Raw genomic sequence first — 69,077 nt, 5'->3', positions numbered from 1 at the left:
CATGGTACATGTGCTGTAGAACTTTATGGCCGGTGTTATGTATCACGGAAGAGTGATGTACGCTCATGGACGAAGAGGAAAAGATTTGCAACATTAATTAATATTAACCGTCATGGGTGTACCCATGGCCATGCCATGCGCCATTCTCTTGGTGATACACCAAACGATCATGCTCGAAAAAATTATTTCTTAGCACAAAAGAAGAAAAATCAATGAGCAAGTCTTTCATGGGGTGATTATTTTCGTCGAAGAACACGTACATACAGGCAAGAGTAGATAAACAAGAGTGTGCAACTCGCGGATTGATAGGCCCACGGCGGAATTTTTTGTTGACGTAATCTTTTCGACGACGCACGCGCTGCGAGTCGTTTCGGAAAGTTTTCCCTCGTGCTCTTGGCCGGCTTTACACTACAAGGTCGGTGCCCAGCACGTGCGCTCACACTGCTCTACGGCAAAATGCGCGTTCCTCTGAAGAAAGGTCACGTCAACAAAAAATTCCGCCGTGGGCTCTGCAGATTATGCAGGAGAGATCCGGAGTTGCACACTCTTGTTTATCTACTCTTGATACAGGGCATTAGGCATTTAGGGAGGTTTAGTCCGTGGGTACTTTACGTGTGTTGTCCTGTCTTTCTATATAACATGTTACACTTCTTGGTTTAGTTTTGTGCCCTTTTCGTGCTTTGGACTTTACGTGTGTGTACCACGTGATACTGGCAAGATTAAAATTAAAAGCAACACAATGATGAGAAAACAAGAGGCGTAAACACAATAACTTTATCAAAGCTGTTGACTCACGCATACGCACATACACACACACACACACACATACACACACACACAAGATAACAATGATACTCAGTACTTAGACTGCAAGAGTTGCAAAGAAAGTTAAATCAATGCAGCCTCCGCGTTTGCGAGGACAGCAAACTGATCAATGACGCGGTGCATCCGCCGGGCACCGCGAAGGCAGGCAACACTGGCACGCAGGAGACCAAAACCAAGACGACAACGCAGCAACGCCATCACCATTGCGTATGGCTCTCCGGATTTCTCTGCAGACAGAGCAGCAATTCGCGTGAGAAGAGCGGAAGCAGCTCAACCGGCTCCACCTGTGGCTGAGAATACAACAGGTACGAAGGAGGCTCGCTCAACTTCTTGCACCCTCTGACCATACCTGCGATGCTTCTCGCGCTCATGGCTCTGGTAGTGAGCAGCGAGAGAAGAGGAACGGTTTGAAGGAGCGAATGGGTTAAACACCCATACATCAAGATAAACGCGTTCAAACCGTCCTCCCCACACGCCACTCGCCGCCACATCCAGACGGGCCTGATCCTCGGTGGACGCCGTCCGGTAGCGGAAAAGCTCGCCGGTGAGGGGTTGGAGATGAGGCTCTACTTCTACGCTGTGTGCCACCTTCTTCAGTTGGCCAGCGATGATGTCCCGTACCTCATTGTGGCGAAGCGTCGGGAAACCACCAGTGGGGCAAGAGAGAGCATGCTCAACAGAGAAGGTGACACCACAGACACAAGTAGAAGGGAGCCGTGCCGGGTGCCAGCCATACCGCAATGCCAGACCATCGCGAAATTCACACTTCGACAAGCTGAACCCATGCCGACTGAGGGGGCGACACGTGAGCCAGCTGGACGCACCCGCCTCACTGCCAAGGTTGATGGAGTGCTGGAGGGCAGAGGAGGCTTGGGGGGTGAATTGGCGAAGGGCTTCCGTGGCAGCTGCCTTCACATCCTTGCGGTTAGAGGCCTTCAGGCTGGCGATCTCTGCCAAAGAGTCTCCCAGGTTGAAACTCTGGGTGAGGATGTTGGCAACCATAGGAGCAGTGATGGCACGCGAGGATTGGTACTGGGCCGACAGAGAGGTGGGATCCAATATTCCCAGACCACCGTTCCGGCAGGGGAAGGAGAAAAGGGTGCGGAGCTCAGAGCTGATTTCCTGGCCTGTGAGAGCTGGGAGGAGCTTCGTGGCAATGACCCGCTCCAGTGAAGCAAGGCCAGCAGACGCACTTTCAAGTACCCGGCAGAGGAAAGACCAGCGGCTGGAGAGGCCGCGGGTGAAAGCAGAATAGGCTGCTTTTGGCTGAGGCAGGGCGGTTGATGTCAGTGATTCGACCTGCCCACACCAGTCCCGGGCTTTCTCGTGTACGTAGTCTTCGACAAACGCAGGTGTGCCTATGGCTGAACCCAGGTAGCGGTTGCCTGTGGCAGTGATGTGGATGCCTGTGCCGTCGAACAGCTGGACAGCTTCATCGTAGTCGTCAGGCTTCACCACTTACAGCCTCGCAAACAACGTGCTGTCCCCGACGAGGATTACACCTCTCTGTCCCCAAGGTAGCACCATAGATTTAGTCCTTTCTACGGAGAACTCAGTGTCAACGTGCACGGTTGTTCCGTCCACCATAAGTGACCACTTTACCGTCCGTCCTACTATGACCTTGGCTGTACAGACGACGAAGAAGTGGTGCGTGCTCCACCAACACGTAAGCTGCACAAAATCGATATTCCGCTATTTCGCGAGGACCTTAAATATTGCTTTGCGCAAGACTTCCCCTCTGATGCCGATATCGACACTTACTGGGAGCTCTGGCACGATCGATTTATGACTGTGTTGGACACACATGCCCCGCTTGTACAAGGGGCAATGAAATCTGCAGAACATGTGCCTTGGTCAAACCGCGACATTTATCAGTTGGACAAGAAGAAGAAAAGGTATCATCGCCTTTGGCTGGCCGACAAAGGCAATGTTCAACTCCACCAGCAGTACCGGAAGGTTCGAACTCAGGCAACGAACATGTACCGCCGTTGTAGGAATGAGTACTTCGCACGTCAATGCCAAGAACATTCCAGAAACCCCCGCCAGATTTGGAAAGTCATCAATACCGTCACCGGACGCGGGAAGCAGAAAACCGAACCAACCTGCAACATCGAAGAGGTAGCCAACGTGTTTCATGACATTGTGACGGATCCAAAGCGCCCATCATGCCTAGCCTCTCCCGTCGGCCCACTTCCATCGGATAGCCTGCACACGTTCCAGCCAGCCTCTTGTTCCGTAATCTACCGTCGACTAAGTCAAGTCAACCCTGCGAAAGCAACGGGCGGCGACGGTGTCCCAGGATTCCTCCTGAAGTCCTGTGCTGAGGTCCTCACACCATCTGTCACCACACTCTTCAACCTGTCACTGAAATCTGGTGCAGTGCCTGCCGGTTTCAAGTTGGCGGCTGTAAGCCCGCTGTTTAAGTCTGGGGATCCGTCTCAGCCGACAAACTATAGGCCAGTGTCGCTACTTCCGATTTTGTCAAAGTTGCTGGAAAAGTTGGTCCAGCGGCAGCTTGTACGGCACCTCGACCACACCGGCGCTATCCCGGAAACTCAGTTTGCATTTCGCCGGCAGCACTCGACGGGTGATGCACTAGCCTTACTGGTTGATCAGCTGCAAATGGCTCGAGACAAGAGGGACTCCTCTGGAGTGTGCTTCCTTGACATGTCGAAGGCCTTCGACAAAGTGCGGCATACAATTATGATCCAGGACTGCTTTGAAATTGGAGTTGGCGGTACGGTGATGAAATGGCTCGTTAGCTACCTTACAAACCGGACACAACAAGTCCGCATCGGTAGCGAACTGAGCAACATCATAGTATGCACAAGTGGAGTACCCCAGGGATCTGCATTGGGGCCCATCTTGTTCAATATATACACCCGAGCGGTAGCTGCAGTAGCTCACCCGACCCCTAGCATACAATTTGCTGACGATATTGCACTGTACGAAAGTGGTTCCAACACGGCAACTATTTCACTGGGACTCTCGTCATCCGTCACTGCGCTGGCCGACTGGCTCAAAAACCGCGGCCTGATATTGAATGAACGCAAAAGTCAAGTTCTGTCCATCTGTGGGAGGGATGCGCAAACCAGTATCGCTGTAAATTGCCATCAGACCCGCTTACCTGCTTGTACTGCGGCCAAGTACTTGGGTTTAACCATCACCGAGCAACTGACCTGGGACCACCATATCCACGATGTTACAGCGAAGGTGAACAGGAAGTCGGAGCACTGTGGCGAGCCCGGCGATCCCTTTCCCAGAAGGCCAGGGTCCAATACCTAAAATCCGTTGTGATGCCCGACCTATTATATGGAAGTGTGGCCTATAGCACGTCCCTCTCGGTTTTTGCTCTAGGGAAACTCCAACGTCTTCAGAACCGTGCCATCCGCGCTGTGTTCAGCCTACCACCCACATCTTCGGTAAGCCACCAAAGGGAGAGCATATCCCTCCGCAAAATCGAGGAGACACAACACCACCGACTCCTCGATCTCATCTGGCGCGGCCTGAACGGCCAATGTAGTACAGCGCTTTCAAAGCAGCTGACGCCCGCAACCACGGCCCCAACTCGACATCAAGCCAACGCCGGGCTCATTCTCCCGCTGGCCAGGACGAATACAGGCACTCGCCGACCGTTCTTCCGTGGACCTGCGCTGTGGAACACTCTGCCAGCCAGTGTACGTTCCTGCAAAGCCATGGCCGATTTCCCAGCAGCCGTGTACCCGTACACTCTCAGGCCATAAACGTTTTTTTAAAGGGGAAGTATACCCTAAAATCAAATTTTCACCAGTTGTAGTCTTCTGGGTGCTGAGTCGAATGGTCTTGGTCCGAGGAAGCTGCGACGCTCCCTTCCTTCTTTTTTCCCAATCGAACCCGCGCACTTCCACCGAAACTGGGTGACTGCGCCCTACTAGATGGGGATTTGTGTGCAAAATCTCACTAAAAGTGCTATGTCGTTCTTATAAAAGTACGGATGACCGCGATTGGCCCATATGTTGTAGTCTTTTTGACGCTGAGTTGACTGGTTTTGGTCCGAAAAGGCTGCGATGCAGCGTTCCTCCTTTATTCCCAATCGAACATGGTTGAAGAAGCGGTCACGTGCTCCTGGGTGCCCAAATCACCTGGTCACCACGCCAGCAGGCGACAACTTTCACACCAAGGTTCAACTCGAGTTCAACTCGAGTGACAGGACTGCACCCAAAAAAGGTCAAACAGGCTAGTAAGTTGTACCCTGCAGGCACGGTGACCAGGTGACTGGTGTACGCAGGAGCACGTGACCGCTTGTTCAACCATGTTCGATTGGGAATAAAGGAGGAACGCTGCATCGCAGCCTTTTCGGACCAAAACCAGTCGACTCAGCGTCCAAAAGACTACAGCATATGGGCCAATCGCGGTCATCTGTGCTTTTATAAGAACGAAATGGCGCTTTCAGTGACATTTTGCATACAAATCCCCGTCTAGTAGGGCGCAGTCAACCAGTTTCGGTGGAAGTGCGCGAGTTCGATTGGGAATAAAGGGGGAAGGGAGCGTCTCAGCTTCCTCGAACCAAGACCATTCGACTCAGCACCCCGAAGACTACAACTGGTGAAAATTTGATTTTAGGGTATACTTCCCCTTTAGAGAAGAGAAACAGTGACATGCACACCCCCCCCCCCCCCCCCCCACACACACACACACACACACCCACCCACACACCCGGACAGTATGTATAGGCATATAACGAACGGTCTTTTCCTGTTAGCTCTGTTTGTCCAATACATGAGATAAAACGTCTTTTTTGTTTTTCCTTCTCCATGTAGCTGCTTCCAGCATGGTAAACGACAGTACCATGGCCTTTTCAGATTTTCATTGTACCTATTTGTAGTACCTCCCGTGATCAGTATTTTCCACTTGAAATAATATCCACCCCAATGCCTCATTCTTAGCATTCTTTTATTCGCTTCCATGTAAATGGGCTTATTGCCCGTTTGGTATTGCGAATTCAAATAAAAAACAATGAACAACAACCACGAGCACGGACTTTGCTGGGTTGAGGAAGTATCCGAACCACGTGATACTCAGTGACCCACGTACAGACGTTTTCTGATTCACGACGTACCGTGTATGGAGGCTCACCCACGTTCCGCCAGAACGTGGGTGAAAATCAGAATGGAGCGCATGATGCTGCGCATCGTGCGAGCTGTGAGGGTGCTCAGCTGAAGAAGTTTCCGAAGCACGAAATCAAATTTTCGTCGTCCAGCAAAGCAAGCTGCGCTCGTCTCAGAGGTAGGGGAGGGCCATCATTCTTTTCGTACCCGGAACGCCGGCCCCTAGGGGCCGGGTACGAAAAGAACAATGTTTGTTTCAGGGATGACAAAAACTTTTGCGACGACCCCTAATGTGGGTCAGCCTGCAACAGCTTTCGGCGACGAAAGGTTCATAGATCTGGCACCGTGAACATAAACGGAAGGTAAATGATAGGCATCAATGAGCTGTGCCATCATTCCAACACACCTAAGTTAAAAGAGAATAATTTTCCAGTCTTGAAGTATCCAGCATCGAAACCACAATCATAACAAGAAATGAAATGTACGAGTGTAATAGTGAATGACAAGCATTGTCCGACCACGACCATCACCACGTCACCACGATACAAACCTTCTCCTTGGGTGGACGGTGAACTAAGGCAATTACTCTATCGCCGGAAAAGAGCACATAGGAAAATGATACAGAGACCGGATGATCAACGTCTAACTCAGGCTTTCCGTGCTCTAAGGCGCGAAAGTAAACTCCTCATGCGAAGAAAGAAAGCTGCGTATTTCCAAAATGAACTGACTCGAAACAATCGCAACCCAAGGCTACAGTGGAAAACAATCAACTCCTTGCTTGGGAGAACAACTGTGTACCATGAGCCCCATGCCTCAGTCAAAGACATTTCAGCAACGTTCGCCAGGATAGTCTCACCTCGAGCCCCTGCCCCAGCAACACCTGCAGGTGCAGCTAGCACCGTGACCTTTGGACACCTCAACGTGTCACCGACCGCTCCACAGCGCGCTTCGAGTGCACCCTCACGATCAGGCACAGGTATCGAACTACCGATCGGACCAATGCCAGAGCCGTCCCTCACTGAGTTTAAACCGGTGTCAGCAGCAACCATAGTGTCCCATTTGAAACGCCTTGACAGCCACAAAGCAAGTGGTCCAGATAAAATACCTCCGTCCATCTACAAACTCCTCCAGAAACAAATCGCTCCCTCTCTTGCCCAGCTCTTCACCATCTCTTTCAGATCAGGTATTTTTCCCTCTTTATACAAGATTGCCAACGTTCGTCCAATTCACAAGCGCGGGAGTTCATCTGATCCCAGTAATTATCGACCTATTTCCCTCCTCCCGATCGCTTCCAAGCTGCTGGAGAGGTGCGCGTATGAGCAGATCATGTCGCACATACAAGGTGAATCATTTCCGAACGCGTTGCCGAATGAACAGTTCGCCTACCGCAAGCAGCATTCCTGCGAAGATCTTTTAGCCACGACAACAAACGACTGGCAAGCATGTCTAGACAAGGGCCAATTTGTTGTCGCTGCTTTTCTCGATCTCAGCAAAGCATTTGACACAGTCAATCACGCCTCTCTTCTACAAGAACTCTTCTCTATTGGTGTCGGTGGTACTGCACTGCAATGGATAGCTAGTTTCCTATGTGACCGTCGCCAACGAGTAGTCACAAAGTATCAGGAAGGTGAACAGTACACACCTACAAGAGGTGTACCTCAAGGGTCAACATTGGGTCCTGCCCTCTTTAACCTATCTGTCCGAGCTCTGCCATCATGTACCATCACGAGCAAGGTTCGGCAATTTGCAGACGACGTGTCTATGTATAAGGCAGGCACGAACTTGCAGAAACTCACTGATGATCTCTCTGCTGACATATCTGTCATCAGAGAGTACCTACGTGACCGAGGTCTCAATCTTAATAACTCCAAGACTCAATTTATCATCATAAGACAAAAAACAAAATGTGTTCCTCCTAACATCTGTCTTCGGCTCGGCGATGTCCTCATATCCCCAACACCAACGGTGAAGTATCTTGGCCTCACCATTGACGAACATCTATCATTCTCCTCATATGTCACTGAAGTTGAGAAAAAGGTCGGAACAAAACTTGCCATGTTCCGGAAGATCAGGGACAATCTGACACCGGCTGCGAGAAAGACCTTCTACTGCTCATTTATTCAAGCACACCTTGAGTATGGTTCTAATGCGTTTGTACACTGCCTTCACACCACACAACATGATAGACTAACTCGTATTGCTAACCGCGCTGTTAGGATTGTTTTTGGTTTCCCTTGGCACTATGATGTTTCAGTCTTACACACCAGATATGGCCTTGCTCCTATTGCACTGCGCTATCAGCTTAAACTGTATATTCTTGTCTTTCGGGCCATACGTGGCATGTGTAGCACTCTGCTCTCTGATTGCTTCTGCCTTCGTTCTGCCACAACACGCACAGCTGCCCATACACGTTCCCAGTCCATAGATTCACTTGCTCTGCCTAAAGCACGCACTCGTTATGGCTTATTCGCTTTGAGCTTTCTGGCTTCTGACCGCTGGAATTCTCTTCCAGCTGACATTCGCTCTTGCTCCTCGCTTTCACTATTCCGCAAATCTATACGTGACCACATAGGGTACCCTGTAAAAAGGCCTTAGGCCTGTGGGGATTGCCCTATTCAAAATTTAAATAATAATAATAATAATAAGAAGAAGAAATCAAAGATAATAGACACCCTTAGCAAAAAACCGTTATGCTGTAACGGTATTATCGTAAAGGGGGAAAATACCGTGATTTGGGTTCGACCTTTAGCAAGATGCACGCTATCTTTAGTACGCTGTTGCCACGAGAGTAGCTTTGATTTCGCGCGGTACAACCATTTTTGTCACCATATACGCGATACAAGGTGAAATGCGTACGGACTATGCAATATCTGGCCAAAAACCCCTTGATAGTGTACATCCTTCAAAGCGGTGAACCCCTTGATAGGCGACAAGCCTCTGATCTGGGTCATCCTAATAAAGATATTATTATTATTTTAAAAAACACGTACCGTTGGTCACAACGATAAATCAGCCCCCATAACGTTTATACTCTGCAGCTTCAACGCTATTTGGGTGATCAAGGTACGAGTACCGTAAAAAATAGTGTTACCGTTGTTTGCTAAGGGTGTCCAATCAGAGCTCAAAGCCTCAAACGTACATTTCTCAACGAACCCAAGTCCAGGTCAAAGAAGTGCAAGAAAAGGAATTGCAATGCTCACCTATATCTGTACGTAAGGGTGTCAAGCCTGCAACAAAAATAATGTTATGATTTACTGCAACTACTTGTAATCTCACCCGTTAATGGGCAATACCGGCTTGATACATGACGTCACGGCTGATGCCGTTCAATCATTTTATTAGCCAGTATTGTACTCGCTCGCACTCGGGCAGTAATCCATACATACCACGGGATGTTAGAAGGTACACACGCACACAACGGCAGTGCAGGTGTGCAATAGATTGCAGCGACAATGCGGATGATTGAGGATATCCGGCCAGCAAGACATACAGCATAGCATCACACAATCAGCACACCAGCCAGGCAATATAATACACCGCCTGAACACATGACGAGAGCAAGACAATTTAAGCAGAAAATAGATTCAAATCATAGTCATCGAGTAAGTAATTTTCATAGGGCAAAACGACACAAATAACACCCACCTACTGGCAGCTATGTACAGTTGAGATATGAGACAAGAGAAAAAATCAGTTGGTCATCAATGTTGAAAATAAAACCTCCAAAGCCGTGGCCACACAGGCAGGGTTCACACAAAAGTGTGCTTGTCTAAAAAGGCGAAGTTTAAAACCAAAAAACGTTTAAGTGTGAGTTCTTGACTAAAGCGAAAATTTCACTCATGGGATAAAAAGACAGCAGAACAGGATAGTCAATAGCACGCAAGGAGACAACATAAAGAGGGCAGACTCGCCCACCTAAGGTGAATCTGAAAACGGGGATAAAAAAAACCGGACAATAAAACGACACTCAATGTTAGCACCAGTGTGGCGAAAAGGTATGGGTTTCATATTCACGGCACTGCATGCATAGACACACGTAGACACAAGCCCCGGTGAATTCAGAGCAAACGTCAGCGTAGTTCGTATGCGTATATAGTGGGTCACTTGTAGGATATATCAACAGGCATAGTGTTCTCCTCAACCTCCTCAAGACAGACAACAGAGTTACAGAGTGTTGACCAGATGCTCCAGCTTATCACCAGATGAAGAGCCTGGATCGGCCAGGACATCATCAACGGGGTTTACCATTGACGGCAAACTGTTATAACCCGACAGCGATGGCGAACTGGTCATCATGGGATCCGACAGCAGCTTCTCAAAGCCACCAAGTTCAGATGGCATCATGCTTGGTGAAGGCTGCATAGTATTAGGTAGGCCAGCTAGAGATCCAACTGGTGATGGCGAGGACTTTAGCGCACCAACAGATGCATTCGATAAGATGTTGTTCGCAGCTGGTGGAGATGTGCTATTTGCCATTTGCTGCAGAACATTGGCTGAGCTAGCCGACGATGGCATTCCAAGGGCAACATCTGCGATTCCAGAATCGGAAGACAGACTGGAAGCAGCGTGGCCAGAAGCAGCAGCACTCAGAGCATGCTGCTGTTGCTGAAGTGCCTGCGACTGCTCATGCTGCTGTTGCTGCTGCTGCTCTTGGAGTTGTTGGATCTGCTGCATCTGCTGTAATTGCTGCTGTTGCTGTTCGCTCGTAGCCTGCAATTGCTGTTTGTGCTGTTGTTGAAGCTGCAATTGTTGAAGCTGCCGAAGGTGTTGCAGTTGCTGTGGCGTGGCTGGATGTTGCTGCTGTTGCAGTTGCTGCTGGAACTGCTGCAGTGTGTCAGTAACAACATTAGCTTGCTGGGCAAGCGACATCTGCTGCTGCTGCTGCTGCTGAAGTGACTGCTGATCTGATGTTGCCTGTTGCCTTTGCTGCATTAGCTGTTGGTACTGCTGTTGTTGCTGCTGAAGAAGTTTCTGCTGCTTCTTTCGAATGTAGCTAATAAGCATGGCCCTGGCTTGATCGGCAGGTAGATGATGTGACTTGGAGTATTCTTGAACTGCTTGCGGGGAAGGAAACTCGGCCTGCGCACCGCCCAGCATTCCGTTGTTCACAGCACCCTGAGTAGCAACACCAGGTTGGGACTGAATATTTTGAAGCATGAGCGCCAACTTTTGCTGACGCTCTGCCTCCACCAGCTGCTGACGGTTGAGATCTTGCCGCTGCTGTTGCTGCTGCTGTTGTTGTTGCTGCTGTGGCGGCTGCTGTTGCTGTTGAGGTTGCTTGGCCTGCTGTTGCGTTGATGCCAGTGCCTGCATTTGCATTTGGTGCATACGTTGGCGTTGTAGCTGTTGCTGCTGCTGGGGACTGAGCGCCTTGCTGTCATTCATTAGAATGCGCATCAGCTGAGAGTTAGCAGCAGAACTTTGACCGGTATGCTGAGCAGCTGCTGCGGCCGCAGCTGCTGGATTCAGGCCCATGGCAGCAGCGGCAGCATTAAACTGCTGGCTGCTGGCTGCAAGAGTTGGCGATGCACTGTTGGGCGGCTGCAATAAAGACGCTGCAGATGGCAGACTCTGCATAGAGGTGGCAGCTAGGGACTGCTGGATATTACCAGATGGCCACTGGTTGGATCTCAGTTGATCGGAACTTGGTGTAGATACCTGATCTGGGGTAGGCATACGCTTCCCAATCTCACTCGCTGTATTGTTGCCAGGACTAGATTCAGCAGGAGTCTGCTGCTGTTGCTGCTGCTGCTGCTGAATTGCAGGTGCACTGCTGTCACCCATGTTCATGGCTGCCATCCGGCGCTGCATCAGTATATTCTGCATATGCCGGCCCTTCGTTGCTCGCTGCTGTTTTCGTTGCTTGATATTCGTACAAAGCGGCACTGGACATGGTGAGGATTTGCAGTGCTTAGCGTGATAGCAACATAGAAGCAAGAGCTGACGGCATATTTGACAGTTTCCATTAGACTTGAGCTTGCAAGTGCGGATGTGGACAACTACTCTCTTCATTTTGCCACAACTCGGTTCGCTACAGGTTCCTTCGGGGGCTGAGCATTGGCACGCATGAACAAGACTGTCCAGACACCGCTTGATGCAGCAGCGCTGGTTCTCAGGTTGCTGAGATTTACCCGTGGCACCTTCAAAGCTCTCATCACCACCGACCATGTTGTGGATCTGCTCCATCGGGTGATCATGGCCGTGTTCCTGATAGCACTTAGAACACAGGTCATAATCCTAGCACAACGAGGCACAGACACGTACAAAACAACAATCAGATACAGAATGGAGGCAGATCTGGACACTACTGGTGAGTAAAGAACTTGAAATCTGCAAGTGTTGCATGTTGTACAGAAGAAGCTACATTCATGTGGATTAAAAATTCTATCGTGTACCTCTATGTACAGTCTACTCTAGAAGAAGTAAGAGAACTTGAGACAACAAATACAAACAAAATCTGGAAACACACACACCGGTCAATAGCAATGTTTGCCACGGCAGACTTACCTCACACACTGTGCAATGGGAACGACTTCCAATAATGGCAGCAGAGCATTTATTGCAGAAGTAGCCGAATACATTGGACTGGCCGTGCAGCTCGATGAGCATGCACAGCGTAGCGTACCGCGCGCGGCGCACAGACGAAAACTCAAAACGGTTCTCGCGACAGTAGGTAAGAAATGAGTCCCGGCCCTCCATCAGATCGCCACTTCGCAGCTCGTCCACATCCTGTATGGGCTCGAGGTCCGCCACCTTGTCCGCGGGTATCAGTCGAATGGTGAAGAACACCTGGCCAAAGAGAACAAGAATAAAGCAAATCTAAGGAAATGTGGCAGCAACGAATACAACAAATAGGGGTAGGACATAATACCAGCAACCTCCGAGGAGCTAGGAACTAAGTTATTAGAAAGTATTAGGCTACTAAGTTATTAGAAAGTATTAGGCTACTAGCAGAACTTGCTAAAGGAGTAACAGCCGAAGGCAATATTTCACAAACCAGTACCATATGGTATACACCATGATACTGAACAAACAAGTTAAGTAAAGTTCGCGGAGCTCCGGTGAGTGGAGCGAACATCTTTCTATGCTATTTACACCCAGAAGAAACAATCTTGTCAGAAACAAATCAACAACAATGCATGCATATGTAATCAAACTAGTCAGCGCAACCAAGAGTACATAACCCCCAAGAGTGTGCAACTCCAGCTATGGGGTCTGCCGCGGCAGAACTTCACATCACGTGATGAACCCGTACACATTATTTGCACTCTGTGCATGATAGATACAGGGTTGTACGCAAACCAGCTTTGGGTACAACTCTCTTGTGGTCACTTTGCACTGTTTGCCAGCATAACCTTTTGAACCATGTCATGTGATGTGAAGTTCTGCCGTCGCAGCACAGCATAGAGGTTCTGCAGGCAGTTGCACACTCTTGGGGGTTATGTACTCTTGGCGCAACCAACGAGAGACAAGAAAACGTAGCGCAAAAAAAAGTGAAACACACAAACAGCGACCTACATCTTTGTGCTTCTCCACCAGGGTCAGCACACGCACAGCGACATCCCTCTTCTGTGCTGGCTTGCTCTTCTGCAGCCCGCTTTTTTTGCCAGACTTCCGTGAGCATCCCTTCTTGCCATTCTTCTGCTTGACCTGTTGGGCAATATACAGGCACACAACAACAGACCTACAGTAAGATCGGGCGCCGAAGAACGCAGGGGCTCGAGCGCAGCCTAGGAAAGTTCTTAAATTTTTGATTCTAGCCAGACCGTTCTTATTCACACGCGCGCGGCGAGTCGAGTGACGTCATGACGTTTGTCATGTACATGTACATGTACATGTACATGTAGTGCAATGTAGTACTTCTAAACTAGTGGGTGTCGTAAATGGGAATGACTGTACATGTAGCAGTTACTGTTTACACGTGTACATGACATGGACTCACCTCCCGTACATCTACAATGTAGATCTACGTACAATGTAGATCTAGTGTTCTTAAATCTGATAATTCTAGCCTGGACTGTTCTTAAATTTTGCCGGTTTTCCAGCCTGGGTGTTCTTCGGCGCCCGATCTTACTGTAAGTCATCAAACCCCTCTCACAATTTCAATGGCCAGCATATCAGAATCACTAACATTAATGTGAGTATTGACCCTGCCTCCTCATAATCTGGTCATCAACATCACAGAACGTCGAGTAACAATAAAACGGAGTTGGAGTGAAGAGCAGTGCAATTTGAGGAATAGCTGTGAGCACATTGTAGTTTTGAAAAACATAAGAAACGAAACGGTTGTAACAACTTCGCGATGATTTTAAGAAAGTTCGTTGCTCTCAATGTTCGAGAGTGCACCTTTCCCACTTTTCCGTTCAGTGGACTCATTATGTGCTCTGGATGGTGTTGTCGTAAGTCAGTTACGGGTCAAGTCAGCAGGAAAAGCGTAAGCAACCAACGCATGAGGTAGTTTCTTCAAAATTCCGTAGCGGTGAGTTGTTACAATTAAAAACACATGAATCCCATGCACTCCACCATCTCAGCAGCATTGAACCATTCAAATTGCCAATAGTCACAAGACGAACTGCTGCTGATGCCAAAATGACATCCGCCCAGTGTGGTAAAAAGTTTGGGGTGAAGTTTACAAGTGTTCGAAAAAAGATGTAAAAAAAATCAGCTGTAAAGCCGCACTGGAGACAATGCATACCTCGGCCTCAGCTGCAATCTTCTTCTCTTCTTCCTCCTCCTTTCTTATGTCCTGGATGATCTGCTCAACCATGTTAGGCCAGTAATCACCCTCAAAGTATGGCAAGCCGGACGGTACGCTGACTCCATCTTGAAGTGTAGACAGGTGAATATCCTGAAAGATCAAAAAAGTGAGAAAGGATAAACAACATTAGACTGCAAGTATATCCTCACAAAGAACGTCCACAACTGTCATAAATACTAGTGTTGAAACGAGCGTATCTATAACAAACGAGCAATCAGTTCCACTAACGAGCAAGCTATCGAGCAAGCTATCGAGCGAGCTAACGAGTTTCATTGATATGGCAAATATGATTTTTTAAATATTTTTTCAAAGTTCGATTTTTCAGCCGGTTCAAATTATCACCGCCGGATTTGGGTTGCTGCTGCTTCACTTCGGACTGCTGTTTGGTGTTGAGGTGTCTTTTCAGCGCCGTCTTAGAGCAGCCTTTGAAAGAATAGACCGTTTTCAAAGATTGCAAGTACAGGTAGACTCCCTCTAATTCGAACCTCAAATTGCCAGGCCCTAAATTCGAATTATCTGGAACTTCTAATTATCCATTAATGCAGTCCCATGTACTGATATGTACGTCAAAATGCTCGAAATTGTGTCCTGATTATTTTTGCACATTTTATTTGCATCAACGAAACATAGGTGATCATGAACAACAAGATCAATTCATTTCACCAAAACACTGGATCGACACGAAGTCATTGGACATTATTATCATCTTCTACGAAGTTCTGTGAAGCAGTTTTCAATCGCTGCAGTTGTCCTGGAACGATTTCAACACAAAAGAACAGCGCTGCCTTCTCTGCGTCATGAAAGCCCGTCGTTCTGAAGAACGGAAGTGCAGACCTTCGTGTAAGAAAAATCCAGGAGAGTGAACAATCACTCTCGCTATCCTCTCAAGGAGAGTGGTGGGAGAGCAGTCCCCACCAACCCCCTCCCCCCCCCAAAAAAATTCGCTTGCCTTATCTATCCAAGGCGAGCACAATACGGGTTTTTTCAACATCTTGCCATACCCCCAATTGGATTCGATACCCAGTAGCTGCCAAATTCTTCCTGGACAATTACCGTCCGCACTACAAATGGATGCTGTTCGCACTACAACTTTAGTTTCCCTTCAACAATTTTGACAATGAATCTCAAACATTCTGGAAAGCAAGAGGAACAAACCAGTGGGATTTTCACCAGCTAGAGTGCTACTGCAGCGGCAGTATAAAGGAGTATAGCCTTGGAAAGACACGCGCAACGGGAAATTGAGGCAATTCGCTAAGATCCATGGTATTTTTGTAGCATTCATCGTAGGGCGCTCCTTTCTTTTGTAGCTGACCGCTAAAGACCTGTGTCTGCGGTCAAACAGTTCTATGCATGCCCGGACAGTCACGCAACGGAGGGAAATCCTTCATGTCAAAAATAATAATATTATGATTGCCACCCAATTGCGGAAGTGAAAATTTGCAACGGGACGTAAAATACCTTGCGAGTGCCGTAACTCCACTATTCGACCTCGGATCGACTTCAGATGTGTTGAAGCCGAGCTAATTTTGGCCGGTGAGAAACTTTACCTATATTGGAAATGAAACTTTTGGCCGTCATTAAACTTTGGCCGATTGGAGTTTTCAAAAATATCGTTAGTTGTTGCCCACACATGCAGCCATGGCTGAATTATGCATAATTTGCCTCGATGACAAACTTTGGCCAGTTGGAACCAAGCGGCGAAATCAGCGAAAATTAGTTGATTTAGAGCACTTACCCGATAATCGATAACAGCCTTTTGAGCAACTGCTCTGTCCAGCATGGTCTTGTACCACTCTTGTAGACGCTTCGGCTTTGGTGTCTTCTGCTCAGATGGGTGGCAGTGGAAAATGTAGTCGTCGCCTTCCCCAGGAGGGCATGCCCAAATGTGAGCAGTGACAAAGCCTCGCTTTGCTACATAGTCCATATAGGCGACAAGCAGCTCATGATACACTTGAGTACGCAAATGCTTTGGTCGGAAGAAATGGACACTGTCCAGATACGAAAGGTATACACGCCTACAATAAAAATACGCAGAGAACAGAGAGCAAGTCTTGAAGAGATTTCACTCAGCAGTCAACGGTGTTACATGTAGTACATGCACTTGTACAGCAAACTAAACAAAGTCAAAGATGAGAGAGAGAAAGAGGGGGGGGGGGGGGGGGGAGGGAGGGAGAGGGAGAGAGAGAAGTAGAAACACAAGATGGATATAGATCTTACCGCCTATTAGGCTCGGGACAGTCGGAATCAAACTCCTGCACATGCATGCCAAAGAAGCACACCTCCTCGCCATCAATTTCCTCAAACGCAAAGACAGCCTTTGCTACATAAGGAAATTCCTCCGGAAAAGATGTGCCACTTAGCTCATCAAACCTGGGTTAATGGAAGAAACATACACGCACATGTACACACAAACACACACAGAGTTGAGTATAATAAAAAAAAGCTGGTTTGTATGACAGATGTTTGATGATTTGTGAACACTCTAGTACACAGTGATAGACAGGTACCCAGTATATTCCTACTAGCCAGAAGGAAAACACCGAAAAACACACCAGAGGTTCCTGCCCGTTTTCTTGAAGTACCCTTGGATCTTTTTTTCTTGCTTGAGAATACAGTAGGTATACTATGGTTTGCACATTCTTTGGTGCTCTATTTGCTGATCAAACCTTATGGCGGCACAGAACCTTAACAAGTAGAATGCCATATACAGTCAACTTCGCTTATAACGACACTCGGCGGGGCATCAAAAAGGTGTCCTTATTCGCGAAGTGTCGTTATACCCGAAGCCTCATTATATGTATTACAGTGAGAAGGGACTTTGCTCTGGGCATGGAAATTCTGCCGTTATTCGCTGCAAATTGTCGTTATATCCGCAGTCATTTTTAGCGAAGTTGACTGTACAGCAAATTGAACAAACAAAATCCCACAACCATACCCTAGATTCATTCGGAGTGAAGAGGGCTATACGAGGTCTATTACGCGTGGAATAAATTTTTAAAAAAACAACAGCATCAGCACCATCGCTGCCACTGCCATCAACAACAGACATGACTTACTTTTCTTTGGTGGCATCCTTGACCTTCACCGTCTGTTTGCTACTGGAGAGCACGCGGATGTGAATGTGGCCAGCTTCACGGTTAGTATCAGCAGTTGCAAGGTAAGCGTTGATTCTCTCCTCAAGGTATGTATCTAGAGCATTGCGCGGCAGTGCTACAAACAGCAAGAGAAAAAGCCATGAACAAATATTTAGGTGAATACCAGTATCAATGCCCAGATTTCGCCAATGCCAGATAACCCAATAACCAACCCAGTCGTCCTCTCTCTCTCTCTCTCTCTCTCTCTCTCTCTCTGTGTCTGTGTCTGTCTCTCTCATCTCACTCCACACAATTCCATAGTTTACTATACAGTCTACATGTTTACACATTGATTTCACTTTTTCATGCTTTGCTTATCCATTGTGCGCTGCCAAGTGAATCGATTTGGCGAATGCACTATAGTTCCACAGATGTCGGCAACGCAGCAGAAAACATTGTCTTTGAGATACCTGGTCTGGAAGACAAGACTTTTACTGGAAACATTTGTATACATTTTCATACCAAGATATGATCTCAGGTTTGCAAAGGTTGGCAAGTATATGGTAGTATTCAATTTTGCACCTGCCCGGCAGTACCCCAAGGTTCTTCTACCTGCCAAAAACCCAGTGGTAACATTGTTATCCCTGCGCAACTTATGATGTGACATATCCTTTCCAAACGATTTGTCCTTCTGATCTAATAACCCTCTCCTAACCAGTGATCATCTAGCCAAAGCCGGCTGAGACAGCTCCAAGGGTAACTGAGACAGCTCCAAGGGTAATTTTGGCCGGCTGCAGTCACCTCCATGTAGACTGTAGTGCACTGCACTAGCACTTGATTTGAGATGGTGGAGTACAACCCATATCCTAGGGGTAGGTAATGTACAGTACAGTACGTAGCACTGGCTACTCAGGCTCAGTGCTAGCTCTTCACTCAAGATCAAGCTCAAATGCATTTGAGTATGCACTTGAGTACGTCAGTAAAATGTAACAGGTTGGGTCATGGTTCGCTGTGGCTAGACTGGGTCTTGTCAGATGACCAATGTACACTGCATGCAGACATGCCCTTGGTGAACACATGATCCATGCTCATGTAGCTGTTTGCTTCCTTTTTCATATTTTGTTAATTTACCTATATTAAATCACATTTTCACAACTGCCTGATGAATGCCCATAATTGGACGAAGCGAAAGGAGATGCAAGCTGCAATGAAAGATTTGTAGTGGTGTGTGTGTGTGTGTGTGTGTGTGTGTGTGTGTGTGTGTGTGTGTGTGTGTGTGTCTGTGTGGATATGTGACTGATGGCCCCCCAGAACGATGCATTTTAACTAGAACGTTGGCCGGCTGGCATAAAATCCTGGCTAGACCTCTGCCTAACCATAGTTACCTTTAGCAGTGAACTTGTTGACAGGTTCAGTCTTGTTGTTCTTTGTCAGGCACTCCTTGCACTCATAGCTGAAATGCAAACAGGCAAGTGCAGAGAGGTGTGCAGTCAGCTTAGTTAATACCCACCCATACTCACACATCATGTACAATTATGATAAGGACAGAGCACACAACAATGGCAACCAATTCACACATCCCAAACCAACGCATCCACTTACTCTCTTTTCCAGATGGAGGGATGGAAGCCAACACAAACTTTGTGCATACGCCGTGCACAAATCGAACAAAACACAAAGGGCTCAGGGTCGTTGACGGTATTCTTCATCTCCTGAAACTTCGTTTTCAATACGTCTCTGAAAATAGAAGCGAGAAAACAAACATGGAAGGAAAACATTATTATCAAAAAATATACATGTATATCCCGAACTAGTGTGGATTAAGTTAGGGCATGCACTACATTAGCAGAGAGTTAGGAACAGTAAGACAAATACGTACCCTTCAGATCCCATATTGACGGACTTGTTGACTTCACTAAAGCACTTCTTGCAATAGTGAATTGACGCTTCAATGCCCTTGTACACATAGCAGACCGCATCTCGAGGAATAGCGCAGGATTTGCACGCACAATACAGCACTTGAGCTGTGTAGAACCTCTGTAGATCAACAGGAACAAGGACAAAATGAGTTGTCTGAGAAAAAGGCAAAGGTATAGCATAACTAAACACACATACCAGCATAGTTCCCACCTTATAGCATATCTAGAGTATAGAATGCGATAGCACAACCACGCTACAGTGAAATAGTACTCACCGACTTGCCACAACAAAATCCAATATTCTGCATGGGCTCATCGATGATCTTTTCGAAGAACTCATTTAGCTGCATCGGAACAACAAAAGACAGAAATAAGGGGAAGATGGGTTAACCAATAGACAATGATTTATTATCCCGACCAAACAGCTAACTATGACGTACGAACTATGACGATTATTGGTGAGAAAGCTCCTTATTGCAGTAGGTGGGGTCGGGGCAACTTCAGCATAATAAGTACAATTGCGCATAATGCCAGTACATGTGTACATGTCCAGTCACATCCGCAGTACTGCCAGGACAGTGCAAGTTGAGGGCGTGGAATATGCACTTTGGTCAAATTCCCACTGAACACAACCGTACGAAGTACTAAGCAGTCAGTATTTGAAGCATATTACGAGATTAACAGCACAGATTCAGGTAAGGAAAGGACAACGGAACTCACTCGTGTAGCTTGCTTGTGAATTTTGCTGGTCCTCTTATTATACAACCATGCGTTCTCCACAATCTTGTAGGCATCCGCAATGAATTCCCACGGATCGGTGAATTCTAGGTCGACAAGCTTCTGTTTCAGAGTTGACAAATCCATTGGCTCCTTCACAATCTGCGGATAGTCCTGATGGATCAAGACATCACAGCACAAACGTCAAACATCAGGACACGTACGCATGCATGAATATACCCAACACACATACACGCTCTGCGGATAGTCCTGATGGTAGGGATATCAGCGAACGCACTGCGCAGCCCATCTGCGCAGGTCAGCCTGGCCCATCTACGCGCGGCCGACAAGAAAACTCATGAACACTTTCATTTTTTTGCAAAATAAATCGTGCGAAGAAGATGCACGGAATGGCTGAAAACTAGGCTGAGGAATAGTAGCATCCAGAGACTCTCAAACAAATTCATGGTCCATCGCTTCTGACAATGGCAGCGAAGACATCAGGGAGCTGATTGCAGCAACTCTCTACCAAGCGCGATGCTGGTTACTCACCAGGGCAGGGCGCTTCCATCGCGCAAGAAATGGCCGCGAGCGAGAAATGGAAGTCCGATTTTGGAACGATCCAACCAGGGAAATTCCTTGAAAATTGGCCTGAACACCTCTCATACTGGTGTTTCACGATGTGCAAACTTTCAGAGAAATCGACCGGGGAGAACGTGGTGAGTTCGTGGGTCCTCGAGTATCGCGTATGATTTGAATGGTCGCGGGGACAGAAGAACAGTAATTTTACGACTCCCAGCGGTGCAAACAGACCGCGGCCATGTTTTCTCTGTCGGCCGCGATCACGTTCAAAAAATCGATGACGCAATGCATGCGCAGAGGCCTGCGCAGTGCGTTCGCTGACATCCCTACTGATGGGTCAAGATATCACAGCACAAACGCACACATGAATATACTCACGGTATGTGTCATCACTAGGGAACACAGTAACTAATTCACACAGTAACGACACAGGAACTAATCCACAGCTTTGGTCGCCAAGTTACACGCAGTACATAGCCAACCCATTGGCAGTGGACATCAGCAAAGCAGCGTACAGCAAACAGTGAAAAGCTAAACCAGTGTTCTGTGACTCCTTCACTTACAGGGCAGTGCAAAAGAATCGGATCGACAGGTTGTAGAAAGGGTATGCTATCTGGAGTATGAGTGACCAGTCGCTCCACAATCGGAAGAAACGTATCCCGCACAGTCTCCGCAGACATTTCGACTGAACACAGCACAACAGCAAAACAAGTAGCATAAGCAAGGGTCCAGTAATACAGTTAAAGGCAAAATTCATGGACATAGTATGGTCAACCTAAACAAGATCGCTTTAGCACTATTCTCCTGATCCATTTTTACATCTCCAACAGTTAACCCTTTGCCGACGGCACATACTTTTATCGATCACTGGTGATCGATAAATTCTACACATTTCAAATATTTTCAAACTATCAAAACTTGGTCAATTCTCATTTGTTTGGAGAGAACAAAATATGTAGGGAGAAGAGAAAACTCTCAGCTGTGGTCTCGAACAATTTACGAAGCGATACGATGAACGGTGAGCGAGTTACGAAGCGCGTAACGTTCGTCACAGTCAATTAGCGTTCAGGGCCGTGAATGCGTGACTGAAAGGCCGGGATTCCCCTGAACTCGTCTGCTGTTGGCAAGGCTACGCTCATTCAAACTCTAACAGGGATTCCCACAAGTGCCCACAAAATATTTCAGCTACATACGAGTAAGGAAAGTGAAATGGCGGATGGAGATCGATCTAGAGCGCGAGCCCTGCGCTGAAACACCTTCGCTGGCTTGCAGCGCTGGTCCAGCGCATCTCGTGGACTCGAGTTTGGGCTCATCGTGTTCCTCTCGTCAGGGGCTTTCCAGGATGCCCAAGTTAATGACAATTGTCCCAGGGAAACTATTACATCCAATTCAAGGTAAAGAATTTGAGGGCACAATTCCCCACATACATTGAGTTCAGTCCATAAAGGGTTAGAATCAACAGCATAAGATGAGCTTACATTTCTTGCCTGGAACACCCTCAGCTTCTGGAGTGGTAGATGGAAACATATCGGCGGGAAGACTGCCAGTATCCATGTCTCCAGCACCGGACTGTTGAAGAAGTGTGCTGTCCGACGCTGCAGCTACAACTGCTGGCGACTGATTTACTGCAGATAGCATGTTAGTGCTGGAAAACAGAGAGCTAGCAGAGGACACTGCAGCCTGAATTGGAGTAGCAACAGGCTGAGATGAAGGGGCGGACGTTGTCGACACATTAGATGTGACCTACAGCAGAAAGAAAAAATGAGGAAAAGGACACACTTTATTAGTCCACTTCGAAGGATTCATTCCCAGTCAGCATACGTGTTTTAGAGCAAAATTTCAGTAGGACCAAGAGCGTACGACCAAAGCAATCGTGATCCATTTCCTATAGCGAGTCAGCCGAGCCCACTACAATCGGTTTCATCTGCACAATGTAGAAAATACACTTTCCAACAGAACTGGAGTTGGAGCACCTTGCACCACAATCTACAGATAATGCATACCTCGCCTTCGGTTTTGACATTTATGTTCAGCACGGGTGTGCTAGAAGCTGAGCGGTTAGGCGCATTGGTCAGACGTTGAAACTGCTGTGCTGTGGACTGGCTTTGGTTCAGCTGAGCTTCCATCTGCTGCTGCTGTTGTTGTTGCTGCTGGTGCTGTTGCTGCTGCTGGTGCTGTTGGGATAACTGCTGAAGGCGCTGCTGATGTTGCTGGTGGAGAAGCTGGCGCTGATGCTGTTGTTGCTGCTGCTGCATTGCAGCGATATGCTGCGCAGTCATTGCCTGTTGTGTTGCAATGTCCATATTCATGGAGTTAGCTGCATGAAGGCAGAGAAAGCATAGGATCAGCATTGTTAAACATACTAGTATATCTCTGCACAGGATCCACCAAAGCACTTCGCTAACACCGCACCAATGACCTACAGCATGTACTGCAAGGCACATACCGTAAACCGCCCAATATTCGCGTCACTAAATATTTCCAGGTTTCTCAGAGCCAGCGAGTTTACGATGGCAAATTTTCACGGAAAATTGTGGTTACACACATACACTCACTGTTGAAGTTTGATTTCACGATGGTCAATATTCGCGTTATGCTCTTCTCGCAAAATTAGCAAAAATAAATATGTCGCAAACATTAGGCTGTTTACATTATTACATCACACTGTACCTCGACCTCCGTTTTGCTGCTGCTGCTGCTGCTGCACCTGTTGTTGTTGTTGCTGCTGCTGCTGGCGTTTCGCAATCTGCGACTGTATGGTAGCATCCACTTTGGCTGACAACATACTCATATACTCCATCTGCAAATGATTAAATCACAATCCACAAAATTGTCATTGCTAGTGTTCTCTACGAGACTCATACAGCGTATCTAGTGTTAGGAAATCATTTATACATGGAACGCATTGACCACACAAACTGAGTAAAGGAGAAATCTATGCAGTGTTGCCACACCATTTTAGCCAAATATCAGTAGGATTCAAAACTAAAATGCATCGTCCGGGGGCTTCGCCCCCGGACCCCCGATCCCGCTACCGCCACTATCTACACACACATGCCACTACATAACAATCAATGTCCTCTGCCACCTCACCACCCATTTGCATTACACACGCTGTGCATAGCTATTAACAAAAGATATTTTATCAGGGATATACCATCATATTTCACTATTCAAGTAGAGTGGAAAGCAACTTATACCAGGCATACCAGAAAATCCACTGGGTTACTGATGTACGCACACAATTGGCAGAATACAAACTGAACCAAAAGACAATATTATAATAATTACATGTAGCACTAAAACAGGGGTGTGTTGCTCCCTACATGGGAGCTCACGCTTTTCCTACCGACTTGCCGAAGTCGCACCAACCTCTTCTTAGCACTAAAACATCTGCAAGAAATAATAATGTGGTGCAAAATGAAGAAAACGAAAATGATAACTCCAGAAAGCGCTAAAATACAAAATGAAGAATAAGGAAATTATAAGCCACATAGCGCTTAATAGAGCACCAAAAATAAAATGAAAATTGAAAGAGTAAAACCAACCCGATAAACCAAGAAATCAAAACAAACTAAACAAACGAATAACAACAATAGAATGATAATTGGCACTCAGATGCAACTACATGAAGAGCAAAATGAGTCAACATGCCTGCAGAATACAAAAGTGACCGTCAGTCAGCTTGCTACCAGGGAACAGCCCCGGGATGAACTCACCCATGGCAGACCACGATGCCTTGTGCCGCAGGACAGCAACCATTGGTCCCTTCTCACGGTGACGGTGGCTGTCGAACACAATAGCAAAGCCATGTGGTGTGAAGACAATGGCGATACACAACGGGTTGTGCACGAGCACTCCAGCAACGATGCGGTCACACTTCATGGCCATGTTGCCAGCTTTCTCCATCACACTTCTACAGGCTGCATTGTTGCGGATACCTAGATCACCATCTTTCATCACGCACACACCGTGGGAGACTGGCATGAGGTCCTTCGCATCATACACAGATAGGAAGGCACTGCTCAATCCAGCTGCGTCGTATGTGCGGTTTCCATCACGGATGCAGCCGATAAAGGTGCTGCTGCATGCAGGCGAGGGTGGTGCACCTGGGGCAGGCAACTCAAGCTGGCCACGTAATGCTCTTGACACAACATACGTAGCAATCACTGCACAAGCACTGCTACCACTTCTGCCATCTATACAACTCTGTGAGCATTCCATCGGCAAATAGTACTCACAGAGCTGCCCAACACGCCAAATCCGCCTAGAGATAGTAACAGCAGGCATATGCATAGATGGCGTAGCATTGGCTGGCACGGACACCTGAGCAGGTGCGGCATTGACTGGCAGCGACACATTAGCAGGTACAGTGCTGGGTGGATGGGCCTGAGACGCAGAATCACTGCTCGACAATTCCGGCTCGGGCACTGCGTGTGCTGCAGGTATAGCAATGGTCTCTGGGTCCACGGGCTGCTGGTTTCCTACGGCACGGCCTGCAGCGACAGCAACATGGTGAGGCAGGCGCTCACGCATTTTCTCCGTCGGGCTGAACCCCTGGGAGGACTTATTCTGTGTGATGGTCATCAGCGACTGCAAAAGGTCTTCCTGCATTCGATTCCTTGTCTTCGTCTTATCCGCAGTCACTGCTGAGAACTGGCGCTCAATGTCGGCATTCGAATGTGGCAGAGCAAGAACAGCACGAGCCAATGACGACAACGTTGGGAACATTGCATCGCCGTTGATACCGGTTAGCCTCCCAATTGCATGCCAGTAGCGGTCAACTTCCGTGGGAAGGTTCTTGTGCGTGGTACACTGGTAGCACTGCCACTCTCGGACCAACGCATCCAGGCTGCCGGTACTCACAGCATGCGGAAACGCACGCGCCACATCCGCAACACTTTGAGCAGCACAGTCCTTTCCAGCTACAGGACAAAGGAACTCTAGCCCACGCAGCACTGGGCACGTTAGCGGCAGCCTTCTCCTGACCTGCACCACAGCCGTCTGGTAGAAACTGCGAACTCTGGTTGCAAACCGCTTTCGGCGTTCGTCCGGCAATGTGGCGAGCAATGCCATAGCGTCTGCCGAAATAATCATGTCTCGCCTTGACAGCTCCAACTCATCATCATAAATGTCAAGCTGAATCTCCGTATCAACGTTGCCATCTGCGCCACGTACTGCGGAAGCCTTCACGCAATTAAAGAGGAGCATTCTGTGCAGCTGGGCCTGGGACTTTGAAAGTAAGTGAACTTTCACGTCTTCACTTTGGAAACTGAGGTTGAATGTGACAAACAATGGGAGAACCTCTCCCAGAAACAGCAAATACGCTTTCGTTTCTGGTCGCTCCATCAATGACACCCAGTCCATTACGTTTTGCAGTTGGCAGACATCCGGGCACGACTGAAAGTAGTGGAGCAAGGCCTCCCACTGCTCCAGCATCCGCATTACAGATGCATGCAGGCTCAGCCATCTCGTCGGCGCAGGCTTGACTAGCTTGTGCTGCTTGACATCATACTCTTGTTGCACCTTCCTCAGGGCGGCAGTTCTTTTTGGAGACCGGTCAAAGAAGTACGCCACACGCTGAAGCCAGTCCTGGAAATTATCCGGTAGCAGGGCATCGCACGCAGCTTGTGCACACAGCTGTGCAACATGGCATACACAATGGAGGGTGTACGCATGGGGCTGCCTGGCAAGGATCCGGGTCATAACAGAATTGCGTGACCCTCGCATGACATTGGCACCGTCCGAGCAGTACCCAATGACATTGTCCCAGCTCAGTCCACCGTCTTCCAACATGGACGAGATGACACCGAAAATACTCTCTGCATTGGCTTGGTCCACGGGACGCAGGCCTAGGCTGTAGGTTCGGACACAGCCCTCATCGCTGTTGAACACTCTGACCGCAACAGCCACTTGCTCTTGTACAGAAACATCCGCGGACTCGTCGGGCATGATCGAGAAGTACGATCTTCGTAGTATCTGGAGGAGGTTGGAGTGCATATCCTCCGCAATTGTGTGCACCACGGCCGTCATCTTGGTCCTCGCAGCTTTCATCCCTGCAGCGATCTTCGAATCCGGGCACATAGCGGCTATCAGCGGTGTCAAGCGGTCTGCAGTTGCAATTGCCAGATGATTCTCAGCGAGGAAAAAACCCAGCTGCAAAACAGCGTTGCTGCATGCCACTGACATGGCATCTCGCTGCTTCGGGCCAGCTTTCACCTTGCGCAAATCTCCATGCAGTTCCCGACTTCGGACATTGGCCTTGTGGACATCCCGCCCCGCATGCTTCTTCAAGTCAGCGACTCCGCCGTTGTGATAACTAAGGTCGCAGCAGCAGACTATGCAAAAGGCCTTTCCTTCAGTCCGCTTGGATTTTGTCAACCAGCCAGACAACTCCGGTTCGGCCTCCCATTCCTTCATGTAAGCCTGGGACCATTTTACTCTCTTCCTTTTCGCTAGGGGACGTGGCGGGGAGTCTTCCCCGTCAGAGTCAGACTTAGACATCACACTGATAAAGCAAACTATCGGTATTTCTTTCTCAGCACGCTACGCTACACAAGTCAACTACATCACCTCCGACTCAAAACAAAAAGAGGAAGAAGAAGTCTCGTTGCTCCGGCATCTGGTACTTTTCACAAGGACACAACTCCGCCTTTATACGCTGCAGAGCACCAGCGCGCTGCATCATTGGCATGTTTTTTTGGTTGCTGTTTTCACCACAAAAGTCCTACTCCTGCCTTGATCTATTCATCGCCAGTATGGTGCAGTACACCTGCGCCTGGTGGGCTGCATCATACCGACAATGGGCGACATATCCAGTGGCAGTGTACGTGTGTGATGCTCTTTTCACATCGCGGGTGATATCGTATGTCCGAAGACGATTGGCTAGCTGTGTTCCAAGCCCGCAAGTCATACGAGTCGACTCCTGTGACTGAATCGTACCGAACATGACTGTATTACCGGTACTGTGACAGGGCGGGGCACCCATTTCGCCTCGCAGGTCGTACGTCTGGAGCCGTGGAGGGGCGACGTCTCTTGCTCCTCTTGGCTAGCTGCGTTGCAAGCAAGCGAGACAGATCTACGACTGAATCATGTATGGCCAGGGCGGGACACCACTGCGTGACTGAAGGGCTCGAGGTACTGTATTCGACTTTGCGAATGCCAATGGTGTTACCGGCACGGGCTTGTCCGAGCAGAATTATGAATACCGGTAATGATTGTCTGCATCATGTAGAATAAGATGGTCTAGACTAAAGCACTGACAGGATCTATTGCTAGGACAAGAGGCTAAATGCGCACTGCCACGTAGTGACTACTAGTATTTCAGTCTATTTAGATCTACAGAATACAGTACCGCATGAACAGTCAGCGAAAGTCTCAGTTGACACTATTGACTACTGTACTTGTATTGAATTATTTGTGCATGCACCGGATCGCGTAGCAGTGCATGCAGTACATCACTCATCAGTCTGATTGTACATGACTCGTTGTATACAGCCTGGTGCATGCATGCAAACACAGCATACAATGTATGTCATGTAGATCTATGACTTGTGCCATGGCGCCAGTGCATGAAAGAAGAAAGACACACTTAGCACTATCGGAGTATCGGGTATCGACTATCCACGTATCGTGTGACCTACAGTGTGTACAGACACTGCTACAGTACAGAGAGTTCTACAAAAAAAAGTAGACTTACTGCATGGCCCACGCTCGATCGGACTGGCCCAGTTAGCATCCGGATGCGATCCAAAGCGCGACGGGTAGATCTACGGATCACTGCACACTGACTGCCGCATGCCGCTGGCTGCACTGGCACTGGCGCTGCATGCACAGGGCCGCGTGCATGCACTGCATGCACTGGGCCGAGTGCATGCGCGATATGCGGGGCACTGCAGTGACTGCACACAGTCACTACGACTAGTCGACTACGTAGATCTACGAGTAGATCTACGTGTGCATGCATGCACTGCCGCATGCCGGTGCACCGGCACGAGTGCAAGTGCAGTGCGTATGAGTCGAGTACGGTCGTACTGACAAAAGTCAGAGCGTCCGATCGAACTTCAAATTGTTCGAAGGCTGAGTGTCCCGGTCTTGTTCAGTTGGATAAAAGCTACTTTGCTTGATGACTCCAGGTTTTCTCGAGCCAGACGATGATATCGCTTAGCACCTGAGGAGAGAGCTGTCTATGGAAAATACTCGTGATGATCAGAAAAAACAAAAAAATCTGAACCATGTTTTCTAGACCAAGAAGGTCAAAATTGGACTTTTCAGGGCTATTGTCGGCAGGAGAAGGTCAATTGTCGGCAGGTCCTGACAAGCCTCCAAAATCGGCAGTCTACCGACATGTCGGCAGGTGTGGCAACACAGTCTATGTCATACTGGATGCAATTGAAATGTTGAGCTTTTTTGTTTTACCAACGACGATGGTTGAGTGGGGTGTTGCCTTTTTTCGCCCACAATCTCACCCATTTGCTTCACTCCAGAAAACCTGACTAGTAATACCAAGGCATAATCGACCAGGGCTCTTTCTCAATTCTTTACTGTCAATTCTTTATCCTCTCTTATTGATTCACAGGTATTCTTCGCTGCATATCAACAGCTAACGGGGGTTGTGTCTTTCGTAAAATGCATCTCATAGTCATACTATATCTGCACATTCTGAGATCCTGGAGACTTCTACCCAGGGCTTCCCCAAGAGTCATGAGGTACACACAGCTTAAACTTGTGCATGCAGCATTCTCTTCAAGGTCTATACAATTCCCGGTTGTGGTGTCAAATGCGCACAATCAGACCAAATCACATACCAACAGTGGAAAGATGAAAACAAGCATGAGAAGTAAAAAAAATAGATCCACAATTTGACAAAGAATATGTACACAACTCACTTCGCTTTTCGCATGGGAGAAGTAAATGCCTTCCATTTTCATGGAAAACTGGCCAATGCCCTGGTAAAGCCGAGGGTGTAGATGAGGATTAGACATGGCGAGCTTTTGAAACCTGAAGAGAAAACATTTCAGAACAGACAAGAGTTACTTGCACAGTAAACGTCATTGGGCAGAGATGAAAACAGATGTCCACACAAACCTCTTTAGCTTAGGACAACTGTTTGCCTCTAGAGCCCCTCTTGCAGTTGACACTTGCCCCTGGTATTCAATGTTGATGCACCCCACGACAGCTTGTGCAGCCTGATACAACGAGGCAATGCAACTAGTACTAAAATGTATGTGGATGCTTCACCAAGCACACTCAAAACCCGACAATGGCAACAGAACTCACACTTTGCGAATGACATCCTGGCGACGGGCGTTGGGATAACTCTCATGCCAAGGTTGATTCGCCACAGGTGGGCAAACTTGCAACAAACTGGACCTATAGCATCACAGCCAGAGAAAACATGACAGGACTAGCAGCAGCGTCAACACGCAAACGTACGAAGCAGATAGTGAGTCAGATTTCTCAGGACACGACACTGGGTGAATGCCAAGATCAAACACAAAGGGTGTTCAGGATAGAAGTTTGGGGTAAGAAAACAACCCAGAATACTATGCTTCTCACACGAAATAGGTAAACCAGCAGTGCTGTAACTAAGAGGCTAGGTTTGGCACAACACAGGATAACACTGGTGTGCTTCCTCTGCAAACTTAACAGGTGCACATTTCTGTAGGATCATAACTCAAAACCAGGTGAAATTCAGCTCACAGAAGTAGAAACAGGTGCACACAAGCGGTGCCATAGTTAAGAATGGAAAACTTACACCTGCTGTATGACCAGGTTGGTGCTGTGCTCATTATTGGCCATGGGGTAGGCACCTGGCTGTTGCATATTGCCAGCACCAACATGACCCGTAGGCAACGCAGCAGTGGGAAGCAGGCCAGGACTACCACCACGTATGCCAAAACCAGGAGCTGAACCGATGTGATTGCCACCAGAAGGAAGCATGCCATTGTTCGGCAAGTTGTTGTACATAGCCGAACCATTATGCAGACCGAGATTAGAAATACCGGGCAGTGGCGTTGCACCAGCAGATCCGGCAGCACCAACACCATTCCCAGGCAGAGGCAGCATTCCCATGCCTTGTTCCGCTTTGATCATGGAGGCAGCAGCTGCTGCTGGGTTTAGTCCATTCACCATGCCCGGTGTTGAGTTCACGCCATTCAGAACATCTGTACAAAAACAATATGGCGCTGTACCTAAGTATATAGGTGTCGACTGGTGATTAAACCAGAGAACAGGTACAGTGAGGGACACATCCCCGCCAGTGGCAATGAAAGCACAATGGGCTTTATTCGTAATGTATGCCAAAGGAGTGTGGCATCAAACAAAGCAAACTGACACAGTACGTCGGGCATAGGCAGAATCCAGTAATTTATCTGTGTATGTGTGTGCAGGCACTGGTAGTACAATGGCATGTACATACACGTAGTGCGTGACAAGAGATCTCGGTATATTTGAATCGTGTACAATTCCCACGTCTAGCCCGTGAATGCACTTCTAAATGTCGGTGTAGTTGTGGAAAATCGACAGCATCATGATTTGAATGGTCAGCCAAGAAGGGCCAGACTACAATTCAGTTATCCACAATCAGATATTATGATCACCTACCCGTTCAAAAATAACAGTAACACAAGAGTAACTTACCAGGTCGATTGGGAGCCCGCAGTGAACTACACACAGTACAGTCCGGCTTCGCACAGTTTCTCCAGTGGTTGATGATCTGACGCGATGATGAGCAGTGTGCAACTGAAAGGAGCAAAGAAAAGGACAGGATACACCATTCTTACATAAACTACAGTGAAACGTAATGTGCCTAACGGGTCGTAAAATCAGTACATGAACTTTTTATCCTGGATACTCAATATCAACAATTATCATCCGTCAAATGAGGGTATGCAGACGCGGTGAAGGCTGCATGACGAGTTTAACCCTTTTACGGTCTCACATTTGAAAATCGATCACCGGTGATCGATTTTTTCAAACTATCGTAACTCAGTCAATTTTTGAGCAAATTCGAACATCTAAATATCTAGGTTGAAGAGAAAGCTCCAGGCTATCAGTAGGAACAATCGCCGAAGCGATAGAGTGAACGGCTGCGATGCTACGAAGCTCGCGATCTGCGTCACGGCTCATTTGCGATTTGAGTGGGCGAGCTGGGTCTTGAGGACGGGTTTTTCCCTTTGCAGCTAGCTGTCGCCATAGAGACACGGATTCAAATGAGAGTATGGACTCGCAGCACTCCTCACAAAAAATGTGAGCTTGATGTGAGCAAGGAGAGGGAAATGGCTGTTGAATCTTGTTTCTCGTCGTGAATCAAGCACTGGGGCGATGTCGCTGCGCTGCAGCGCTGGATCCACGGCACGCTTGGTGTCGAATTGTAGCTTGGCGTGTTGCTCGTGTCCAGAGCTTTCCAGAGAGCCCAAGACCATGAAAATCAGCGAAGGGAAACTGAAGTTATGGATGAATCAAGGTACGAAATTGTTGAATTCTGTAAATAGCCTCATTTTGACTGGATTCTGAGACCGTGAAAGGGTTAATTGTCAAAGATCCAGAAAGGGTCAAAGTGATATTCTAACTGAGTGTAGTGAGTGCAAGTAGCCTGCAGTCTTACCTTCACAAGACCGCCCAGCCTGGCAGACTTGCATATGGGTCAGAACAAACTTCATGATCCTGCAGTGCGGTATTTTGCAAGGGGGCTCGTTCGGAACAGTCTCACGACGCTGACATTTGTGAGCATGTAGAAGCAGGACAAGCTGTTGTTGAATTAGCTTCGTTTTCTCACGCGGAAGGGAAGACATCTGCTCCATGGAGTTCTGCGGTTGTTGGAGCATGAAATTGGAAGTCGATCCAGTGTGATTCTAACAACACAGAAAGGCAAGGTGAAAAGACGGAAACAGAGATTACATTCAACAAATAGTGAAGCAGCGGCGAAGGTCCTACACGGGAAGTTTAAACATAACAACCACGCACTCACAAGCAAGGAGAGTTGCAAGTTCTTTAACCTGACCGGTTTCTGTGACATGAGTCACTTCATCAGAGGAGTTCCCAGCTCCGACCATATTTCCCCGAATATAAGTCGCACCTTTTCGTACTAAGCTTCAAGGGCAAAGAAGGGGATGCGACTTACAATCGAGAGTGACATCATACTTATATGCATGTATTGAAACAATGTGGTTCAAACCTCAAAGTGTGGGTGAGACTTATAATCGAGTGCCCCTTACAATCGGGGAAATACGGTATACAGTGGCTGAGAAAGCATTATTCCATTGACCGAGCCATCCGCTTAACCTTCCACTGGCACTGTCGACTCCATTCATGCACTCTTAGTCCCACTGTCGACTTGTCAACCAGCAAACATGCAGTTCCCAGTGCTACTATCGATGGACAAACTTCACCGCGTCTGGGCCAATACTTTTTCCAATATTGGAGATGCTTAGCCGTGGTAGAGGGCCATTGGACCCTGGAAAAGGTCCATACCCATCGAAATACGCAGCCAGGAGTATGGGGTGCCATAAGAAAAAATCGAACCAGTGTTGTTGAAACATGCATCCAAATTTTAACTGAGCGGCGAGGAATAACTCGGTTCTCACGCACTTCCACCTCGCTGAGTCAGTGCGAGTGTTTTTCCATTTCCCGTCAACTTTCGTTGCACGGAGCATGAAATTTGGTCCAGACTTGGTGCCTACAGTAGAGTCGCACGCTGAAGAACGTGAAGCCCAAGAAAGTCCGGCCTGAAATTCTATGAACGCCACAGCCTAAAGCTAAGAACGTCGGTGTTGGTTTTCTGGCAGCTTGTGGGATACACATGATCCAGTACGGATTGTTTCTAAGAACGTGGTATAAGAACGCCGCCAGATGGCTGAAAAATAAGAACGTCTCAGGCTAACCCCTTGGAAACAACGTTCTTGGGCGCGCGACTCTACTGTAGCTATTGCCCAAGACTCCAGGCGGCTGGAGCACCGACACAATCTGCTTCACCAAACGACTTCCAATCGTTTCTCCAAATGTTCTGGTGGCAGCAACAAGAATTGCATCTGCAGTGACAGGACGAACTCGCAAACTGAAGTCCTGTTGCCACGAAGACAGAGAAGTTTCAGTAAGCGGTTTCTTCTGCTTCAAGTGTTATAGTTCTCCGGTCCACTGGCAGATTATTATTATTATTATTATGCAGACCTTTCAACCCCACAGAAAAAAGAAAAAAAAGGCTGTGCTTCTCTCCCCCAAACTACAAATTAACTTCGCAACTGTCCGGGCCGTGTCCATGGTGTTATCGTGTAGGTAGTTCATGAGGCACATGGCGCACTTTCGCATGACATAATTATTGTATTGTTGCATTGCACAGCGACTGGCGCTACAATGCCCAGCGCACTTGTACTTCGGATTTTGCAAGTTTTTACAGCAATGGCTTCCTTTATGAGTTCTCTACCTACAGTGCATACTTTGGAAAGCGATACTCCGTACGGAAAAAGCCAAAAATTCCATGAGAAGTTGGCCTTTCAATTTTGGAGCTGGATACAAAAAGCGCCTGGCAGGAAGGGCTCAGCTGATAGCCTGGCAGGTAATGCATTGCCATCTTGATTGGTCAGCTGGCAGTGAAAGGGTTAATCAGAACTATTCTCATTCAAAGCTCCCCCCCCCCCCCCCACACACACACACACACCAAGTGCAAAGAACATTCTGCGGGAAATGAGTCCTCGGTGGAGAGGAGGACGAAGGAGACAAGCGACACACTAGCAGCGGTTGAATCTATGAGCACAATCCTACATACCATTCCCATTCCCATAACGGGAAGTGCACTGGCCGCGTTGGTACTCAGAGGAGAGTTCGTCATCTGATGACTGCTCTCCGACAGAGCCGGGAAGACATGATTGCCAGAGTTGGTTGAATTCATCAACAGCTGAAGCAAAACAAGTGAAAATAGGACAGTGACAGTTACAGACAAATGATCCCTGTGCGAAATGATACAGAGAATAATAGCTCAAATGTACCACCTCGTGCCAATAGGATCGTCAACATCTCTCTAGCACCCATAATCCCAACATAAATGCACACGTACGAGTGATCGCATTGCAAACACTGTTCAACACAATTCCTTTCGACATAATCCAATTAGCTAACTGGTTTCGAGGCAACGTTATAAATAGCCAACGGCCATCAGTTCTTAGTCTGCACCTCAATGGGCGAAACTGACTTCTCACTACTAGCTGACATTTATGAGGTATTTAGCACAGAGCAACTGCGTAAGTTGGTATTCCTGGTGATGTGTACGGTTGGCGTGCTGTAAAATAGTGACCACCGGAGACAAACTACACCTGCCTACTCAACTGATGAGGTGCGAATTCCCCAAAACACGTGTAGAGGCGCTGCTTTCTTGCAGGCTTGCTTTGTCAAAGGTTCGATGGCCGTCTCATGTTCTCTGGATGGTAGTCGTGAGTCCGTAAGTGTCAAGTCAGCAGGAAAGAACAAGGCCCCAGTTATGGAACAATGCACACTTTCTCCAATTGCCAAGTCGTTACCACATTTTTGCGCCCTTTAGGAGCTGCCGCATTACATATGTCAGAAGGAATATCCACAATTCTTGATGTTCCTTGGATCGTAACTCCAATACTACTAGCACTCCCTGTCTCGGTCTCTCTGTCCCTCTCTCTTTATTATCTTCGCTACCCTGTGCTTCCTGGAATGGTCTCCACGCAAGGAATAAAATGGAGCCGCGCATGACAAAGACATTACATTTTCAGCGCTGGAGAGCAGCGAAAACAGGATCGTACTCCAAACAGGGACAATTCCGTCCTGCACTGGCGATCTTGTGTTCTTTGATCGCTGAATTTCGAATTTATCCTGTACTAGAATACCACTCTTTAAAATTAAAACCCATTAACATGATACTCTATATAATTATAACAAAAATCTACCATGTGAAGTTCATCCACCGTCCGTAGAGGGGTTAATTTGCCGAAAGCAAGCGGAATACACGGACAGAAGAACGAGCAGTCGTTCGTGAAACTCAGAGTTATGAAAAACTGCTCGTTCTTCTGTCTGTGTAACAAAAATCTAGAAATCCCATGAACTGAACTAGCATTGGGTGATATTCAGGGACTATTTGCTACAACTATGTTTCATGAGATTTACTTAGACATCCATTGCTCGTAGCTATTCGGTTACAAGACTTTTCTCTCCCATTTAGATCTCTCTTTTTTAAATCTTCGACCAATATGACTACTACTGGGTGAGACATGGGGACGATGCCATACCGGAGTGCAAGTCCGCCTCTTGGCACCCGGAAGTACACTCGGACGTCTCTTATCCGGGCACTGCCCGTATCTCAGATTTGCCCGTGTCTCAGGATAACTCATCTACCATGTATCATATCATTTTTTGAAGAAGTTTGTTTGGCACATAATGCACATGTTCAGGTTAAAGAAAGAATCCATTGATAAGAATGTGTGGATTTCACAGATTGGCAGTGACAAATAAGCACTTGCGCATACGAAAAAAAGCTCAACCCCCCAAATTCAAGGTATTTTTGCCATAGGAACTCAAGCTGAAGGTGCCCGGTATAGAGACGTGCCCGTATCTGAGGCGTCCGGATAAGAGGCGTTTGAGTGTAGAGCTCTCTCGACTCCACTGAGTGAAGAGGCCCGCACCTGGATCTGGTGAGCTGTGTCATGGGATTCCGCAGTCAGATGTGCAACCCTTCAAAAGTTGATTTGACGAAGTTACGATTTATTGAACAGCACCACGTTCACTGGTCCAAAAGCGCCGATTTCAAGTAGGCACGGCTCGTACCGGGCTAAACAAGGGAAATCCCTCATGGCACCAAGGGTACGCCGCCCCCTCCCCCCCCCCCCCCCCCCCTCCATAAACGTTCCTAACACAACACTGTCCATAATCGTGTCGCCGCACCCACAACTCCCATGCTCAGTTTCTCATGTACCGCAAGGCTGATTACGGTCTACATCCCGGACGAAGAAGGCTGCTGTGAGTGTCGAGCAAATGATTATGTGCAGTAGCATTTCGATGTGCGTTGAGGACTACATTTAATTATGCAACCATGCATAGTACGGACATGCAGTAGTGTAGCAACAAAAAAATACAGAAAATAAACGCACCTGTGTTGATAAATCTGCCTGCGTTGCTGGCGCTCCATGCATGTAATCGAGTCCACTGCTGTTGGTGTTTGAAAATGGCATAGCACCAACGGTGGGCAGAGGCAGACTGCTACTAACAATACTACTAACACCAGGAACAGGTTTGTCCATCCCAGCACCCGTCATGGTGGAAATGCTTTGACTGACAGCAGAATGCGCGCCAGTGAGAGACGCTTCAACGTGCTCCAGCGCAGGTGAAGTATTTACAGCTGCAGCCAGTGCAGGAGATGGATGTCTATGCGCCAATGTGGCAAGACCTCCAGTATCTCCTTTTCCATCCGAACTGAATATACTCATAAAATCAGCTGAACTCGCAACCGGCCGAGACGATTGAGCCAACACAGCTTCGATCGGACTGCCATCCACCCTCTCAGCCGAAGGAAGGTCTGAAACAATACATGAACAGAACATATAAAAATAAAACTTCCCAAACCAAAGATATGTGATGAAATATGATCACAAGAATATCGGTACCTGAGCCAGTTGCAAGAGAACCAGTGTAGCAACGTTTTGACGTCGGTTCACTCATTGTGCCAGTTTCGCGATGCAACGGCCGATCCAACCAGAACTAGTACAAAGACCGGCTAGGAACGTGCCCCAATGTACCATACGGCACACTTATCACCGACAAAGGCTAGGATGGAGGTTCAAACATGCTTTGGGGAGCTTGGACAACTGATCAAAAAGCCATGGCCGGCTCTCGGTTCTGCTCTCAACCTTTCACAGGAACAAGAAGACTGCTTCTGAGCGCGCCTGCGCACTGCGCGATGCTTCAACTGGAACTATTTTTTTGTTGAATTAATCATGAATATCCATGATATGACATCACCCGGGTACGGATCGATGATGCAATATGAAAGAAATGCTACAAAGTTATGACGTCGTATTGTTTTTGCACATCAAAGTCGTGACTTCTCGTTTCAACGACGTTACTCGTTACGTTACGTATAGTAGATCCACACGTACACGTGTGACTCGAATGTCACCGTACATGTGTGTTAACTTTGGGACTGTGAGTACGCCACATAGTATGTTACGGTACTATTGTACTACTCCCTGCAGCTTGCAGGCCAGGGAGTACAATACCGTATGTTATTGTACTACTCCCTGCTTCACAGTTGTAGGCAGGGAGTAGTACAATATTGTACTACTTACTCTGGCCTGGTTGTAGGCTTCCGCGGAATATGTTCGTATTTTTACCAAGATAAGAATATGGACTCTAGTTTTTACCGATAATTCCTTTGAGCATTGCTCAAAATCCCCATAAATTATGCATATTATATAAATGTCACCAATAATTCTCACAATAATTTTTCCTTTTTTTTGCAGATACCATACGAGCGAGGTGATTTGGCTTTTTTTAAACATTTGGCATTTTTTAACAAATGTGTCAAATTTGCTTTTCTTCTGGCTGTTTCTCTGCTCCGGATGGCTGTATCGAAACATGGGTGGTGGCAAATGAGAGCCAGTTTATCGTAGATCAACATTGACCAGAAAATTTGGTGCATATAATTTAATTCTCCCTGCCACGTCGGCATAACTAGTGGTGGGTGCTTTGCCATTTTGTGTAAAATGTGTCAAATGAGCCCCTGAATGGACGAGGAGGGCAGTGAATTGCTTCCGCAGGGCCTTTGGACGACGTCAGGCCGTCTTGCCATCACTACAGACAGTAATGAAGAACAGTAGGTCACGAAATACACTCTGTGAGAACGAAAACATGGCTGCGATGCTATGCTACCTATCCAATTCCACCGTATAACACAGCCACTAGTTACAAATACAAAAACACGGCTTTCGCAGCATACAATGCAGTTCACTCCTCTGTTGAATTCCTCGACTTCTGCTCCATTTCTTTATCCACATACCAAACATGCATGAAACTTACCACCGAACTCTGCCAATTTTTCTGCCGGCATAATCCGCCCGTGCCTAGCACACACCCAGCAGTGTCCAATATCCCACGCATGGTGGTCTGACTATGACTCATATAATGTAGACCGTCTATGAGTAGATGGCAGTGCAACGGTGCAGCGCATGATCATAAAAGCTGGATTCACGAGGTTATCGTTCTGGAAGCCTTTATTGAAACACGAACTGTTTATCGTTATCAATCTACATATTACTGACTTGGTACTGTACCTGGTACTTGGTCGATATAGGAAATAAAAGCCGAGTAAAAGACCGAGGTGAAGCCGAAGTCTTTTACTCGGCTTTTATTTCCTATATTAACCTCATACCCAGTCAGTACTACAGTAGATACAAATCACTAAATTGCTGTGTATAGCGGTACTTCTTTTCTCTGTTTTTTCTTTCTTTTTCTTTTTGTACACGTGTACTCTTTCACGGATACCTGATATTTCTGTGAGCAGGAGATCCACTCGAAGAGCCTAGTAAAAAATAAAAAATATATTATCGTGTCCGTTCCCGAAGGCCGCTTAGGCCCTCTTCAGACTAGGTACAAAACAGCCTATAAGTCACATTTACATAGAAGTTTCCAAGACAACAACAAGAATCTGGCGGGAAGCCTAAAAAGCTGCCCAATCCTTTCAGGCAGGCGGCCAACCCTTGTAGAAGGCAACTTTCCTGGATTTATCGTACTTTCACCAGGCAGTTGTACGAACTTTGTACCCGGGTACGACTGTCCGCTGCTTTCACACATCCCAGGCCCTTTGCAAAATTTCGTAGGGTCAAAGGTTGCCTGTATATTACATGCAAAATGTGTAGTCTGAATGCAGGCATGGAAAAATGTTGCCTTTTAGGTTTTATGTGATTTTGTACTGGATTTTCTATGTACGTAGTCTGATGAGGGCCTAAGACCTGGTAAACCCTTGTTAATAAAATCTCAATGTCCTTTTCCAACTCATTCATGGTTCCTATCTACTATAGTATATCTTTTTCTTACACCACCACACTTATTTTACCATTCATACCATTGAGTTTGAGATGACGTTCCGAGAGAATCAAACAGATGGTGTGGTAGCGGCAGATGCAGCGCCTAATGGTGGGGCTGAGGAGATAAGTCTCACAACCACTGGCACAAAACAGTCTGTCCCCTTGGAAAAACGCGACTCCGCGGTCGATGCAATTTTCGCAGAAATTGCCATCATCCGCGGAAATCACGGAGTCCGCACTTTTGCCCGCGGAATCTGAATTTTTGCGGGCTAACCCCGTTTTCCCCGCGTTTTCCCCAAGGGACAGACAAGTGCCGAGAAACCCCATTAGGTGCATCCATGTGCCTGGCCACAAGTTCCCAGTTGACTGAGACAGGCCTAGAGCCTCTCGGCAATCCTTTAAATATAATTTTTGCAGTTCAGGAGAGGTGGAGAGCCAATAATTAAAATTAAAACTGAGAGGACCAACAGTTTACAAGTTATGCGTTTAGTGTCCAATCTACTAACAATCATAGGCAGGATACTGGCAAGGCAGAACATGCCACGATTAGCACAACACTGACTGATGAGATACTGAGATTCAACGACCCGATGCTTAGCTGCGTCACGTCTTGAGTGTCAGTATCTCATCGGTCAGTGCTGTGCTTACCGTGGCATGTTCTGATTCACCAGTATCATGCATATAATTGTTTTAAGTGTTGGGCACTAAACGCATAAGGCCATGGTAAAAAATAAAGAATAAATACCGGTATTTTACTACTCCCTGATTCAAACAATAGGGGGACAGAGGAAGTGTTTTTACTCAGAGTACACTTCCTCTGTCCCCCTATTGTTTGAACCAGCTCTACCATTCGGTATTGAGCACTCTCTTGGACAGCCTGGAACCTCTCTGTTTTACTCCCTGATTCATGTCTTTCGCATTGACCGTTTTCATGCATAGAAATAAAAATAAATCGTCGGTGCGCCGCCAAAAATCGGTGCGCGTGTACTTGAGAATCAAAGATAATTTTTACCATGGCCTAACTTGTAAACCTTTCGTCCTCTTTTTTTAAATTTAAATAAGTTTTGCATTCCGAATTTCAGAATATTTTCGACTATGATAAAGTATGCGCCGAAAGACGTCACTGTCAGCGTATTTTTCGCATTCCGAAAACTTGATTCGATTTTGTGTCCAAGGGTTGCCATGCAAAACAAAAATTATTGATAATGAGAGGTTAATGGAAAGAAAAAGGACCAAGGAACTACAAGTTACGCTGTTCACTAACACCAGTTACTAAACAATCAGCTCATGCGATAACATTGCACGACACTGACCAACGGTCCTACAACTAACTTCCATTCAGCTCTAGCACGTCTTGGATGCGCATTCCAACTGCCTTCCAACTTGAAAGGTTCTAAGTTAGTACTAACATAGGAGGAGAAGGTGCGCGCAACCAAGGCAAGCACAAGCTGAAAGTCTGAGCTGTGAAGGACGTCGGCGGGTGTACATGCATGTCGATGATGATACTGGCAAGATTATTGGACAATATGGTCAAACCATGATTCAAGGACGCACAGCAACATAACACACAATCAATTGGAGGGGAAGTTAATGATAGCTTGCATGCCGTCCTACCGGTAGGACCACGGGTCCTACCGGTAGGACCCAAGAAATCGCGCTGCAAAAGTGCTTTTGGTTGAGAAATTTCTTGAAACAATTGTTGAGATGAGGTCTTTGTCAGGCAAAGTAATGGCGCAAAATGCAAGACTATGTCCAGTGCATTGCATACGCGCAATTTTATCAATTGTCAAAATGGCCGCACATACTCCTGTCGGAACGCTAGCAACTCTGTCCAAAGTGAATTTTGACCATGACACATCAATCGTGGTGAGGTACTAATGTTTTTATTCGTCAGCCAAGGCAGTGGAATGCATAATTCCATACACCGTTTCCATGGTTACCATTTGCTGTTACCATGGAATTTCGTACTATGCCTTGTGCGATCACGTCTAAAATTTGTGGACTCCTTCATTAGCCCCTGAGCAACAGTTTAGGGTCAGGTTTTAGGTCAATGTTAGAACAGAGGCCATGCAGCATGTCTGTGTATGATGGTCCTACCGGTAGGTCCTACCGGTAGGACCGAGGTCTATGCAAGCTATCATTAAGCAAACAGATATCGTACAAAACCGAACGCCTCAGTAACACAGTATTGTACTTGGTCAATGACAATCAGATGGACTAATAAGCAGCAGGAACAAGCAGCAGCTTCACATGACTATCGCTTCGCCGCATATGTAAAGATGACTCATCACGTGTGCAAAGATGACTCATCACGTGTGCAAAGATGACTCATCACGTGTGCAAAGATGACTCATCACGTGTGCAAAGATGACTCATCACGTGTGCAAAGATGACTCATCACGTGTGCAAAGATGACTCGGATGGAGAGCCAAGTAACAGTTAAAGGAAAGAAGAAGGACCAAGGAACTACAAACTGTAGGCGTATACTGTCCACTAACACCACCAGTTACTGGAGAATGTGTCGTGCAATGTTATCGCACGAGCTGATTGTCCAGTAGCTGGTGGTGTTAGTGAACAGTATAGCGTAACTTGTAGTTCCTTGGTTCATTTTTTAGGGGAAGTTCACCCTAAAATGAAAACTTCACAACTTGTAGCGAAAAATGCACTGAAGGTCCTACTTCAAAATAGGGTGATCGAAGCAGCCGTTCCCGAGTTATACTACAGTCCATTTCAAAACTATGGACGCGCAGTGTTTTTGAAATATTTCAAATTTGGCTGGAACTTTTTGAGAATAGTTTTCGGAATATTGCACAGGTCCGCTCCACAATTGCTCTCATATAGTTTCTAAACGATTGGATAACAGACGCCCAATTTGGAAAAAACTATGCACAAAGTAATCACAGATTTTATGTGGTATAGATGCTGGCGTAACGGTTTTTGCCTAGGTACGCAAGCATCTATAGTTTTGAAATGGACTGTAGCTTGAAGTTTGCACTAATTTTGGTGACATCATGATGATGTCATCAACTTGCCCTGACCAGGCCGGATTTATGACATCAGAGAGATAGACTTTGTATGGGAGTAGATGGGGAAATTTCTGTATTTCGGCTCTCCATTGTCCCAAAGAAGTCGGATCTTTTTCAACCTTCGGTATGGGACATATGGCACCCTACCGGTATCCCGACCGGAAAAAATTCTAGTGCGATATTCATTGTTGCAGAGAAACAAGAAAGAAATTGGTTTTTCCCCATCTACTCCCATGCAAAGTCTATCTCTCTGACGTCATAAATCCGGCCTGGTCTGGGCACGCTAATGACGTCATCATGATGTCACCAAATTTAGTGCAAACTTCAAGTTGGTATAACTCGGGAACATCTGCTCCGATCAACCTGGGACATTCGCCATTGGAATCAGCACATTTTTCGCTACAAGCAAGTTGTGACGTTTTCATTTTAGGGTGAACTTCTCCTTTAAATTCTCCCTTAGCTCTCCATCCGAGTCATCGATGAGAGTATAACTTATAATAACTTATAATAAGGTGCCAAAAACCGGAAAAAGAAGCGTTCTGAATCTTGCGGCACAGCATCGCTGCAAAGTATTCAAAAATGCACGCCAAAACACAAAAAAGTATTTTCGGAAACCATGCACTTTCGACACCATACTTCTGAGAGTTTGACCACATGTTTTCTCGACTCTCGCCACCGGATTCTGAAGATACTTCCGAAATTCGGAATGCAAAACCTCTCTATTAAGGACGTTTAGCAACGCGAAAGTTCGAAAGAAAATTCGAGTCTGGGAATGAGTACAGGAAAAAAGCTCGAAACTTCGAAAGCTTGGACGCGAAGTTGCAGTGATTTGCGAAAGTAACTTTCTCTTTTCTCTGTACGCATTTGACTACAGGGAGTAGTAATTTTACAGTCTCCTGCTTGAGACTGACCTGCATATACGGTACGGTACTATAAGATTCAAATAACTTCGAGAAAAAGTCATTTCGCATTGCTAAACCTCACAAGTTTTCTTTTTCGAAATAGATTTTCGCGAAATATCACCACCACCAAAAGTTCGAATTTTCGCATTGCTAAACGTCCTTATTACCAAGACTACTACTAAAATACTACTCCTAGTACCGGACTGTATGTCACAGCCAGCCCGGAGTCATGACTGTTATATCATCCGTATCATGCCTGTCATGATTGTCTGAAGCTATTGTCTGTGTTGTGGTTGACTTCACTCTTTAGTACTATTGACTGGCCTTTCGTACAATACCTATTGATGTCTAGAGACATACTGTCTAGCCTTCCCCTCGTGCGCTTATTGATACACTATCCAGCTGTCCAGTGGCTCTTCTTCTACCGCTCTCTATCTCGCTATACTCTTCTTCACACTCTATAAGTTCGTGTCTTCTTTACAATAAAATCAGTTCAGTGACTGACGAGTTCGAGATCACAACATGGTGTCAGAAGCGGCTTGATTACGAATCCAGCCGAGTTGCTTGCAATGTAGTCCTCAAACTGTACTCCTCTTTACCCGTTTTACTTTTAGCCCTCTCACTCAGGCTCTCTCTAGCAATTCTGGCTCATTGCAGAAACCGTACGTCTGCCTCATTGCAGAAACCGTCCGTCTGCCTCATTGCAGAAACCGTCCGTCTGCCCCCAAGCAGAATCCGTCCGTCTGCCTCTAAGCAGAATCCGTCCATCTGCCTCTAAGCAGCCTCCCTGCCTCCGCGTTCCTACCGGTCGCAGCTCCTCGTGTAAGTCTCATTGCAGCTCCTGCATAGTCCTCAGACGACGTCGATGACCTCCTCGTTCGAGAACAACTGATCGTGGCCCTCCCGGCCGATGCCCAAGTCTTCCTCCTCCGTCAAGCGCCTCAGACCGCTACCACAACTGTCGAGCAGGCCGAAACTTACCTGCGAACAGAGAGGACAGAGATGGCGCTCCGCAAGTCTCTCCCGGGTTCACCGCCCCTCACAAACGCGGCGGAAACCTCAGACAACTCGTCGTACTGTTCGACCTCCGACATCGTTGCCTCAGTGTAGTAACGATCCATCGAGTCTGTGGTGGTGCAGCTCACCCTCGGCGTGATTGCCCAGCTACAGACAAAGACTCGCAAGAAACTAGGTCACTTCCGCGTGTGTCAACGTGCAACAGCGCCACCGTGACACAAGTCAGAAATCCGTGGGTTGTGTTACTGTAAGTACCACCACAGCACCAAACAGTCATGCTGTCCGTGAGTGCGATGCTGACATGGACTGTCCATTCTTAGGGTAACTCCACGTACTTTCTACTCGTATTCTGTACTCGTAGAGTCGCACTCTGATCTCTGCGTCTTGCTCTTTGTGCTCACACTCCTTCCACATAACGCATGGTTGCGCTCTTTCTCTGCTGGCTCTAGTATCAAATGCTCCAGTTCTATTAGGCCTCTTTGCCCTCTGTTTTCACTCTTTGCTTGAAAGGGGAGATGTTATATCATCCGTATCATGCCTGTCATGATTGTCTGAAGCTATTGTCTGTGTTGTGGTTGACTTCACTCTTTAGTACTATTGACTGGCCTTTCGTACAATACCTATTGATGTCTAGAGACATACTGTCTAGCCTTCCCCTCGTGCGCTTATTGATACACTATCCAGCTGTCCAGTGGCTCTTCTTCTACCGCTCTCTATCTCGCTATACTCTTCTTCACACTCTATAAGTTCGTGTCTTCTTTACAATAAAATCAGTTCAGTGACTGACGAGTTCGAGATCACAACAATGACAACGCTGACTTTTAGATCCACTTACATGTACTTACATGTACATATACACTTACATGTACATATAGCATGTAGCTGTCGCCACAGAATAATGCGGACAAAACCCTAAAATTATGCGCATAATCAGAATAATGCGGGCGAAAACAGGGCATTATGCGGCAAATATGCGGTATATTGCGGTCATCATGCACGAGTTATCTGTCATCTGTGCAACTTTAGCATGCAGTTTCATGCAAGTATGCAACTTTGTACACTGTAGTGCAAGCTCATGCACCGGTACGACTTTGTAGTACATTTTCAACCTTATGTACTATTTTCTTGTACATTCCCATGAATAACGCGGGTTTTATGCGAAATCTCTTGAAAACGCGGATGAAAGCCAATAACGCGGAAAATTGCGCGTCCACGGAATCGCGGTATCCTGTGGGGCCGGGGACAGACTTGGATCCAGTTTTCGTATGGATCCATACACGTTTGGTTGGCATAGTGACACATGCAGTAAAACTCCCTAATCCCGGCAGGTTGGGACCGAGAGAGCACTGCCAGCATACCAAGGAATTGCCCGTACTCAGAACATACATCTACACACTTGCTGCATGTACCGTAAAGAACCGTTGATCCGCCCCCCACGCCATGTCGTTTCCCAGCTGGATTTTCGGCAGAGAGAGGAGCGGATCAACGGTACTTTATGGTACATGTAAGTAAGCATTTTTTTATGCGAATCAAGTTTTCGAAAAGAAAAAGGACCAAGGAACTACAAATTTATCCTTGGCTCTCCATCCGAGTCCAATAGTTTTCGGGCAATTTTTCTTTGAAACCAATTTTGTGATGCTAGATGGGTCGGAAATGTGCTCGATAGGCAGATGTGCCTGAAGTAGGGGCGGCCGGATTAAGGAAGTGTTGCTGTTCACACGGCTACCCCCCCCCCCCCCCCCTCGCGTACATGTAGCTTTGTTACTATTACTCGGATACTAAGCCAGTAAAAAATGTAAGAAGAAAAAAAACATGAGAACAAGTTATGCAGCAACTATCCACGACTGGAACAAGATGATAAACAGTCAGAAAGTGCGATAACAGGGCACAAAAACTGACAGGCTACTGAGACATTCGGCGACCCGAGACCTAGCTCTAACACACATCCAGTGCACAAATTGCCCTATTATCGCACTTTCTGACTGTATATAATCTTGTTACAGCCGTGGATAGTTGCAGCATAACTCGTTCGCATGTGTTTTCTTCTCTCTTTTCTTACATTTCTTATTCTTATAATTATTTGAGAGATCTGTCCACAAAAATTGCGGGGAATAGACTTGCACCCCGTTGTAAGAGTACTTCGAAGTACCTTCAAGCGTACAAGTCGACTTAGACAGGTTTTGAAGGATGCGTTCGATCGCACGTCCTGGACCCAGGTTTGAAAGTTCTCGAATGCCCAAAAGGAGGGGACTACAGCCGTGTAAATAACTCAGTGGAATTTGCGTGAGCGAAGAATTGATACCATTGTCAAGGAATGACTGCTCACAGGCACTGAAAAGATAAGTGCACATTTCGGTGGCACGGAGTAAGCACTTCTAGCTGGACGAATTAGAAAGTCTGCCTTCACTTCCAAATGGGGGGGGGGGGGATTCCCTGGATTTTGACGACAAAATCTGAGTGACCGGTACTGTATTTTCCAGAGTATAAACCGCACCCAGATGTTTGTCACGAAATACTAGACATCTACCATGTAATCGAATGTGCCCACAGTTTTGCTATAGGGCTCGGAGGTGATAATAACGTTTGAAGTCCGTGAACTATGACCTCAGGGTCAAATTGGATTTGCGCAGACAATAGAAAAGTGGGTAGGCCCCTCATGCCTCCGCATGCTGGCGTGACTTTAAACTAGAGTACATGACTCCCAGGAGTGTGCAACTCCAGCTATGGCCGTATGGGGTCTGCGACGACAGAGTGTGTCATCACGTGACCAACCCGTACACACGGTTTGCACCCTGTTCACGCCACAGCACAGGGTTGTACGCAACCCGGGCTGAGTTCAACCAAGAGTACATGTACTCTTGGTTCAACTCGAAGGTCGATTTTCCCACTCAACTGGCCACATAGATCCATACAAAAATCTGGATTTAAGTGGATCCAAAAGTCAGTGTTGTCATGACTCAAGCCTAGCTGTGACGAAGCACTTTGAAGCCCAATAGATGATTTCCCATGACTAAATGACACTGGTAGTAGTTCACTGGTTTGAGGGAAAGACACAAACGGGAAAAGTCTGAAGAAAAAATTGACTGTCACCACCAGGACTCGAACCAGGGGCCCTCGCTTGTAGCCAGCGATGCTCTAACCACTGAGCTATGGTGTAGTCGTCATCCCAGCTGAGACCGTTCAACATTTTCTTCAGACTTCGTATATATAACGCATTTCACCTACCACGGCAATCAAACAAAGATTTTAGTAGAGCTCCTGGGTGCCCAAATCACCTGGTCACCACGCCAGCAGGCGACAACTTTCACACCAAGGTTCAACTCGAGTTCAACTCGAGTGACAGGACTGCACCCAAAAAAGGTCAAACAGGCTAGTAAGTTGTACCCTGCAGGCAGGGTGACCAGCTGACTGGTGTACGCAGGAGCACGTGACCACTTGTTCAACCATGTTCGATTGGGAATAAAGGAGGAACGCTGCATCGCAGCCTTTTCGGACCAAAACCAGTCGACTCAGCGTCCAAAAGACTACAACATATGGGCCAATCGCGGTCATCCGTGCTTTTATAAGAACGAAATGGCGCTTTTAGTGACATTTTGCATACAAATCCCCATCTCGTAGGGCGCAGTCACCCAGTTTCGGTGGAAGTGCGCGAGTTCGATTGGGATTCAAGTAGGAAGGGAGCGTCTCAGCTTTCTCGGACCAAGACCATTGGACTCAGCACCCCGAAGACTACAACTGGTGAAATTTTAATTTTTGCCTTAACTTCCCCTTTAAAAGTAAAACAAATTAATACTGCCAGCCGTGGATGGCTGGGTCACATACATGCAGGTCTTCTACATTGCATCTACACGACTACGACCGTATTTCCCAGAGTGTAAGCCGACCTCTCCCTTTTCTTGCCATGAAATACAGACATTTATAAGAAGAAAAAAAGGACCAAAGAGCTACAAGTTATGCTATAATTATCCACTAGCTATAAATGCAGACATCTACCCTATTTAACCCTTTCAGTGCCAAGGGGGTCAGAAAAATTCAAATTTTTCTGAGTTGAGCTGAACTCAAATTTTTCATAGCTCAGCTGTATATCCACGGATCTTTACAAACGATGGCTCTCTGGAAAGATATCATGGCCAGGCAGACAGCTGTGAAGAGAATATGCAGCGAAAATAGTCTTCCTCGCGAGGGTGCCTGAGCGAAGTCCGTTTTCTGCATTTTCGTTGCATCTGCACTTTCTCACGCGCGCGATCGATCGCAGTGCAGTCAACTTTCAACGCACGGAATTCGGACAAAGTTGGCCTAAAAGCCGCTGAAAATCTCGATGTTTTGATACCCAATACGCATGGGTTGCCGCGAAAGAAATAGAGAAACCCGCGATGCGCATACGTCATGTTTTCTACGGGCGACAATTGTTTGTCCGAGCGCGCGCGCTTCAAGCTTCGCCCTGGCGATATCTATCCTCACGGACACAAAACGATGTGATGAGTCGATAGCCAAGGTCTTCCTGAACACGTAGAGTGGTCGTTTGTAACTCTCCTGTGTGTAGAAGTGGAGATACGAATTTATTTGTACACACATACTCATTTTGGGCGACTAAAGTCGCCCGTGGCACTGAGAGGGTTAATAATCACCGTTAATCTGATCATCGTAGTATAAGCCCCCCCCCCTTTCGGGGGGGGGGGGGCATTTGGAGTGTTGACAGTGCGGCCTATACTCTGGAAAATACTACTGTGCATACTACAGGTCTTGAAAGTGGTCATAAAATATCTACTGCATGAATGGTGGAGGCCTTCTTCAGTGGGGGTGTGAATCCATACAAAGGCATGGACCCACTCCAAACATTTGTGGATTCAAACCAGCATGCCACCATAGTCCTCCTAGTCCTAATCATGGAGGTGAACATCATAACTACCATGACCCTGGCTGCACACGTTCAAGCCCTATTACTATAGTATTAGTAGTATGGCTATGACATCATGGTGATTGTTATGACATCATGGTGATTGTTATGACATCATGGTGGTTGTAATGACATTATATGGCTTACCTTGCCGAGAAGTAGCCAACAAGGACTGACTGTGCAGCGCCGTGGCTTAGCTTGAATCAACATGGTAGCCAAACGGCCATCATGATTGCTGGTAAGGCCGCAGTATCAGCCATGATGGTTTGCTCCCCAGAGCATCAGGCAAGATCACGTGATGAACTGCTCAACATCACTGCACTGTTTGCTTTTCCAAAGCATCAGCCAAGAACAAGTGGTGTACTACCAACGTCACCATCACGGTGGCGCAGTGCTACAATGTAGTGGCCGGTGGATCAGTAACCCGAACTGCACAGCACAGAACTCCATGTGCCAATTATGACTTCCTGATAGCACGAAATGCGTTGTACAGTGCAAATACTGGTATAATACTATCTGGCATACATGTACTACTACTACTACTCACTTCTACTACTACTCATGATTCACACTCAGATCAGAACTGCCATGTATTCCACGGCATGGACAGCAATGCTCTGCATTCTACACTGTAGTCACTACTATGATAACTGTATAACTGTATAACTGTATAAGACACACTAGCACTGTTGATGTCAGTGCAGAAGGCACAGTACTCCGACTACTACTCGTGACAGCAGCTCAAAAATCTGGGAACCAGCAGGCTGGGGCGGTCGTGCTTCACGAATTGGCAGCTGCACGAAAACTCATCACACTTCCCGCGTCCGCGTTCTAGCAGTGATGCGACCGCCATTCCGGGCCGGCATTCGCCCGTCCACTACCCTCTATCCAACTAACTGTTACTTCCTAGAACAGCAGCTACAGCCTACAGACCGAGAGCGAAGACATGGCAACCACCATCTCCACCAAGACTACAGTCCGCTCGTGAAAGCAACCCAACTTGAAGCTGGAGCTGTACAACAGGCGGCGCTGCTGCCAGAAACAGGTCCTTCCCGAGACTGACTTCTTCTAGTTCTACAACATGCTCCTGCGAAAACCAAGACTAGAGGCAAGAGTCCCAACCGACACTGTTCGGGCCGCGCTCGACTGTTGCACTGGAAGCTACACTGAGTTACAGTACAACACCATAGAACAGCTGTCAGGTCAGTAGATCTACGTGTGGCGGGGGAGCAATTATTTCCACCAGTGGGGCGAGCGACCGCAACGTGCCACTGTCGCACGACGGAGCTGGCCGAAAAAATGACCTCTTGAACCATTTTCTCACCTGATTTCCCGCTAGCCGCTCGCATGCTGTCCAAACTCAAAAATGAGCAACTGCACTGTGCAGAGGAACATCACGACCTGCAACACATTCACTTGAGCTGAGTCTCAAGCTCGCGAGGGAGCTTTCTCTATCTTCTTCCTTCGGCTTCAGTCTGGCACTGGCATTTCCGTGACAGACCTTTGGTGCAACTTCTCCGGAGCTCCAGATAACCGGCCGGTGCAATCAAGCAGTCAAGAATATTTCAGTGCAGCCGAGAAGTTCGTATTTTCGTTTGGTTCTGCACAGACACGATCATACACGTGTCACAAGGAGTACTAAAAGGACCGTTTTTTCTCCCTACACACGTGTACACTTACACATTACAGAGCGTACAGGCGTACATGGTGTACATGGTGTGAACTTTGACCTCATGAGCTCAACATGTCCAGGAAACGGCGCTTTGTTGTAGCTTGCGTCAGGCAGGGAGCAGGGATGAGGCCTACGCACATGACAAATCGGGAGGTCGCAAGACATAATGGCTCCAAACAGAAAAGAAGGACCTAACAACTTTAAGTTAACTCCTTATACCACTTCACTACACAATTTTCCATTGCCTATCAAAAGGGAAAATTTATGGGAGATAAAACAAGGGGCGAAATTGTAGTAGGATAATTATGTACCCAGATAACTATTTCTTGAAGAGTCAGCGTTTTTAAAATGGTGTGCATGCACCCACACAGTCCAATCACCTCATGTTCCTCTAGAAGAATGTAGCGGGAGTTTCTAAAACGGCTATCCTGGATTTCATGTGCAAATGTACTTGAGTACTTCAAACTGAAAAAGAAAGCATCGGCTGTGCTCATGACACAATTCCGTGAATGTCACGTAACACTGGAGTGAAGGAAAATGAGCTGAGATCATTACTTTATGGCTCATTAGTAACATCAAGAGTAAAATTATCAGCTCTTACTCGTGGTAACATATCTACCCAAATTGAACCACTTTGATTCGTTGGTGCCTGAGGATGCACCCAGTGCGCTCACTGTACCGCGAAGGCAGAGCAACTACTTTCACAAAACAACAGGACACAAAGCTACTTATACAGTCATGTACTGAATAACAGAGAGGTTCCAGGCTGTCCAAGAGAGGTTCCAGGCTGCCCAAGAGAGGTTCCAGGCTGTCCAAGAGAGGTTCCAGGCTGTCCAAGAGAGAGTGCTCAATACCGAGTGGTAGAGCTGGTTCAAACAATAGGAGGACAGAGAAAGTGTTTTTACTCCGAGTTTCACGCACTAAGCGATCATCAGAAAACAGTTATGAGAAATCTGGATCAGTATTGGTTTATATACTCACAAAGCAAAGTGTAAATAGCTGCAGCATGGCGCAAATTTAAAAGTTGTGAATGGCGGCAGTGCAAAGCGTGAATGACTGCATCATGAGGCAAATCCAAAAGCAAAAGTGTGAATGACAGCAGTGGTGAACAAAAGGAGTGAGCTTGTGTCAAAGTGTCGCCATGAGAATAGGTACTACCTTCGCCAAAACTTTAAACCATCTACAGCCATCACCTAATTTGAAGTAAGAGACAACCGGCTCCAGTGGTTGTCACCTTTCACCACTGCTGTCATTCACACTTTCGCTTTTGGATTTGCCTCATGATACAGTCATTCAGGCTTTGCACTGCCCCCATTCACAACTTTTAGATTTGATTTGATTGATTTGATTGATTGCATTTTACTTCGCAAGTTCAAACGGGTTCCTGGCCCAGTTATATGAAAGCGAAGGATAGAATTTGCCAAAATCCTAATGAGCAACAGCATAGGCAATATTATCATAGAAGTGGAGTACTATGCGAGCGAGAATACGAGAAAAAAGATTTGCGCCATGCTGCAGCTATTTACACTTTGCTTTGTGAGTATATACACCAATACTGATCCAGATTTCTCATAACTGTTTTCTGATGATCTTTTAGTGCGTGAAACTCGGAGTAAAAACACTTTCTCTGCCCTCCTATTGTTTCAGTCATGTACTGATGTAGTTGGTTGCAACTCACTGACTCGATTTCATGCTATGCCTGATGATTGCATCAAGATGTACTCGTACTCTTGCTAGCATGAAAGCCAGAGTTGCCACAAACTACCGTACTATAACAGTTAGACGTGCGCCGCTTGTGCCTGCCGGCATGCCTGCTGCTCTGAGTGAATAAAAAGCTAAAAAGCTACACAATACACTTGGAAGTACTGTACCCCGATAGTGGTCGTGTTGTGAGGGTACACTGATTCCCGAATGCCGCCCCACAGCCTCTAAGTCTAAAGCCGCCAAAGGCAACGTTCGGCGTCCGGCGATAACCGATTCTCCCTTCAATATTTCCACTTTTGTTGTAACCTCCATTCCAGTACCATACAGTCTTTATATGTACGCAACTTTACTCGCCTGCGCATGCGAGTGTCTGAGAACTTTTCATCTTGTGCCCCGGTCACCACTGGTCACTGTCTGAAGCAGCTTTCTCAGTACAAGTACAATATATTCCACCATTGGCGAACATGTTCCACTCATCGGTGTGAAATGGCCACAAATAATACCGAATGATGCTCTCTATGCCAGATGCGAAGCTGAACCCTTGAGAGTCATAGTCAAGAGATCACGCTGGAGGCTGTTTGGCCACATCCTGCGGATGGCAGATGAATCCCCAGCTGTTATGGCTATTTTCGCGTACTTCGCCAATCAGCAAAAGCAATGCTGGAGGGCTAGACCGCGGACGACCCTGCCGCAGGCATTGGTGGGAGATCTGCGCCAAGCCAATGCCGGATTGCTCGGGAACCTAGACGCTCTGCAGAGCCTGCGAACCATTGCCCATGACCGACCCGCATGGCGAGATCTATGTATGAAGATCTGTGCGTCATGATATTCCGACAGATCCTGAAACAGTCAAACTCAGGAAGTAGCACTATTATTATCAGTCAGGCTGCAATATTCAATGACACATAGACATATTCATAAATGATATATCTTCAATACCCATGAGCTACATTGTATATGATAATTATATCATTATATCATCGTTCTAGCTCAATTTCTTTCCCCTGTCATAGTCCTGTTTATCATGTTCAGCATAAGCGAAGTTGTGGATCATGCTTGCATGGTTGACTCCAACGCGTACATGCAGTAATAATAATAATAATTGGCGAACATGTTATTCCAAACTGACAGTAAAGAAGCCCGCTCTTTGCAATGACATGAGCTCTCTCCTCCTCCTCCTAATAATATACTTATTATTATTATTATTATCAAATTTTTGATAGGGCAATCCCCACAGGCCTAAGGCCTTCTTACAGGGTACCCTAGAAATGAAAGTACTGAATTACGGCATAGCTTCCGCAATAACGAGAGAGCTTGGAAGCTCAGGGCCCTACGCTATGCTTTGTTACTTAGCTCATCGTGCATGTTGTGGGAACTGATGGAAATGTTTCCTGGGAAGGCGCTGACTCTGCCGAGCACGCGCGTTCTGGAGTCGACGGGATCACTCTGCCGACGTTTCCTGTGACCGGCGCTGACTCGCCCGTTCACTCCTATTTTGGACACGACGGGATCTCTCTTCCAAAGTATGTTTTTGCTGACGCATCCTATCACCTATTCGGCAACTAACATCCATTCTAATTTCATTTCCTCCTCGTCTCCCTATTTCTTTCCAGAAAGTCTCTCTATACATCAGGGAGTCGTACTGTATTGGCAGCTACCCTAACGGGTCACGCCGCCCACCACCCAAGCATGGGTATGATGAGGGACAGTGGCAACAGAAACAAAAAAACAGCAAGCAGGGAGAGAAAGCAAGAGAAAGACGGCGATAGTAGTACATCTGGTGTGCGACGTATAGAAAAGGGAGATGACAAGAGATGCGCACAAAATAGGAAACAATAATTATTTTTGCAGTTCCGAAACAATCAACCAGGTGATGGAGTGTGGGCACCCGAAGTCCCACCTGGACTCCACTGGAAGAACATCCCACGCAGGGATATCAGCGATAGGCCAAGCGTTGAAAAACAGCCATGAGGACACATCGTCTAGAAGTCCACCGCGCTCGAACTGAAATTGCAGGTTCAAACAATTTCCCACGCGGCGTCAGGAAGCGTAAATCTTCACCCTGCATCACCATCCATCTCCAGCAACCGTCTCAACTCACAGCTCATGCCTCTGCCACCACTGTACTCCTCCGAGCTTCGCAGTTTGAAACCATTCGGGGGTCAGCTACACCACCGCGAATGGAGAGACGAGGACGACAACGGTCGTGACTGAAAAGACACTGCCTTGGCGACCGCGTCGCGGAACCCTCGCCCCAGCAAATTCAGAAATACATGTACGCCAGGGGCAACTCTGGTGGACCCAGAGCCACCCCCTTGGCAAGACTAGTAGGAACGACTGAAAACTCAGATAAAACGGAGCTACAAAAAGTGCAACCGTCCCCTTCAAGGCACAGTTGCAACACACAGGGAGTCGTATACATGTACATAATATTGTGGCCAGCTGTTTGTAGCCAGCTGTGTTTGATGGTACGGTACGGTACGGGACAGATACGGGAGCCAGCAAATGGCCAGCTGTGCGATACGGTACGGGACAGATACGGGATAGCGCCAGGCGTGACACAAACAAACAAACAAACAAACAAACAAACAAACAAACACCAAATTAAAGCTGTGTGGACCCTGGCTAGCGCCAGACGTTACTGAAGTAACGTCTTCTGCATAGCTACGGGAATAATATAACTCGGATGGTGAGCCAATTAAATAATTGTGAAAAGAATAAGGACAAGATGTTACGAGTTATGACGAACTGTCCACCAACGTAACCAGATCTTATACAGTCAGCGAGTGCGACAAAATGGCTTCCCAAGTTTGCAGCTTGCACTTGCGGGCCACCAAGGTATCGTCCGCACCAAGCAACGGCTCAACAGCAAGGTTTGGTGGCCCAACATGGCTACTGAAGCCGAAGCACTCTGCCGGCAATGTATTCCGTGCCAAGCAACTCTCTCAACGACACCGCTACGTCCGGAGTCAGTGCCCACACCACCGTCCACCACGCCGTGGCAACGAGTCTTCGTCCATTTGTACGGACCCACGCCGAACGGTCAGCACCTGCTTGCCACTATCGACCAGTTGACTCGCTACCCGGTCATCAACATGTTCAGCACGACACCCACTACGGCCGGTGTTGTTAAAGCTCTGCGCTCTACATTCTCCATGTTCGGCTTGCCCGAAGAGCTAGTCTCGGACAACGGTCCTCAGTTCCGTTCTTCGGCTTTTGCTGATTTCCTCGCGCAACACGCTATCCAGCACCGCCGCACCCCTCCTTTGTGGCCACAAGCAAACGGAGCAGTCGAGCGCCTCAACCCCCCCCCCCCCCGTACCATTGGCAAAGTTCTGCAAACTGCCAAACTAGCTGGCGAAGACATCAATGTTGCATTAGACCAATGGCTTCTAGCGTACCGCAACACGCCACACCCTGCCACCCACGAGGCACCGGCAACACTCATGTTTGGTCGCCCCATCCGCGACAGCATACCCTGCATTACGCCAACTGCACCAGACTTGCCTTCAGCTGCCCACCGGTGCACCGTGACCAGCAATTCCGCCGCGCTGCCAATGCCACCCGCCGGTCAAACGCCCCCACCCTCACTCCTGGTCAGCGCGTCTTACGCCGCAATGAGCTGGCACACAACAAGCTCTCACTACAGTGGGATCCCAACCCCTGGACCGTGGACCGGACCTCCGGGTCTACGGTGACGATCTCCAACCCGGCAACTGGCCAAAGATCGACTCGCCATATGTCGTTCGTCAAGCCCGTAATTGTTGTCACGCCGCCAGCCCATCACCCACTACCAGCTGACAGTGCTGCCACCACACCAGCTCCCGGTCCACCTGGCGTCAACACTGGCACCCAGGCAGTACCTCGCCAGCAACCGTCCCGAGCTGCCAAGTCTGCCCACAGCACTGTGACCCCTCCACCTGCTGGGACACTCATGCATACCCAGTTCATTTTCTGTTGGGAAAGGAAGGGCTCTAGTTTGCTCTATCTGTCTGACTCCCTTCGTGCATTCTGGTTTATGCCTTTCCCTTACTGTTCGTTCGTTCTTTCCACCATATCCGAATCTTCTCTTTACTACTCTTTAGCTATAGAACATTCCTTCTGCGTTGGGAGGGATGTAGTGTTCACACATACATATATGGACTGTCACACGCATATATACACACAGTGCCGTTTGTACTCCTATCCATTTACATAGGCCGCTTTCCACACCTAGTACCTACCTGTGCTGACAGTCGGTACGCACCGACTCTGTACTCATGCACGCACACCATGACATTCTGTTGGCATCATATTGCGGAGCTTTCCGGAGCTCCGAGTTATGGCTGTGTTTACATGAGAAATTTCAACCCGGGTCGAGTTCAGCCCGGGTTGAAAGTCTGTACGATAGACAAAAGAGGTGAGCGTTTACATGAAGACAGTTGACCCGGGTCAAATACTGATATGCCGCCAAAAGTCCACTTCTAGAGTCCTGTATGGTTACGTGAATCCGTTCGCGCGAAATTTGCATCTGCAGTGCTGTTCAAACCTGGCGCGAGATACGCACAGAAGTACGTTTGTACGATTTTCTTGACCCGGGTTGATTTCAACCCTCCCCTTGGGGGGAGGGTTGAAATCAACCCGGGGCGAAATTTCAACCCGGGTCAAGCGCAGTGCGTCATGTAAACGCGCCATTCACTTTGTGCACATGGGGGGTTGAAATCTGACCCGGGTCGAACTGATACTCAACCCGGGTTGAAACGCTTCATGTAAACACAGCCTTAGTTGTTGTTGGAATAAAGTAAGAGACCAACATTACAGTGGTCTGTTGCTTTGCGTCGTCGAGTTGTAGTAAGGCCGGTATGTCCAATAGTCTTACAACATGTAGTTTCGTCATCATCCAGTAACTTTCGGCATTCTTTGTTGCCGTGATGTGTAGCTCGTGCTCTTCTTCGTTGCGCTTTCCTTCCCCTCTTGGACCTTTCCGAACCTGAGCCTTCCAAGTTGGAAGGTTGTTGGTTTGCGCCTTGGAGAAGTGTTGGAGCTAGGTGTCAGGTCGCCTAATGTCTCAGTACTATTACTCCTTGTCAGTTTTGTGCCATTTTGTCGCACTCGCTGACTGTATAAGATCTGGTTACGTTGGTGGACAGTTAGTCATAACTCGTAACATTTTGTCCTTCTTCTTTTCACAGTAATAATAATAATCTTTATTTCAGCCTCCTCTTCTCTCTCTCTCTCTCTCTCTCTCTCTCTCTCTCTCTCTCTCTCTCTCTCTCTCTCTCTCTCTCTCTCTCTCTCTCTCTCTCTCTCTCTCTCTCTCTCTCTCTCTCTCTCTCTCTCTCTCTCTCTCTCTCTCTCTCTCTCTCTCTCTCTCTCTCTCTCTCTCTCTCTCTCTCTCTCTCTCTGTCCTCCTCCGCCTCCTATTCTCTCTCTCACTCTCTCTCTCACGCTCACTCCCTCACGCACTCACTCACTCACTCTCACACACTCTCCCTCTCTCTCAATGTCTCTCTCTCACTCACTCACTCTCTCTCTCTCTCTTTCACACACACACACACACACACACACACACACACACACACACACACACACACACACACACACACACACACCTTGACTTTGACCTTGTGACGCCCCATCGCCGGAGGCGATGATAGGCTTAATGAGGCAGGCAGAAATTCTGATGACGCATGAGATCGCCACTTCTGCAGAACAACCGTCCGCATGCGCAGCTGAACGGCTTGGCGGGCGGAGGAGCCGGAGGAGGGAGACGGTCACTGGAGATCTTCCGTCGCCAGGCAGGACGATCCTGTGCCATGGCCAACCAGTGTTGTTGAGGGATGTCCGCGGCATGCAGGTCGTCAACAATCACATCCCGCCACCGCTTCTTCGGTCCATTGCGTGGTCGAGTCGGCAGCAACTCTCCGAAGAGAACTTGCTGAGGCATCCGCTCCGGGCTCATACGTGCAACGTGCCCAAGCCAGCGCAGACGATGCTCACGAAGCAGCACACTGATGTCGGCTGGCAGCCTCGCTCTGCGGGCAAGCTCGCTGCTGGTGAGGTGGTCCAATCGCTGAGTGGAGACGTCCAGTATAGCCCGGATCGAGGACCGGTGGAAGCGGTTGAGGCGGCGGATCTCTCTCTCTCTCTCTCTCTCTCTCTCTCTCTCTTCTCTCTCTCTCTCTCTCTCTCTCTCTCTCTCTCTCTCTCTCTCTCTCTCTCTCTCTCTTTCACACACACCCATACACACACACACGCGCACACCACACATACACACGCACGCGCGCAGTCACACACTCTCTCTCTCTCCCACACACTATCTCTCTCCTGACGTACATGCACAGCGAAGGCAAAGGGGTTCGAAGCAGCACAAGGACTAAACATCCGTATATCAAACATAGTATGCTCCAATCGGCCACCTCAAACCCAACAGGCAACGATGTCTGGAGGATAGCGAGATGATGTCGAGGAGCAGGGTGAGGTAAGGTCGAGGTACAGGACGAGATGATGTCGAGCAGTTGTTGTCAATGGTGCTGATCACCACCCCCCGCCCTCCCCCCCCCCCCCCATCCTCCTCCTTTCCCATATCTTGAAAAGAAATGGGAATGTGGAGAAAGTGGCGTGCTGGGCCTGCTGGCAGTGGTGGCAGGGTATCAGACGGCTGCGACGAAGGAATTGGAGGCTGCGCCAGATATCTCACTCAGTGCTTTGGAGCTCGCAATAGTGCTCTCCGATCAGTCCCCGCCGCCACGATCCAAGAAGGAATGGAATCGCCTCCCCGGTGCCCTGCTGCATGCTGTGTGACCTTCCCAGGCATTCAAGGAGGTCTCTTCACAGTCGCGACTGGCACTCAGCCACTGATACCCTCTGAACCCTCGATGAAGATCCTCTCTGATTGAACCCTGGCTCCTCCGTTTTGATCTGTTATTATCTTTCCGTTTTCCACCGTCTGCTGTAAACAATGACTATGTGCTCTACCCTTCCCTTTTGTCTACTATTCCCCACTCCCTTGTGCACTGAAGTGGTACTGAACCCGAGACCTCAGGTCGGCGGAGATACCTGGATAGTAGGGACCTTTTGCACCACGCGTACGGATACGAAACGAATGCTGATTGCAGATTCGTCACCTGGGTTCGAGGATTCGTCAGAGCTGCGGAGACCTACAATACTTTCGTAGGTTAACAACCACAGCAGTCAGTAGCAGTGGTGACCATGGTGACGATCTGCACGCGTGTCACCAATAGATTCTAGACAGCCAGGAACCGCTTCGAAAGGACCCGGGGCTACGTCAGTCGTCAGGGCGGGACTCCCTGCATGACGCCATGACTGAGCCTGATGCCCATACAGTCATACTCATAGCATGCACTTCTTGACGTCACATAGATCTAGTACTGATGAGGCTTGCTAACTCTATAGTATACTGACACTGCAGCTCAATGATTATGCGCCCTGCAGCCACCATGTAGATCTACCAGCTCACACAATGATTCCGGTGCAAGTAGCTTGGCAATCACAGACACGGGTCTGCAACCTACTAACGTAACAAGTAAAAGTGGTTTTTGTACAAGTAGGACTTGCTGCTGTTTACCTAAGTAGGTATATACATGTACAGTCATGTACATTATTATGCTGTTCTGTTTTTTTGCGTGTTTTTTTTCTTTCTAGAACTTTGAAGTTTTTGGAACACTTGGGAAAAATTATCATTGTGTTTATTTTGCCCGTAAAAGAGGCTGTGTAGTAGGACTGCGCAGCGCTTGGCACTACTTCGAAGTAGTACTTGTCATCACTTGACCTAGGCCAGAGCCTAGGCAGAGGTCGATTGAGCAGCACTGAACCCATCTAATCCGGCCAGAAAACCTCTCTGATCCAGCAAAAGCTTACGCGGTAAAAACCAAGCGGCTTACATACTGTAAAAGCAGAAATTTAAAGAAATCTTCGGTTCCGTATTTCCACTGATGATCGGAGCTTGAAAATCGATTCTGGAACACAGTATACTAAACCTTGAACAAATTGTCATGTTGCGTGGTGATGTCTGCGGCATTCATACTTTTCATAGCTATTTTTAAATCTTCGGTGGTGTAATATGTTCCGTATTCTCCAAAATCGGAGGTTCGGTGGAGGGAAATTTTCGGTAAACCCGTTTTCCAGGTAAGTGTTAGTTAGCTTACTAACGGAAGAGTGTGTTGCTCCCTACATGGGAGCTCGCGGTTTTCCTGCCGACTTGAATTCTCACTTGACTGACTCGCGACTGCCATCCAGGACACACGAGAAGTCCATCGAACCGTCCACTCGGCAAACCTGCAAGAAAGCACCACTCCCTGCTCAATACACAGTGTTTCGGGGAATTCACCCCTCATCAGTTGAGCTTGAGCAGACTGAGGAAGATCGATTGCGCCTGAAAAGCACCACTTATATAGTGCTCTCCAAGCACAAACCTCACCAGGGATACAAACTTACAGAGACGCTCCGTTTCCAGCGCGACAAACACCTCGTGAACACCAGACAGCAGCGCGAGTCAGTGTCACTCATGGAGGTGCTGAACAAGCGCTGACGACCGTTGGCCATTCACAACGTTGTTGCCTCCAAACCATCTAATTCGCAAGCCCGCGCTGGGGACAACAATGTGAAGAAGAGGTTGGTGCGACTTCGGCGACAGTAGGGGAAGAGTGTGTTGCTCCCTACATGGGAGCTCGCGGTTTTCCTGCCGACTTGAATTCTCACTTGACTGACTCACGACCGTGCTATCCAGAGCACACGAGAAGTGTACTAACGTCTAATGTTAGTACAATGACGTCATGTACTACACTGTATACCGAAAGTTCCGGTGCGTTTCATTTTCCGTAAAAACTTCGGCACCAAAGTCACCGAAAATAAAACACCACCGAAATGTTCTGCTTTTACAGTAATACTGTAATTAAAAGTGTATAATTATATACCATAACAAGACAGGTTCTCCCGTACTATCAAGAGTAAATAAATAAGCTCCCGTGGGAGCTTTATATGTTCTATTGGTACAATGGAATGGGCGCTACATTTAAACACATAATCATCCATCACATTGCTCTGGTCGCATGCGTATGTGTAGGGTCCGGTCCATGCACAGTGAAGCTAAATCAAGAAGTTAACAGTCAGAACTACGCGGTCTACACCTTCATTGCCATTGTTGTGCTATCCCCTTTGAGCTCTGCTAATGAGAGAGATCAAGGGTTAAGGTTGAAATTGCTAGTTGGTTGGAAATCAACTATACACGTGAAACTGAGAGTTACGAAACCGCAACTCAACTCACGGCTCGTTCTTCTGTGTGTGTACATAATTAGAGTGACGGGGCATTCAGTGATTTGTCACAAAGATATTCTAGATTAGGAAATTAGGACACAGCATTGAACTGATATGGCCACATCGCAACCGTTTCGCAGCACGATTGGTACCCCACAAGGGGATGGCCTCAGTCCTGTGCTATTTATATGCTACCTCGAGGCTGCACTACATGAGTGCAGAGCCAACTTCCCAAGCAGACCAGCAACAGACAACCTACTCCCCCACGAGACCGGATATGCGGATGACATCAATTTCTATTCAAGGGACCGCAAATGGCTGGAGGCCAGTCTGCCTATACTATCGGATACTCTCGGTACGTGGTCCTTAAATGTCAACCAATCGAAGACTGAGTGGATACATCTGACAGCGGACTCACACGATTGGAAGACTTCGAAGCAACTTGGATCATTGATTGGGGAGGAGGAAGACTGTGTCAGACGAATGAGTCAAGCGTCAACATCTTTCGGACGGATGTATGCAGTGTGGCTGAGGAGAGAGCACATCGCAGAGACGAGAAGGTTACGTCTGTACAGTGCCTTTGTCCTCCCGAGTCTCCTATACAACTGTGAGGCGTGGGGATTGACGGCGGGAAACCTCTCCAAGGTTGACGTGCTCCACAGAAAGCAACTTCGATGCATCCTGGGTATCAAGCTGCAAGACAAAGTCAGCAATGAACGCCTGTATGAACATTGTGAAACCTGCCCAATATCCACCCTGATTAAACAGCGAAGGAGGAGAATGACAGGACACATCCTGAGAATGTCCCCCAACACGCCCGCCCGCAAAGCCATGAACATCTACTTGACCCAAGACTCCCGAGGCCGGCCAGGGCGCCCAAGAAAGACGTTGGCAACCAGCGTTGCGGAGGACATGAGAGAGGTCGGAATGACTTTCACCACAGTGCGGGATCTCGGCCTGGCGACTGAGAGGACAAGGGAAAAACCGGCATGGAGAGCGATGGTCTACAGCTAATGATACTGAACAAGAACAACGGAAAGATTCATCAAGAGACAGCAGCGGACCGAACATTAGTGTTGCACAATATTAATGTTCCATTGCGCACAACTGTGTTATTATTATTATTAAAGAGGAGAGGAAGAGTTCTTTACATTTTATTGGCCGAATAGTACCGTTCACCATTTGAAATAATAATAATTATTATTATTATAATCATCAGTCTCACTACTTTTCACAGATATGTTTTCCATCATCGTGATTACCTTGCTGATTTCCATTTCAAGATTACGAATAGTGAGCGACGACCAAATAAAATCATTCTTCCCAAATTTAAATCATTGTCTAAGTCTCTCTTCATGTTCCGAACTGCTATTCTATGGAACTGTTTACCCCCCAGTCTAACATCGGAAGCCTCGCTCTATAAGTTCAAAGCTGCCCTCAGGAAATTTACAGCTGACTATGCTTATGCAATCAACGGAATTCCGCCACCTTGCAGTTGATTTTCCCCATTTCTCTCCTCATCAATCCCTACTTGTCGTTGTACATACATCTACATCTACTGTTCTTTCAATCAAATGAACCCCTCGATAGGCACATTGCCTTTGGGTCATTTCATCATAATAATAATAATTATTATTGAACTGATATGTAACGTCATGGCGGAACAACACGTCCTGACATGCCGGGTCACTATACGTCTGTTCACGTATGTAGCTGCAAAATGGATAGTGTGCACGTATGCAACGCGTAACCACCTCGCATCCATCAGACAGAAGCGAGCAGTATCGGGTCAAGTGGCAGAGCAGATTTTAAAAGTCTCCAAGCATATCTGCATGTAAACAATGAGTCTAGATTCTAGTGGAAAGCCGCGGGAGCAGCGACACTATCATGACCTCACTGGGAGATCGTTGCGCTGTTAGCACACCAGTATTCAATTGCATCTTCCAACTAGTACTTGTACTGACGTGCAACTATTCGGCAACCAGTAAATGTGACCAGCTGTCTGCAGTGCAAAGACCACACAAACGTGACCAAACGTCCGCAGTGCAAAGACCACGCGAATGCAACCAGCTGCCTACGGCACAGTGTAAAGACCTCACAGACGTGACCAAACGTCCGCAGTGCAACGCTCTCACCGCGGATACGTTATCACTACTATAGACATGTTTGGTGACAATCAGAGCAGCTTCTTTGCTTCAGCACTCACCCTACAGATCTGCACAGTGCACATCCACGCTCAGCCTCCGAAGTCCGATACAGAAGCAGGAATGCTTTGTCGCACACTGCTAGTCCAGCAGGGCAGCCGTGGCGCTGGTCCATGCTGCCTCACTCAATTGACCGTGGATTCGGACCTGAGGGCGGCGTCGACCGCTTACCAGTCGCCGTGGTAACTCGCCACTCTGATCTGGACTGCGCCTGCATCAACTTACTAGTAACCATGGAAGTCAATACAAACCGTGGCGTTGTGCTTGATCTCGGCCCACACTCACATGCCATCACAGACATTCACGACTGTGGCCAAGAGCCAACAGTTCTGTCTGAACGTGAGAACTGAGGAACAGTCGGCCTACCTTGACGCTGCATGGCCGGAGGATGAGTAGACGGGGAAATCCCCGCGATACACTGGAAGTAGAACAAGCACAGCTGCGCTACTGGCCAGTAAGTCAAGTCGTCACCAGTAAAACACAGGCACATAGCTCGTGTGTAGACAGCGTGGTCTGGTCACCATGGTCACCATGGTGACCGTGGTCACCAGGGAATGACCGTCATACGGTACTGCATAGTCAAAATAGGCAAAATGGCGACCATGAGGTTACCGGTGATACATAGTCACCACACCAGATCTGTACAGTTTGATACATGGTCACCACACCACAGGTGCGCAAGCTACGCCTCTAAAACAGCATCCGGTGCATCGGCAATTCGTCACTGCCATGTCGTTGCCAAGCTCAGTGTGGTCAGAGCTCACCGACCGTACGTATTTCTCAACTCTTCCTTGAGTGACAATCGCTTAATGGTCTCGTAGCAACTGATCATTATGGTGCTACTTAGCATAGCCGACATGACGCGTGCCGACAGGCCTTTGGACCAGAATGATATGCCGTCTTCTTTCCAGAGCTGCTTGATGGTGCTGGATATTGAGGGTAAGTTATCCACCTAGACAGACACACGCACACACACACACACACACACACACACACACACACACACACACACACACACACACACACACGCACGCACACGCACACACACGCAGGCAACACAATCAGCCAGGCAGGACATGCACGGCCAAGGACAAATCAAAGCACTGTCATGAAACAATGAAACGACGCCGCAGATTCATTATTCGTTGGTGTACTTTCCATTAGGTGCCAAATAAGGAGAAATGTCCATTTACATACCATGGGACTGATAGTCATTTTCCATTTCACTATTTGTCCACTTCAAACAGAAGTTCCCCCCCCCCCCACAACGGCACAGTGTGCGTGTCTGCTTTCATAATCATTTTCAAGCGGCTGCTTTCGCATTTCATTGCTGTTATCACGTGGGCCAGTTTCCATGACGACAAGTGGATTCAAATTCACGGATCGAAGCTGCAGCGTGCACAAGTAAGTAGTTGCCACATGCAGCTGGGTGAAAAGGCTTTCTAGCAGCTATGGACAAACATTGCTTGCCGCAGGTCCGCCAGAACCGCTCAGGCTGGACTGGCCATGGCCTGACTACTTTCCCAGCTCAGTGGATGGTGACCACATACTGTCATAGGGTACCCTGTAAAAAGGCCTTAGGCCTGTGGGGATTGCCCTATTCAAAATTTAAATAATAAATAGTAAAGGTTTGCTCCCCACACCGGAGCTCGCGCTATTCCGCCGACTTTACTTGACTGACTCACGACTGCCATCCAGAGCACACGAGAAGTCCATCGAACCTTCGACTCGGCAAACCTGCAAGAAAGCACCACTCCCTGCTCAATACACAGTGTTTCGGGGAATTCACCCCTCATCAGTTGAGCTTGAGTAGGCTGAGGAAGATTGTGCCTGAAGAGCACCACTTATATAGTGCTCTCCAGGCACACACATCACCAGGGATACAAACTTACAGAGACGCTCCGCTTCCAGCACGACAAACACCTCGTGAACACCAGATAGCAGCGTGATAGCGCGGGCTTGCGACTAGTTGGTTTGGAGGTGACAGCGTTGCGAATGACCGAGGGTCCTCGACGTCTGTCTCACCGTCCAGGAGCGACACTGACTCACGCTGCTATCTGGTGTTCACGAGGTGTTTGTCGCGTTGGAAGCGGAGCGTCTCTGTAAGTTTGTATCCCTGGTGATGTTTGTGCCTGGAGAGCACTATATAAGTGGTGCTCTTCAGGCACAATCTTCCTCAGCCTACTCAAGCTCAACTGATGAGGGGTGAATTCCCCGAAACACTGTGTATTGAGCAGGGAGTGGTGCTTTCTTGCAGGTTTGTAGAGTCGAAGGTTCGATGGACTTCTCGTGTGCTCTGGATGGCAGTCGTGAGTCAGTCAAGTGTCAAGTAAAGTCGGCGGAATAGCGCGAGCTCCGGTGTGGGGAGCAAACCTTTCTTACAAATCATCGCCGAAGTCGCAACCACTACTTCGAAATATTATTACTTGTAATAATAATAATAATGTGATTCGTGCCAAACCGGTGTAAAACTGTAAACAAATTCAGAGGTATATGACTGTACTGTCGATATGGCATGTGCTTTCGAAGTAGCTCAGGACTCCGTGACGAGGATTGTTCTGCAACACGAACTCATGAGCTCACCTTCACCAAAGTGGCACCAGTCACTCCTATCGAAAATGCATGCACTAGTCAACATCGGAAACGAGTGAACGACAGAAGAGACTCGATCGATAGAGATTAGATCAAGGAAGCCAAAAAATAATAATCGTTTGTTCAGTAAGTCCACGCAGAGTGTGCCCACGGGTAGAACCATTTGGGCCAACATTGTACTGTGAGTAATACAAAACATGTTTTCTTTCCACCCAGCAGTATAATGTAAGTTTACAAGCTATCCGTTTTGTCCAACACTAACGATTATAAGCAGGATATTTGTGCGTCAGAATGTGCAACATTATAGTCTTCTCTTTTTTTAATAAGTTTAATCATTGGCTCTCCATCTGTCTCATTCCATAATCACTGTTGCATGAAAAGGCACCCAGTGCTAAAACAATGACATCACTGCCCCAGACAAATGACATCATCCACCACCATCCCTCATTGGACCCCCAGGGCCCAGGGCCCAGTCCGGTGGAGATCGTGAGCTGTGTTCGCTACTACAGTCCTGCTGTACGAAATCCGATCGTGCGAATCAAGCGCGCGCCGGGCTCTGTGCAGCGCTAACCTGCGACCACTGGGGAGTTCATGCAGGCCCTGCAGGGTGCGAAGCTCGATTGGGTTTCATTGAGCAGCACTGTATTTGGAAGTTTAGTTTTATTCCAAACAATACATGGCTGAGCACTTTAACCATGTATTATCAATACATGGCTGTACATTAAAAACAAAACACAAACACAGCCAATGACGACTTTGCGTGACGATTGCAAGTTTATAGCCAACCACGGTTAGCAAGAAAGAAGTTGTATCACTAACCTGAAGCTTAGCCCGGGTGACGTCGATGGGATTCGTCAGCGTTGCCGAAATAGCCCCCGCTGCACAGCCGGACATCGCCTGGATGAGATGAATAGAGGTATGAGGTGCCATAGTCTGTCCAAAGCTTGTTAACTGGCTATACGACGCCCACCAGATGGCGTTGTTTGGCATGAACGTCAGCAAGGACACACCCAGCCCACGGTAAAAACCTGCGACGCCCTGGCTGCCGTAGATTGCCCGTATGATGGACAATGCCGGCTGCCGCGGCTGTGCCGCGGTGGTCTGAGACGCGGCCGTCCCCTTCGCCGCCGTCGCCGTTGTCGTCGAACGTTGCCCGTCCATCATCTGTAGCTGTGACACAACGTCGATCGGCACCACGATAGTCTGTGCTACCATGGCTGCAAGAGCTCCGCCGAGCAGGCTGGGTACAGTGTTACTAGTGGAGAAGAGTGGCAGCTGTTTCAGGTAATGTCTTGACATCTCGTACGTAGTGATATAGCATTGCCCAGCCAGTAATCCGCCAGTGTTCACCAGGAATCCCTTGTACAGCCCACGCACGCCTTCGTACTTGAGAATCTGCCGGAACGCGTCCAGCGATCCTGTGTAGTGCGCTCCACGTCGCTGGACCTGCAGCCGCGTCTTGATCAGCATCGGCGGATAGAGCACGAAGCGAACTAGCATGAATCCGGACGGCCCAATGACGTACAGTCTTCGCTTATCCAGGTCCTGCCAATCAATGGGCCGGGTGAGATCAGCTGAAATTCCAGACTGCTGCCCAGTAGATCGACTACTACTAGGCGAGTTGACGTCCGCATCTGATGTCGCTACTGCCGCTTCTGCCGCTACCAACGACTCCATTGAAAGGCCTAATACTTCTAGGCGAGCAACGCCGCCGCCCCTGGAAGTTATTTTTACTTACGCTTGCCTAGCCACTGTCACAAGTGCAGGTTACTGCCTGAATCCGGCGTTGCATGCATTCCTGTGTTTCGT

General features: G+C 47.7%; 2 protein-coding genes across 3 annotated transcripts in view; both read right to left on the bottom strand.

The window, feature by feature from the left end:
* Positions 1 to 9,307: 9,307 nt before the first annotated feature.
* On the bottom strand, positions 9,308 to 37,835 carry LOC135809767 (CREB-binding protein-like). 2 transcript variants are annotated; one of them, XM_065323197.1, is made up of 24 exons: positions 37,582 to 37,835; positions 37,069 to 37,493; positions 34,728 to 34,856; positions 32,571 to 32,817; positions 31,604 to 31,705; positions 30,720 to 31,128; positions 30,242 to 30,334; positions 29,851 to 29,962; positions 23,633 to 23,762; positions 22,966 to 23,279; positions 22,441 to 22,705; positions 21,526 to 21,647; positions 20,384 to 20,554; positions 19,939 to 20,007; positions 19,624 to 19,781; positions 19,347 to 19,481; positions 19,130 to 19,197; positions 17,727 to 17,880; positions 16,888 to 17,040; positions 16,406 to 16,685; positions 14,608 to 14,760; positions 13,431 to 13,562; positions 12,420 to 12,701; positions 9,308 to 12,149 (listed from the first exon to the last, which is right to left on the bottom strand). In XM_065323197.1, exons 1-24 carry the CDS (start codon positions 37,634 to 37,636, stop codon positions 10,077 to 10,079), a joined length of 6,231 nt encoding a protein of 2,076 aa, XP_065179269.1. In that variant the 5' UTR covers positions 37,637 to 37,835; the 3' UTR covers positions 9,308 to 10,076. The 2 variants fall into 2 exon arrangements, with proteins under 2 accessions (XP_065179269.1, XP_065179277.1); XM_065323205.1 differs by lacking the exons at positions 34,728 to 34,856; positions 37,069 to 37,493; positions 37,582 to 37,835 and adding an exon at positions 32,934 to 33,000.
* Positions 37,836 to 64,261: 26,426 nt separating this feature from the next.
* LOC135809760 (solute carrier family 25 member 44-like) overlaps positions 64,262 to 69,077 on the bottom strand; it is a 4,989-nt gene continuing 173 nt past the window's right edge. Inside the window, exons 1-2 of the mRNA XM_065323185.1 lie at positions 68,088 to 69,077; positions 64,262 to 65,628 (exon numbers count right to left, since the gene is read on the bottom strand). The exon at positions 68,088 to 69,077 is cut by the window's right edge and continues 173 nt beyond it. Coding sequence (XP_065179257.1) covers positions 65,437 to 65,628; positions 68,088 to 68,945 — 1,050 coding nt within the window. The 5' untranslated portion in view covers positions 68,946 to 69,077 and the 3' untranslated portion in view covers positions 64,262 to 65,436. The remainder of the gene's footprint in view (positions 65,629 to 68,087) is intronic.

This window comes from Sycon ciliatum, chromosome 1, assembly GCF_964019385.1.
Source record: "Sycon ciliatum chromosome 1, ocSycCili1.1, whole genome shotgun sequence".
In the NCBI taxonomy this organism is placed as follows: domain Eukaryota; kingdom Metazoa; phylum Porifera; class Calcarea; order Leucosolenida; family Sycettidae; genus Sycon; species Sycon ciliatum.
The sequence above is the reverse complement of the archived record's forward strand: the minus strand, read 5'-3'. Positions and strand labels throughout refer to the sequence as shown.

Coding starts and splice junctions, on each gene's coding strand:
- LOC135809767 (XM_065323197.1), bottom strand. CDS start 37,636: ATGAGTGAACCGACGTCAAAACGTTGCTACACTGGTTCTCTTGCAACT. Junction 19,198..19,346: donor CCCTCCATCTGGAAAAGAGA/GTAAGTGGATGC, acceptor TTTGCATTTCAG/CTATGAGTGCAAGGAGTGCC. Junction 14,761..16,405: donor AGGCTGTTATCGATTATCGG/GTAAGTGCTCTA, acceptor TTGATCTTTCAG/GATATTCACCTGTCTACACT.